At 37.7% G+C, this 72,089-nt stretch overlaps 1 protein-coding gene and 1 pseudogene across 5 annotated transcripts; one reads left to right on the top strand and one right to left on the bottom strand.

The window, feature by feature from the left end:
• Positions 1 to 36,583: 36,583 nt before the first annotated feature.
• Positions 36,584 to 54,766, top strand: ZNF658 (zinc finger protein 658). Of its 5 annotated transcripts, XM_045467799.1 has the most exons (7): positions 36,644 to 36,831; positions 38,853 to 38,951; positions 39,123 to 39,181; positions 40,869 to 41,022; positions 44,480 to 44,606; positions 44,903 to 44,998; positions 50,960 to 54,766. In XM_045467799.1, exons 4-7 carry the CDS (start codon positions 41,011 to 41,013, stop codon positions 53,851 to 53,853), a joined length of 3,129 nt encoding a protein of 1,042 aa, XP_045323755.1. In that variant the 5' UTR covers positions 36,644 to 36,831; positions 38,853 to 38,951; positions 39,123 to 39,181; positions 40,869 to 41,010; the 3' UTR covers positions 53,854 to 54,766. The 5 variants fall into 5 exon arrangements, with proteins under 5 accessions (XP_045323752.1, XP_045323755.1, XP_045323756.1 ...); XM_045467800.1 differs by lacking the exon at positions 38,853 to 38,951; XM_045467797.1 differs by lacking the exon at positions 40,869 to 41,022 and having other exon boundaries at positions 36,646 to 36,779.
• Positions 54,767 to 59,880: 5,114 nt separating this feature from the next.
• Positions 59,881 to 60,639, bottom strand: LOC123592700 (annotated as a pseudogene).
• Positions 60,640 to 72,089: the final 11,450 nt, after the last annotated feature.

Below are 72,089 nucleotides of genomic sequence, written 5' to 3'. Positions count from 1 at the left end.
GTAGATTTCATCTGTGAAGCAAACTGCTCCTTAACTTTTGTTTGTTGGGAGTTTTTGATTACTGATTCAATCTTCTTGCTGGAAATTGGTCTATTAAAATTTTCTATTTCTTCCTGCTTCAATTTTGGAAGCTTATATGTTTCTAAAATTTATCCATTTCTTCTAGGTTGTCCAATATTTGGCATATAGATTTTCATAATATCATTTTACAATTATTTGTATTTATGTGGAGTTGGTTGTTATTTCTCCTCTTTCACTTGGGATTTTCTTCATTTGAGTTCTCTCTCTCTCTCTTTCTCAATGAGTCTGGTTAGAGGTTTATCAGTTTTGTTGATATTTTCAAAAACCAGCTCCTGGTTTCATTTATCTGTTCTATTGTGTTTTTTGTTTTGTTTTGTTTTTTAGTTTCTATACAATTTCTTTCTGCTCTAATCTTTATTATTTCCTTCCTTCTGGTGACTTTAGGTTTCATCTATTGTTCTTTTTTTTGTGGTTCCTTTAGGTGCAAAGTTTTGTTGTTTTATTTGAGTTTTTGTTTTGTTTTGTTTTTGCTTCTTGATATAGGTCTAAATTGCTATAGACTTTCCTCTTAGGACCACTTTTGCTGCATCCCAATGGTTTTGGACCACTGTGCTTCCATTTTCATTTATTTCTAAGTATTTTTTAAATTTCTTCTTTCATTTTCTGTTAACACATTCATTGTTTACTAACATGCTGTTTAACGTCTATGTATTTGTGGTCTTTCCAGATTTTTTCTTCTGCTTGACTCATTGCATTGTGGTCAGAAAAGGTGTATTTTATAACTTCAATCTTTTTGTAATTATTAAGGCCTGATTTATGATGTAATATATATTATATGATCTATTCTGGAGAATATTCAATGTGCACTTGAAAAGAATGTTTATTCTTTTCTTCTGCTTTAGGATGGAATTTTCTGAAGATATCTATTAAACCTATCTCGTCCAGTGTGCCATTCAAAGCCTTTATTTCCTTGTTTATTTTCTGTTTAGGTGATCTGTTGACTAGTGTAAGTGGAGTGTTAAATTCCCCTACTATTACTGTATTATTATCAATTAGTTCCTTTATGTTTGTTATTAACTGTTTATATATTTGGGTTCTCTCATGTTGGGTACCTAAATATTTACAACTGTTAGATCTTTTTGGATTGTTCCATTTAGATTATATATTGCTCTTCTTTGTCTGTTGTTATTGTCTTAGTTTTAAATCTCATTTATCATATGTAAGTATTGCTACACCAGCTTCCTTTGACATACATTTGTATAATAAATGTTTCTTCATCTCTTCACTTTCAATCTGCTGGTGTCTTTGGGTCTAAAATGAGTCTCTTATAGGCAACCTATAGATAAGTCTTGTTTCTTTATCCATTCTGACATGCTATGTCTCTTGATTGGAGTGTTTAGCCCATTTACATTCAAAGTAATTATTAATAGATATGTATCCATTGCCATTTTCTTACTTGTTTCATCGTTTCTGAAAGTTTTTTTCTCTGATCCCTTCTTGTCTTTGTCACTTTTGCTCACTCCTTTCCACTCAGAGTCCCCTTTTATATTTTTTGTAGAACTGGTTTAGTTTTCATAAACTCTTTTAGTTTTGTTTGTCTGGGAAACTCTATCTTTCCTTCTATTTTTAATGATAGCCTTTCTGGATAGAATATTGTTGGCTCCAGATTTTCTCACTTGGCCATTTGAATATAATATGCTACTCCCTTCTGGCTTGCCAAGGTTCTATTGAGAAACCTCCAGCTAACCTTATGAGTTGTCTCTTATAAGGAATTCTTTTTTCTTGTTGATTTAAAGTTTTTTTAAATTTTTCTCTGTATTTTGTAAATTTAACTACAATATGTATTGGTATGGATCTGCTTTTGTGGATTTTGATGGACGTTCCGTGCGCCTCCAGGGTCTGGATATCTGTTTCCTTCTTGAGATTAGGGAAGTTTTTAGCTATTACTTCTTAAACGACATCTGCCCCCCTTTCTCTTTCTTCTTCTTCTGGAACTCCTATAATACAAATGTGATTACATTTGATGGAGTCATAGACTTCCCTATTCTCATATTGCATAACTCTTCTTTCTCTCTTTTGTTCAGCTTTATTGCTTTCCATTACTTTGTCTTCTCGGTCACTAATTTTTCCTCTGCTTCTTGCAGCCTGCTGTTCATTGCAACAAAATGTTTAATCTCATTTATTGCACTCTTCATATAATCATTACTTTAAATTCTGTATCAGGCATATTATTTATTTTTCACTAGATCACCTGCTGTGATTTTGCTGTTCTTTCACTTATGACATATTTCTCTGGCTCCTCATTTTGTCTACCTCTCTGTGTATTTCTCTGTGTTAGGAAAGTCAGCTACATCTTCTGATTTTGAAGGCAGTGATTCTATGAAGATAGGTTCTATACTGCCCAGCAGTGCACTCCCTGTTCACCAGAACTTGACACATTAGGGACTCTCTTATGTGTGTTGCTTGTGTCCTGTGTTTGAGTCACTTTCCATTTCAGCCCAGATGTCTACAAAGACTGTTTGCATTTTGTGGGCTGTGTTTTCTCTCTGGGATGTTTGTGAGACCCAGGCTCTGATGGGGTGTGATCATAGAAAAGCTCAGGGGCAAGGCAGCAATGTTAGCAAAATTTTCACTCAGCTGCAAGGCCTGGGCTGGTTCCCTTCCAGCTGGCTGGTCATGGGTGTGCAGTGTGTGGTGGTGGTGCTGTGAACTGAGTGCATGTGTTGTCTCTGTGTATGGCAGCTGGGCAGGGCCTGTGCAGCATTATCAAAATTTGCACTGAGTCACTAGTCCTAGGCAGAATTCCAGGAAGCACAGTGGCAGTAGGAGCATGCTGCATGGCAGTGGTGGTGGCCAGGGGTATGAAATCTGTATTTGTGATGGCCTCGTGCACCATCTGTGCACCTGGAACCTGGCCATGGCACATGGCATATGTGTGCATGGCAACCAGCACAGAGCATGGTGGCTGGGGCATAGGATATCTGTGTATTCAGCAAATGAGCAGGGAATACACAACATTAACAAAATTTGTACTGAACCCAGGGCCAAGGCCAGCAGTCTTGGAGTGGACGAGTTCTCAGGAGAACTGGTGGGTAGGGCACACTGCCTGTGCAGTGTCACCTCCTGCAGATGGCTCAGTGTTTATGCTGGGGGGTAGGGATGGGAAATAGTACCTGCTAACTCCTTTATTCCCAGAGAAATCTACCAACACACACCAAAATCAAGATAAACATATCTCCATGCTGTTGCAAGCTGTCACCTCTATGTAGCCTCTCCTAGGGCTGTTGTCTCTTTATGATGGGGACAGGCTATCACTCATCCTGCCTGTTCATCCAGTGCTGAGTCAGCTGACATTTAAAACTCAAGGCTTCAGTTTCTAATGGTTATAGAAACTCACAGAATTCAGCCCCTCTGGTTTTCAAGGTCACACAATATGGTTATTCATTTTCCCTGTGTAGGCTCTCTGGTAGTTTGTGCTGTTCACAACCACAGCTCTTTCCCTCCTGTAGACAGCTCCTCTGTGTCCTTCTTAATCTTCTACCACTTCTGCCCTTCTTAATCTCTATGATATGGCTTTTTTTCCACCTTTAGTTGTGGAGTTTGTTTTTCCAGTCTTCAAATTGCTCCCTTGTCTATTCACTTGTGTGACAGTGATATCAAGTAAAAAATATGGGACAAGGTGAGCTTAGAATCCCCCTAATAAACCATCTTCTCAAGCCTCACATGTGTTACATTTCTCCATATTAATAATGAAACAGCAGAAAGATAAATTTAAAAAGTCATCCCATTTTCAATTGCACCTAAAATAATAAGATACCTAGGAATAAACCTAACAAAAGAGGTCAAAAATTTGTATTCTGAGAACAATAAAACACTGATAAAAGAAATTGAAGTCAACACAAAAGAAATGGAGACATTCCATGCTCATGGATTGGGAGAACAAATATTGTTAAAATCGTTATACTATCCAAAGCAATCTATGCACTTAATATAATCCCAATTGAGATACCAACAGCATTTTTTACAGAACTGCAACAAACAATCCTAAAATTTGTATGGATATATGCAAAAGAACCTGAATAGCCAAAGCAATCTTGAAAATGAAAAACATAACTGGAGGTAACACTTTTCCAGATGTCGAGTTGTACCACAAAGCTGTAATAATCAAAATAGTATGGTACTGGCACAAAACAGATACATAAATCAATGGAACATAATAGAAAGCCCAGAAATAATCCCACTCTTATAATTCAATTAATCTTTGACCACAGAGGAAAAAATATGCAATGAAAAAATACAGTCTTCTCTATAAAATGTGTTGGGGAAAACTGGTCAGTTATACTTGAAAGAATAAAACTAGATCACTTTCTTACACCATACACAATAATACATTCAAAATGGGTTAAAGACCTAAATGTGAGACCTGAAACCATAAAAATCCTAGAAAAGATTATAGGCAGGAATGCCTCTGACTTTGGCCATAGCAACATTTTTCTAGATGTGTCTCCTGAGGCAAGGGAAACAAGAGCAAAAATAAACTATTGGGACTACACCAAAATAAAAAGCTTTTGCAAAGGAAACAAAACTAAAAGGCAACACACCGAATAGGAGAAGATATTTGCAAATGACTTACCTGATAAAGGGTTAGTATCCAAAATATATTTAAAAAAAAAACATAAAACTCAACACCTCAAAACAATCTAATTAAAATGGGCAAAAGACATGAATAGACATTTCTCCAAAGACATCCAGATGGCCAACAGACACATGAAAAGATGATGATCACTCATCATCAGGGAAATGCAAATTTAACTACAATGAAATATCACCTGACACCTGTCACAATGGCTAAATTCAACAACACAAGAAACAACAGGTGTTGGCAAAGATGTGGAGAAAGAGGAAACCTCTTTCTTGCACTGTTGGTGGGAATGAAAACTGGTGTTGTAGCAGGATTCTCACACAGAGAGTCATGACACTGAAGCTTTTTAATCTCCAGGAAGCAATTTTATTCATGCCGGCACCGCTCAGTTGGGTTCGTACCCAAAGAACTGAGTACTAAATGTCACGTGACATACTTTTTCACACGTTTTCTATTTCTTTGTCTCCCATATATGGTAATACACATAAACATGCGTCTGATTAAATAGTCTCAGTTTACAAGGTCATGAGGGATGTTGCACATAGCCAGGTTACCTTGAAGTTTTCTCCCTTTTTTTTTTCTCTCTCCTTAAGGGACAGGACCCTACCACACTCCCCCCTTTGATGCTCGGACCCCTCTACTTTGGGTCAAAGAGAATCATCTTGGTTTAGAGGTTTATATTTCCATAACATCATTACTTGAATGGCTGTCTTTCTCTCAACGATAGCCTCTATGAGACTGGAGACAGACTGTACAATCAAGGGAGATAAGCAGGGTAAGATCAAGCACCCTCCCAAAATTAGGGGGATAATCCCCATGAGGGTTTTGAATTCCCTGAGAGTTGAAAACCATCCTCCAAATAACTCCCCAAGGTCCAACCTTTCCAGGTCTGGACTGGGACATGAGCAACCTTTCTCATTTGGTGATTTCCTCTATGACTTTTCTCTCATCATCTATCTGTAGGCAGCAGTTGCTCAGGTTAAATTTTCCACAAACACCTCCCTTAGAAGCAAGCAGGTAATCTAAGGCCAAGCGATTTTGATGGCATTGTGCATTTTGGTTTGCTGCTTGGCTAGTAAGAGTTCTGGCAGTTTCATTGGCTATAATTGCTACACCTGCTTGCAGTCTAATTATGCAGTTTAGCATGTTAATGGGAGTGTGGTAGCCCCAGGACCCATCCTCTGCCCAGGTGGCAGGGCCATAATATTGGATTATACATTCAGGAGGCCACTCATCATTTTTCCACTTGCCAATTTGGAAGGCACACTGCTTTCTTTGAGCCTCTCTATCTCCATATATCTGAACTACCAGATGTTCTCCCCTTGCAAGTGGGAGTAGGAAGAAAGATGGACAGATAGTCCCCCAGCACACATGACCCTGACCAGCCTGAAGGAAGTACTGTATAGGTTGTTCTCCACATATCCAGTGTAGTCCACCTGGGGCCTGCCATTCAATGGCTGCATCAATGCAGATGGTTGTCTCAGGCCTCTTGGAGATGAGACAAATAAAACAAGGGGTAAGAGTCTGGCTCAAGGTGACCCAGGGACTCCCACCATTGGGTTTCCCAGGTGGTTGAATTATAAAACCTTTGGCCTAGGCACATTAACTTCCAACATGGATGGTGAAGTTTTGTTTCCCCATTGGGCAAGACAGTTCATCCCAATGATTGAGGTTTTGATGAGCCAAACCCTGGTAGTAGAACTGGGGTATTTTGTTCCATTATAAGGCTTGTGGGGATCTAATTCCCTGGCCTCCCATGGCCATTGATCCCCCACATTGGTTCCCCCACATACATAGCAAGATCTTTAGGGTCTGGGCTATAGTCTCTGCCAGGGCTAGAAACAAGTTTCTTGCTGTGACTGAAATGGGAGGGGGACTACTTCTTATTTCTTCATAGAAGGAGTGGAAGAGTTGATAAGATGTGGTTGGATGGGTGGTAGTGTCCCTCTTGAAATATAGTGCAGTCCCTGGGTCTCTGCCTCGCCTATAGATTCGGATGCCAATTCGGGTGCCCCATTGCCATTTGTAGTCTTCTGGGTTAATGTTAGTGAAATTAACAGGGTTACTGGCTTTTGACTGACAACCTGTAGGGTTGCCCCCTTCTGAAGGAGTGCTGTTGTGCCTTTTTTTTTTTCCAAGTAGCCCATAAAACACAACTCCAACTGGGACATAAAAACTCAAGTGTATATGCACATAAACCATTTTCCTCACACATGTTTGCCATTGAGTCGGTATGGAGCAAAAGCTCCCAATCTAAACCTCCACATGGTCCTCAAGAGTCCTTGGGCCCTCCATAACAAGTGCCCACTTTTTTCTTATGACAGATGTCTCTGGGCCTATACCTATAACTGCCCCATACATCAAGCAGTATTGACACTGGACACTTGGGGTTAGTGATTTATGTCTGGCTGATCAAGCCTCCCCCCCACCCCCGCCAAGTAGGATTGGACTTCTAACCAACCTTCATTTGGGGACCAAGTGTATTGACCCCCCCCCCATTGGCAGATGGAGTATGCATGTCCCCAGGGTCTTTCTCTGGCATGAGAAATGGGTATGGTATAGTAAGGTCCAGGTGACTCCTTGCCCTGACCTGGTTATGTGAATACATGGGTCACATGATGAAAGATCTATGTTTACAAACGGGGTCCAGATTAAAAGCAATCAATACCAATGAAACATTCTACCCACAAGAGGAAAGTGAGTGGTAACAGAAACCTCTCACCACACTTCCAGCTTGCTGGGGCAACCTCCACTAATCCAATGGCAAGAAGTAGGACAAAAATTGCAATAACAGTGATAGACAAGGGGTGACAGTGCATCACAGTAAGAAGGCAGATATAGAAAATAAGGACAGTCTATTTATTTCACCGGACTGGCAATTCCTCAAGTTTCTGCCATGCGTAGTCAGCTTCCAGAGTGACTAAAGCAGGGCTGCAGTCTCCTGCCGGAGTCTCTGGCATTGCAGATTACTTCTTTCAAATGGTCAGCTGACAGAGAGTGGATGGATCCGGAATGCACTCCCAGTCCCAGGTTGCCAGCTTCACTCTGCTGTGGTGAATCCAGGGACCCACCTCAGCTACTTTTACTGCAGTAGGAGTGGACAGAATGACAGCGAATGGGCCCCTCCAAAGGGGTCTGAGTGGTTGGACATTCCACTCCTTTACCCACACAGCATCTCCTGGCTCAAAGGAGTGAGCATCTGTGGTCAGACTCACAGACAATTGCTCTTTAACCCATCAGTGTAGGGTGGTTAGAGTAGAGCCCAGAGCCTGCATCTGCTGCCTTAGGGTTGATTGCCTATCTCATTTAAATCCTCCCTTATCCCCTTAATAATTGGGGGAGGGTGCCCATAAAGGATTTCATAAGGAAAAGCCCTGTTTGCTTATTGGGGCTACACCTGATTCTTAACAAGACTATTGGCAACACCTGGTCCCAGTGCAGGTGTGTTTCTTGGCACAGTTTCCTTAATTGTAGCTTCAGTTCATTTGTTCCACCTTTCTTGGGCTCTGGGGTCAGTATGCAGTATACAACTTCCAGGTGATCTTTAGCCCTTTTGCCACCAACTGCACCACCACAGCCATGAATGCTGGCCCATTATCTGAACCCATAGGAATCCCAAATCATGGGATAATTTCCTTTAGAAGAAGTTGAGCCACTTCTTGTGCCTTTTCTGTTTGAGTAGGGAAAGCTTCCATCCACCCTGAGAAAGTACATACAAAGACCAACAGATATTTACAGCTTCTGGCCCGGGGGAGCTCAGTGAAGTCCACAATCACATTTTCAAATGGGGCTCCCCTGACACTCTGCACCCCAGGAGTGGCCTTGGGTCCCTGACGTGGGTTATTCCGGGCACACATTTCACGTTGCTCACATACCACCCAGGCTATGCTGGAGAGTTGAGGGATGTAGAAATATCAGCTTAACGTTGTCTCAAGGGCTGTCAGGCCAATTTGAGTTTCCTGATGGAACTGCTTAACAAAGGCTGGAGCCAGGGTCTGCGTCTCCGTCTGCCTTTGTTAAGCAGTGTGCATGCAGCTTTGGTGTCTCCCCTTTGATGTCCCCGACAATGCATGACTTCCACACATTTAGGAGACCACAGAGCATCTAAGAGTTCAAGGATTTCCTTACCGTATTTTATGTCCTTTCCTCCTGAGTTTATTAGACACTTCTCTTTGTATAAGGCCCCATGTACATGGAGGGTGGTGAAGGCATATTTAGAGGCTGTGTATATAATAACACGTATCCCTGCCTCCAGTTGGAGGGCTCAGGTTAGAGCTATTAACTCTGCCTTTTGTGCTGAAGTCCCCTTCGGCAGGGGCTCTGCTTCAATGACAGAGCTCAGGGTCACCACGGAATAACCTGCAAGATGCTCTCCCCTCTTTGCAAAACTGCTACCATCAGTGAAATATTCAGTGTAGGGGTCTTTGAGGGGCTCATCCCTCAAGTCTGGTCGGCTGGAGAACACCTCATCCATGACTTCAATACAGTCATGGTCTGGTTGGCCTGGCCCAACAGGCAATAGGGTTGCAGGGTTCAGGGTCCACACTACTTCTAGATGAATGCACTGGTTCTCACATAGCATTCCCTGATAATCTGACCATCCTGGCTTTGGTTAGTCAGTATTGTCCCTTGTATTCCATTAATGTCAATACTGAATGTGGCACTTGAAATGTCAATTTCTGTCCCATAGTTAACTTGTCAGCCTTAGACACTAAGAGAGCTGTGGCTGCCAGTGACCATAGGCAGGGAGGTCAGCCTTGGGCCACAGAGTCAAGTTGCTTGGAGAGATATGCCACCAAGCAATGCCATGATCCTAACATCTGAGTTAGGACTCCCACTGCAATACCAGTGCACTCATGGACATACAGAAAGAAAGGCTTGGTCAGGTCTGGGATCCCTAAACCAGAAATATTAGTAAGGGCTTACTTTATTTTCTCGAAGGCCTTTTGCTGTACTGGTTCCCACATCAGGGGTTCCCTCTCTCCCCTCTTAGCCTCATAGAGGGGTTTTGCCAGGGCTGAAAATTTAGGTATCCAGATCCTACAGAAACCTGCAGCCTCAAGAAACTCTCAAACCTGGTGTCAGGTTGTCAGGGCCAGGATCAAGCAAACAGCCTGCTTCCTCTCTAGACCTAGTTGGCACTGCCCTGAGACAGGTGGAAGCCAAGATATTTAACCTTTTCCTGACAGATTTGGGCCTTTTTCTTCAAGATCCTGTAACCAGTTTTCCATAGGACAGGGTAAGGAGCTGTTGAGTCCCTTCCATGCAACCCTCTTGGAAACTTCCAGCTAGCAGCAAGTCATTGACTTACTGAAGCAGGACACAGCCATATTGACCCACTGGGAAGGCTTTTAAGTCAGAGGCTAATGCAGTGCCAAAAATGGTTGGGGAGTTTTTGAACCCAGGATCCAAGTTAACCTGGTCCAAGTCAATTGGCCCTTGTCACCATTTTCAGTATCCTCCCATTGGAAGGCAAAGATCAATGGGCTCTGGGGGGCCAGATGGATGCAGAAAAAGGCATCATTAAGGTCCAAACAGATGAAGAAGGTGGCTTCAGCTAGAATGAGCCCCAAAAGTGTATAGAGGTTTGGGACCTGGGTGTATGGTGACAGTTACCTGGTTTACTGCTCACAGGTCCTGAACCAGCCGGTAGTCATCTGTGCCTGGTTTTTGGACAGACAAGAGAGGCATCTTCCAAGGCAACTGACATGGCTGGAGGATCCCATACTTTAAAAGTCTCTCCAGGTGTTTTTGGATCCCGACCTGTGCCTTGTGAGGGATGAAGTATTTTCTCTGGCGGGTGGGCTCTGCCCTGGGCTTTAATTCCACAACCACAGGGGGTATATTTCCAGCCAGGCCTGGTGTGTTGTCTTCAGTCCACACCCCTGGGACCTTAAAGGGAAGCTCAGGCACCCGTTGTTTTTTTCTTGAAACTAGAGATGCCACTCCTTCCCTTGGGGAATCATGAGTGTCATAATCTTTGTATCTGGTTTTCGTAGGGTCAGAGCAGCCTGTCCCCAAGAGTTGAAAGTCATCTGGGCCTGCAGCTTTACCAATAGGTCATGACCCAGTAGAGCCACGGGGCAGTCCAGGAGGTACAGAAATTCATGGATGACTTCATGGCTACCTAAATTGCATTGCCGAGGCAACAGAAAGGGATGGCGTGACTGACTGCCAGAGGTGGCTTGTCTCCGTGACAGGGAACCCACGGGTCGAGTCACTGCTGAGTGTTTTGCTCCAGTATCTACCATAAAGTCAATGGGTCAGCCCCCCACATTAATTTGGACCATAGGATCCTGGGGGCATAAGGAAATAGAGCCTGGTCTCTCCTAGTCCTCCTCATAGTCCTCCATGGCTTCTAGCTCCACATAATCGTTTTTGGGGACCCCAATAGACTATGGAGACAGTTGGTACCAGCCCTGGACCTCTTTTTTTTTTTTTTTTTTTTCTGCTTGGGGCCTTGCTGAGAACTGTCTGGTCTGTACCAGCTGTACCGGCTGGTACAACTGTACCGGCTGGGGCATTCACTTTTCCAGTGGTCCTCCTGATGGCAGAAAGCACACTGATTCCATTCTATTTTTGGTCTAGGGCAAGACCCTCCTCCCTGCCTCTCCACTTTCTGGCCTTGGCCCTTTCCCTGCAGGGCACTCTTCTGGGGATGTTTCAACTGCTCCACCAAGGTGGCAGCTAACAAGTCTGCCTGTTTTTGTATCTTTCAGCGTTCTTCCATCCGTGCCATCTGGTCACAGTGAACTAACACCTGGGTTGCTACTTCTAGCAACTGACTGGTATTCATGACAGTGAAACCTTCAAGTTTTTGCAGCTTGTGCTGAATGTCTCCCTGGGCCTGACCTAAGAAAGCTGCATTAATCATCCACTGGTTGGTGGGTGCTTCTGGATCAAAGGGAGTATAGAGACGAAATGCCTCACACAATCTCTCATAAAATTGGCTCAAGCTTGCCTTGGATCCCTGGAGCACTTCTGATGAGTAGAACATCAGAAGTGCTTCTCCCCACCCCCCTTCTTTATGCCATTCATAAGGGCTTTTTGATATTGTTTAGTCCTTGCAAACCCTCCACCTATACTTGAGTCATTTGGGTCCCATTTGGGATCCTTCCCAGGGAAGTGAGCCTGAGCATAGGCCTGGGGGTCTAGTGTCCCAGCCAAAGCATTTTCCTCTAACCATTTTAAGCCTGCCTGAGTAATTCAGCCATGCTCCTCTGTATTGAAGAGGGTCAGAAGAAGTTGGCAGCATTCCATCCAGGTAGGTTTGTGGGTTTGAATTATGGACTGCATTAGGTCAATCATAGCCTGGGGTTTCTCTGTATAGGAGGGGGTATGGTGCTTCCAATTTAGGAGATCCATAGTGGTAAATGGTTGGTACATAAAAATACGTTGGCCTCCTTGGATCTAGCCTTCCTGATCATAATAGATGGATCCCTTGGTTTCCCTCAGTGGCATTTGTATGGCTCTCCTGTGTGGCTGCAGGGAGGGGCTGCCTCTGCTGGCCTGATTCTCTAGTCTCTGTTCAGGAGGCATATGCAGCATTAAGACTGGTGGCCCAGGGGAGTCAGTCACATTCAGGGAAGTGCTAGGGATGGTGAGGCCTTGGGGCTGGGGGCAGACTCCGATGAAGTTTCTGCAGTTAGGACTGCTGGTGGCATGGCAGTGAGGGGTACAAATGGGACATATGGTGGTGGGGTTTCTTCAGGTTCTCCTGACTGTGGGCTTTTTCATTTATGGCCAGTATTTGGAGGAAGCCATGATGGGAGCCATCATAACTTTACAGCTCTCTTCAATGCAGAGTTTTAGCCAAAGAGGCTGGGATAGGACCAGCTCTTCCCAACAGTCAATATAAGGAAATTGGTCAGGTTAGCCTGGGTCCTCTGCAATGACCCTGAACACTTGGCCAACTAGTTCCTTATCAAGTGAATCCTCGGAGGGCCAGTCCACCCCAAATGATGACCAATCAATTTCACAGGATGTTCGGAACTTTTCAGGAGTTAATTTCACACCATAATTTCCTGAATATATATTTTTTGAGATTTCTCAACATACATTCTAGGGGAGTAGGTTTACTCTGCTTTCCACCCATTTCCTACCCCTAACAGACCACTTTTATGCACATGAAGAGGGAAAACAAAGGAAGGAGGGGGACTAGTTTGGAGAAAACACACACTCTCTTTGTCCATTTCCAGCCGCTCTCCTCTTGGAGATATTTCAGGTGCCTCTTAGCATTGGCGGGTTCAGTTTCAATCCCTGACCCAGATCAGACTCCCAAGGAAGTCTGATGCTACCTTAAGCCACATGACATCACCACAGAACCACAGATCAGAACTCAACACTCGCTTTGGCCCTTGGTCAGGTCAGAAACTTCCTGTTGTCCATCTCATTTACACACATTCACTCAACAACTCCCGCTCACCGCCCTACATTCAGCACCTTCGAGTTGCAGTTTCATTCCTCCTCCCTTGTGGAATTACTAGGACAATTCTAGGAGGTGATCAGACTCCCCTTCTGCCTCTTAGGGGCAGATCTACCAAAACGAACCCAGGTTCTTACCAGTCTGAGGGGTGGCGCTCCTTAAGCTGTTTCCTGGGCTTCATGGGTTCCATTAGCACACAGGGCCTTTGCCCCTGTGTGCCAGGGTAGGCTAATTTCCTATGGATCAAGCGGTCCTCTGGCACCAGGTGAGGTTGCTTCTCCTGGTGCTCCAAAGCTCATACCCCAGTGGCAAAGGAGGTGGAAACGCACTGTCTCCGAATCCCAGAAGTGAGCCCCCAAGCAGTGTAGCAGGATTCTCACACAGAGAGTTTTGACACTGAGGCTTTTTTAATTTCCAGGAAGCAACTTTATTCCTGCCAGCATTCCAAATGTCACGTGACATAGTTTTGTATATATTTTCTATTTCTTAGTCTCCCATATATGGTAATACACAAAACATGCAGTGTGATTAAGTAGTCTCAGTTTACACGGTCATGAGGGATGTTGTCACATAGGTGCATAGCCAGGTTACCTTCAAGTTTTCTCTCCCTTTTTTTTCTCTCTCCTTAGGGAGGGGATCCTACTACAGTGCAGCCACTGTAGAACACAGTACAGGGTTTCCTCAAAAAGTTAAAAATAGAACCCTAGAAGGCAGAAATTGCACCCAAATAATCCAAATATTAATTCAAAGGGGTACATGAACCCTGATGTTTATAGCAGCATTATCTATATTTGCCAAATTATGGAAACAGCCCAAGTGTCTATCAACTGATTAATGGATAAGAAGTAGAATATATATCTATATCTATATCATCTATCTATATCTATCACCTATATCTCATCTATATCTATATCTGTATCTATATAATAGAATATTATTCAGCCATAAAAAAGGATGAAATCTTATTTGACACAACATGGTTGGAACTAGAGAGCATTATGCTAAGTGAAATAAGTCAGTCAGAGAAAGGCAAATACCATTTGATTTCACTCATATGTGGAGTTTAAGAAACAAAACAAATGAGTAAAGGGACAAAAAAAGAGGAGAGGCAAACCTCTATACTTAAGAACACACTCTTAAGTATAGAGAACAAATTGAGGGTTACCAGAGGGCAGGTAGGTGGGGGCATGGGTTAAATGGGTGATGGGGATTAAGGACTGCCATTGTTGTGATAAGCACTGAGGAAGTGTTGAACATTATACTGTATACCTGAAAGTAATATTACACTGTATGTTACCTTATGTGAATTTAAATAAAAGCTAAAAACAAGCAAATAAAAAGTAAAACACATTGTAAAGTCAGGCAGCTGTTAGTCTAGAAAAATTGAAATTCATAAATACTGGGTTGGAAATAAGGTTGTAATTATAAACAAGGTATGGATAGTAGAACAATGTGTCAGCCATGGCCAGGGCTTTGGCATGGTCCTACGCCCATTTTAGAAGGTCCTACACTCATTTTACACTCTCTTCATTCAAATATAAGGCCCTGTTGATGAATAATGTAGACTTAACAACTGTAGAAGCTTTGGATTTTGAGTATAAAAGAATTGTGAACAAATATTCAAATAAATATATACCCCCCAGATTGAAAACTGATATTCAAATAAATATATACACGTTTACAACAGCACTATTCATAATAGATGATAGGTGGAAACAACACAAATTTCCACCAATGGATGAATGGTAAATTGTGGTATACCCAGAAAAGAGATATTATTCAATCACAAAAAAGAATAAAGATTTGATATATGCTGTAACATCTATAAACATCAAAAACTGTACAAAGTGAAAGACACAACAAGCCACATATTGCATGACTATGCCTATATAAAACATCCCGAGTAAGTAAATCCATGAAGATGGAAAGCAGACTACCAGGAACTAGAAGAAGACAGAATAATGGGAAGTAACTATTTAATGGATGTGGAATTTGCTTTTAGAGTGATGAAAATGACTTGGAACTAGATAGAAATGAGAGTTGCACAACATTGTAAAGGTATTAATGCCACTGAATTGTACACTTTAAAATGGTTAATGGTTATTTTGTGTTATGTAAACTTTGCTTCAACTAAACAAAAATTGAGATAGAAAGTATGAATTACTCTTGATTTACAGGAATTGAATATTCTTTTAACATATATTTCTTCTGGGTTGAGATTGAGTTTCAGATAATACATTTAACAAAATTTATACACTTTTGTTATATGCTGCATCTCAAATTGCCTGTATATGTAATTTTGCAAAAGAGATAAACTTTGAAATGAATAAATATGTAGCAAAATAGTAAAATTATTTGAGAAATTAAAGCCCTCTGAATTAAAATTTGGAATCTTTGTTTAAAAATATTGCACTATTATTTAACTTAAAATTATATTAATTAAATATCATTTACTTATTTTTAAAAAATTTTTAATGTTTATTTTTGAGAGAGAGAGAGAGAGACAGAGACAGAGTGTGAGTGGGGGAGGGAAAGAGAGAGAGGGGAACACAAAATCCAAAGCAGGATCCAGGCTCCAAGCTGTCAGCAGAGAGCCCGACGTGGGGCTCGAACCCATGAGCTACCGCAAGATCATGACCTGAGCTGAAGTCGGACACTTAACCAACTGAGCCACCCAGGCCCCCCTAAATATCACTTATTTAAAAAAGATTGTTAAACTCTGAAATACACTTCAAAGGAGAAAGTGCTAATAAAATTATTGTTTTTCTCTTCCCTATTATTTCCTTAAGACAACTATCTGTTCCAAGATTATTTACACAAAAGACTAAGAAAATGAGACCACACACACACACAAGTTTAGTAGTCTGAGCTAGTATTGGTTCCCTATTACACTTGCTAAAACAGTAGTCTGTTTTAAATTTATTATATATCTAATAATAAATACTTATTAAGCCTTATAAGTTGAATGTCCTATGTGTAAATAACAACCATATTTTCCTCTGAGTGTGTGAAATTAAAAAAAAAAAAGTATGGGGATGATATTCTCAGCATTACCTAAAGAGATATGAAACAGTCTAATTGGAATCAGGAACTTGTTTTTCTCTCTTTCTCTGAGCCAGAAATCTTTCAAATTAATTTATTGTCTGCCAAAATCCTGACTTTATTAATGACTTGAGTACTCCCTTCATTGAAATACTACCATTGAAATTCATTGAAAAGTTGTAGGGCAATATATTCCCACTGTGGGTGAAATATTCAAATAGTAAGAAGTCCAATAAATTAAACACTAAATTGGCAGTTGAACTAGAATTTAACATAATTTAGACCAATCCATTGTAAATAGAAAACAGATTGAAATACACTAAATTGGAATCATTAATTCTTTTTAAAAATGTATTTATTTAAATTCAAATTAGTTAACATACAGTGTAGTATTGGCTTCAGGAGTAGAACCCAGTGACTCATCACTTACATATAACACCCAGTGCTCATCCCAACAAATGCTCTCCTTAATTAGATAGAAAGGGTGGGGCACACTTTACTATGGAATTCTAGTGCTACACTTTGTTCATGATGTATGCTTTCCACTAAAACATGTTTCACTAGCATAGCAAGATTTTTCTTTTTTTTTGATGGCAAAACAAAATATTTTTATTTTATTAATTTTTTGAGGGTATATTTTAATTTTATTTTATATTTGTTAAAATTTACATCCAAATTAATTAACATATAGTGAAAAAATGATTTCAGGAGTAGATTCCTTAGTGCCCCTTACCCATTTAGCCCATCCTCCCTCCCACAACTCCTCCAGCAATCTTCAGTTTGTTCCCCATATTTATGAGTCTCTTCTGTTTTGTCCCCCTCCCTGTTTTTATATTATTTTTGTTTCCTTTCCCTTATGTTCATATGCTTGGACTTTTAAAGCCCTCATATTAGTGAAGTCATGTGATTTTTGTTTTTCTCTGACTAATTTCACTTAGCATAATACCGTCCAGTTCCATCCACGTAGTTGCAAATGGCAAGATTTCATTCTTTTTGATTGCCGAGTAATACTCCATTGTATATATATACCACATCTTCTTTATCCATTCATCAATCAATGGACGTTTGGGCTCTTCCCATACTTTGGCTATTGGTTATAGTGCTGCTATAAACATGGGGGTGCATGTGTACCTTTGAAACAGCACACCTGTATCCCATGGATAAATGCCTAGTAGTGCAATTGCTGGGTTATAGGCTAGTTCTATTTTTAGTTTTTTGAGGAACCTCCATACCGTTTTCCAGAGTGGCTGCACCAGCTTGCTTTCCTACCTCAGTACAAAAGAGATCCTCTTTCTCCTCATCCTCACCAACATCTGTTATTGCCTGAGTTGTTAATGTTAGCCATTTTGACAGGTGTTAGGTAGTATCTCATTGTGGTTTTGATTTGTATTTCCCTGTTATGAGTGATGTGGAGCATTTTTTCATGTGTCGGTTGTCCATCTGGATGTCTTCTTTGGAGTAGTGTCTATTCATGTCTTTTGCCCAATTCTTCACTGAATTATTTGGTTTTTGGGTGTTGAGCTTGATAAGTTCTTTATAGATTTTGGATACTAACCCTTTATCTGATATGTCATTTAAAATTTCTTCTTCCATTCTGTAGGTTGCCTTTTAGTTTTGCTGATTGTTTCCTTCGCTGTGCAGAAGCTTTTTATTTTGATGAGGTCCCAGTAGTTCATTTTTGCTTTTGTTTCCCTTGCCTCTGGAGACATGTTGAGTAAGTTGCTGTGGCCAAGATCAAAGAGGTTTCTGCCTGCTTTTTCCTCAAGGATTTTGCCGGCCTCCTGTCTTACATTTAGGTCTTTCATCCATTTTGAGTTTATTTTTGTGTATGGTGTAAGAAAGTGGTCCAGGTTCATTCTTCTGCATGTCGTGGTCCAGTTTTCCCAGCACCACTTGCTGAAGAGACTGTCTTTATTCCATTGGATATTCTTTCCTGCTTTGTCCAAGATTAGTTGGCCGTACGTTTGTGGGTAAATTTCTGGGTTCCCTATTCTGTTCCATTGATCTGAGTGTCTGTTCTTGTGCCAGTACCATACTGTCTTGATGATTACAGCTTTGTACTATAGCCTGAAGTCTGGGATTGTGATGTCTCCTGCTTTGGTTTTCTTTTTCAAGATCACTTTGCCTATTCGGGGTCTTTTCTGTTCCATACAAAATTTAGGATTATTTGTTCTAGCTCAGTAAAGAATGCTGGTGTTATTTTGATAAGGATTGCATTGAATATGTAGGTTGCTTTGGGTAGCATCGACATTTTCACAATATTTGTTCCTCCTATCCAGAAGCATGGAATCTTTTTCCATTTTTTTTGTGTCTTCTTCAATTTCTTTCATAAGCTTTCTATATTTTTCAGCATACAGATTTTTCACCTCTTTGGTTAGATTTATTACTAGGTATTTTATGGTTTTTGGTGCAAATGTAAATGGGATTGATTCCTTGATTTCTCTGTCACTTCATTATTGGTGTATAGGAATGCAACTGATTTCTGTGCATTGATTTTATATCCTGCAACTTTGCTGAATTCTTGAATCAGTTCTAGCAGTTTTTTGGTGGGATCTTTTGGGTTTTCCATATAGAGTATCATGTCACCTGCGAAGAGGGAAAGTTTGACCTCCTCCTGGCTGATTTGGATGCCTTTTATTTCTTTGTGTTGTCTGATTGCAGAGGCTAAGACTTCCAATACTGTGTGGAATAACAGTGGCAAGAGTGGACATCCCTGTCTTGTTCCTGACCTTAGGGGGAAATCTCTCAGTTTTTCCCCATTGAGGATGATATTAGCATTGGGTTGTTCATATATGGCTTTTATGATCTCGAGGTATGCTCCTTCTATCCCTACTTTCTTGAGGGTTTTATCAAGAAAAGATGCTGTATTTTGTCAAATGCTTTCTCTGCATATATTGAGAGATCATATGGTTCTTGTCCTTTCTTTTATTGATGTGATGAATCACGTTGTTTTGTGGATATTGAACCAGCCCTGCATCCCTGGTATAAATTCCACTTGGTCGTAGTGAATAATTTTTTTAATGTATTGTTGGATCCAGTTGGCTAATATCTTGTTGAGGATTTTTGCATCCATGTTCATCAGGGAAATTGATCTATAGTTCTCCATTTTAGTGGGGTCTCTGTCTAGTTTTGTAATCAAGGGGATGCTGGCTTCATAGAAAGTTTGAAACTTTTCCTTCCATTTCTATTTTTTGGAACAGCTTCAAGAGAATAGGTGTTAACTCTTCCTTAAATGTTTGGTAGAATTCTCCTGGAAAGCCATCTGGCCCTGGACTCTTGTTTTTTGGCAGATTTTTTATTACTAGTTCAGTTTCCTTACTGGTTATGGGTCTGTTCAAATTTTCTATTTCTTCCTGTTTCAGTTTTGGTAGTGTATATGTACTAGGAATTTGTCCATTTCTTCCAGATTACTCATTTTATTGGCATATAATTGCTCATAATATTTTCTTATTATTGTTTTTATTTCTGCTGTGTTGGTTGTTATCTCTCCTCTTTCATTCTTGATTTTATTTATTTGGGTCCTTTCCTTTTTCTTTTTGTTCAAACTGGCTAGTGGTCTATCAATTTTGTTAATTCTTTCAAAGAACCAACTTCTGGTTTCATTGATCAGTTCTACTGTTTTTTTGGTTTCGATAGCATTAATTTCTTCTCTCATCTTTATTATTTCCTGTCTTCTGCTGGTTTGGGGTTTTATTTGCCATTCTTTTTCCAGCTCCTTAATGTATAAAGTTAGGTTGTGTATCTGAGGTCTTTCTTTCTTCTTTAGTAAGGCCTGTATTGCTATATATTTTCCTCTTATGACCACCTTTGCTGTGTCTCAGAAGTTTTCGTTTGTGGTGTTATCATTTTCATTGACTTCCATAAACTTTTTAATTTCCTCTTTAACTTCTTGGTTAGCTCATTCATTCTTTAGTAAGATGGTATTTAGTCTCCAAGTATTTGTTACATTTCCAAATTTTTTCTTGTGGTTGATTTCAAGTTTCATAGCATTGTGGTCTGAAAATATGCATGGTATATGATCTCAATCTTTTTGTACTTACTTAGGGATGATTTGTGTCCCAGTATATGGTCTATCCTGGAGAACGTTCCATGTGCACTGGAGAAGAATGTATATTCTGCTGCTTTAGGATGAAATGTTCTTCTGAATATATCTGTTAAATCCATCTTGTCCAGTGTGTCATTCAAAGTCATTGTTTCCTTGTTGATTTTTTGATTAGATGATCTGTCCATTGCTGTGAGTGGGGTGTTGAAGTCTCCTACTATTATGGCATTACTATTGATGAGTTTCTTTATATTTGTGATTAATTGATTTATATATTTGGGTCCTCCCACATTTGGCGCATAAATGTTTACAATTGTTAGGTCTTCTTGGTGGATAGACCCCTTGATTATGATATAATGCCCTTCTGCATCTCTTGATACAGTCTTTATTTTAAAGTCTAGATTGTCTGATATAAGTATGGCTACTCCTGTTTTCTTTTGTTGACCATTAGCATGACAGATGGTTCTCCATCCCCTTATTTTCAATCTGAAGGTATCTTTAGGTCTAAAGTGGGTCTCCTGTAGACAGTATATAGATGGATCTTTTTTTAATGCATTCTATTTATCCTATGTCTTTTGATTGGAGCATTAAGTCCATTGACGTTTAGAGTGAGTACTGAAAGATATGAATTTATTGCCATTATGATGCTTGTAGAGTTGGAGTTTCTGGTGGTGTTCTCTTGACCTTTCTAATCTTTGTTGCTATATATATATATATATATATATTTTCTTCATCTTTTCTCCCCTCAGAGAGTCTCCCTTAAAATTTCTTGCAGGGCTGGTTTAGTGCTCACAAACTCTTTTAATTTTTGTTTTTCTGGGAAACTTTTTATCTCTCCTTCTATTTTGAATGACAGCCTTGCTGGATAAAGAATTCTTGGCTGCATATTTTTTCTGATTCAGCACACTGAATATATCCTGCCACTCCTTTCTGGCCTGCCAAGTTTCTGTGGATAGGTCTGCTGCAAACCTGATCTGTCTTCCCTTGTAGGTTAGGGACTTTTTTTTCCCTTGCTGCTTTCATGATTCTCTCCTTGCCTGAGTATTTTGTGAATTTGACCACGATATGCCTTGTTGATGGTCAGTTTTTATTGAAACTAATGGGGGCCCTCTGTGCTTCTTGGATTTTGATGTCTGTGTCTTTCCCCAGGTTAGGAAAATTTTCTGCTATGATTTGCTCATGTAACCCTTCTACTCATATTTCTCTCTCTTCCTCTTCTGGGACCCCTATGATTCTGATGTTGTTCCTTTATAATGAGTCACTGATTTCTCTAATTCTTAAATCATGCTCTTTTGCCTTAATTTCCCTCTTTTTTTGCATCATTATTCTCTATAAGTTTTTCCTCTATATCGCTGACTCTCTGTTCTGCCTTATCCATCCTTACCACTGCTGCATCAATCGGTGATTGCAGCTCAGTTATAGCATTTTTAATTTCATTCTGGCTATTTTTTACTTCTTTTATCTCTGCAGAAAAGCATTCTAATATATTTTCGACTCCAGCTAGTATTCTTATTATCATGATTCTAAATTCTGGTTCAGACATCTGGTTCAACATCTGTGTTGGTTAAATCCCTGGCTGTTGTTTCTTCGTGCTCTTTCTATTGGGGTGAATTTCTTTCTGTTGTTATTTTGAAGGGAGAAAAGGAATTAATGAGGTAGAAAAATTAAAATTAAAAAATTAAAATTAAAAAAATATTAAAACTAAAAAATTAAAAACACACACACAGACAAAAATAGAATAAATGATGCTAGATCCTAGGTGTGTTTTGATCTGGTTGTTGAAAGTGGTTTGACAGATTAGAGAAAAAAAAGCGATGTGGAAAAGAAAAAGAGGAAATCATTTGAGAATTTGAAAAAATGAATACACTGAAGTAGACTAAAATGAGATGATGGGGTAAAATAGAATTTGAAAAAATATATACAAAAGTAAATAATACAGTAGAAAAAATTCAAGAAAAATATTTTTAATAAAAATTAAAAATAAAAATGAATTTTTTCTTTTTATGTATTCAAGAAAAATAAATGAAAAAGAGAAAAAAGATTTTAAAAAGAAAAAAAAGGAAATCATTTGAAAATTTAAAAAAGTGGATACACTGTAGCAGACTAAAATAAAATGATATAAGTAAAATAGAGTTTAAAAAAATTACATAAAAGCAAAAATATGGTAAAAAAAATTTAAAGAAAAATATTTTTATAGAAATTGAAAGTAAAAATGAAAATTTTCTCTTCCTGCATTCAAGAAAAAGTAAAGAAACGAAAAAGAAAAAATGAAAAAGGAAATCGTTTGAAAATTTGAAAAGGTGCATACACTGAAGTATGCACACTAAAATAAAATGGTGGAAGTAAAATAGAATTTGAAAAAAATTACACAAAAGTAAAAAATATAATAAAAATTAAAGAAAAAAATTTTAAATAAAAATGAAAATAAAAATGAATTTTTTTCTCTTTCTTTGTTCAAGAAAAAGAAAGGGAGTGTAAAAGAGAAAAAGAAATAAAGAAAATTGAATAGATGGGCCTGCTAACAGATTGAAGTAGGACTGAAATTACTTCGTTTTCCCTTAGAAGTCAGGCTATGTAATGCTTTATAGTCCATAAACTTAGCAGGAAGTGAGACTTGTATTCTTGAAGAGGGAAGTTGGCCCAGTTGTGCGGGGCTCAGTGTAACAGTTGTGCTCTCCACTAGATGGCGCTGCTAGCCTACTGGGGTGGAGTGTTGTGGCGCTTGTAAGTGCAGGAGCTGTGAAAATGGCTCCACTCAGCTACACAGTCTCTAGATTTGGAACTCTGTTCTCCTGGGTCAGCAATCATGCACTTGTCCTCTTTCTTCAGCTTTCATCCACTCTCTGCTTTTTTCACTCTCCGTGACCAGGCCCCAGGCAGTACCTCTCTCCTGAGTTTTGTCTCAAGTGCAGCTGTTTTCCCTGGCCCCTTACTTCTGAAGGACTGTGGCTTTGACCCATTCCACCCCTCTGTGGGAGGGTCTCACCGAGCAATGGCTGAATGAGCAATGGCCAAATGTCAGCTGCACCCAGGAACGCTTGCTGGACCCTGCTGCTGCTGGTGCCTTGAGACTGCGGCCAGGTGCCAGCCCACCCCAGAAAAGTTCACGAGATAGTGTAGCAGCAGCTTTTCAGGGATTATGGAAAATCACAGCACACATCTGGCACCAGCCTTCACCCTTAATGACCTTGTTCCAGCACCAGTGAATGTGGCCATTTTCTCAGGACCAGGTGGCTTCAACAATCTCTACCAAATGTCCTTCCAGCAGTTGGAACTACTTTTCCCCATGTGGCCTGAGAACCTCCCAGACCCCACTCTGTTCCTGGGGATTCGCCCTTCCCACCAGAGCACTGCCAGATATTGAGCTGCAGAGTTGCAGACTTTGCACTCCCCTTGTTTACAGTTTTAATGGAATTTAAACCCTCTCCTTTCTTCTTTATTCTTTCTCCCTTCTCCCTTTTTAGTTTAGTCCCTGTGGCTGTTTCCAATTTTCCACTTTCTCTCCAGCTGCTTTTGGGGAGGGGTGCTTTTCCCGTGTTCTCCCTCCCCCCAGTCTCCATCCTCTCTCCCCTCACAAAAGCACCTCCCTTCCTGCTCTTTCTCTCTCCCTAAGTTCACCTCTCCGCACCATGTACCTGCTGAATTCTGTGGTTCAGGTGTGTAGATTGTTGTGCTAATCCTCCAATCAGTTTTCTAGGTGTGTAGGATGGTTTAATGTTGGTCTGGCTGTATTTGATGGATGCGAGACATATAAAAAAACTTCTATACTGTTCCACCATCTTGGCTCCTCCCCAAAATAGCAAGCTTTTTCTAATGTTTATAGGTTATATCACTGCATCTATACTACAATATGATATGATGTTTAATATAAGAATAGATACATGCATTTTTTTAAATTAAGAGATTTTATAACACTCTTCCAAATTTTAAATGATTAAACCACAGAACAGTTTTAGGGTATATGTCATTTTACCACCATATATATTATCATATATTGCTATACATATATATATATATTTCCTTGACAGCAATTATATTGACTAATTGCAGCAAAAGGGAATAATTTTCTTTTCATCATTTAACTCTGAGCATTTCACCATGTACTTCCTTGTATGATACTAAGTAGTATATATATTTTTTAAAAAGAATAGGAAGAATCAACTCATTATCTTAAGGACAGACACAGTCTGTGGGGAGATCAAAGAAGATGGGTTAGGAAGCCTTGCACTGTATGCTCTGAGTTTGTCCTTATCTGGCTACCTAAGACACAACATCACATTATTTGGTCAATTTTTCCCATTTACCACTGGATGGTAATTCTTTTCTCACTGCTTTGGAGAAAGTTATTTCATTACATTTTGTGAAATTAATAGTGTATTTGTTTTTGAGGCTACGAAAGTTACATGATGATGCCCTGATTGATGTAGGCAAGATCACAGAGTTCCTTATGTTGTGGACAAATCAACACAATTATATATCTTACTCTGTTCCTTTTTTTACTTGTTCAGTTTTTTAAAAAGATATGTTTTTAGAGGAGTTTTAGGTTTACAGAAAAAATGAGAGGATGGTACATAGATTTCTCATATAACCTCTGCCTCCACACATCCCCCATTACTGATAACCTCCACCACAGTGGAGGACGATTATGTTACAATTGGGAAATTTACAGTGACATGTGATTATCATCCAAAGTCCATACTTTACATATAATGTAAATAGTGTAAATAATATTTAACCATTATTATAATATAATACAGTGTATTTTTATTGCCCTGAAAATCCTCTGTGCTCTATCTACTCATTCTAACACCCTGACCCCTGGCCACAACTGATCTTTCTACTGTCTTCAGAACTCTTCTTTTTCCACAATGTCATATTGGTGCAGTCATGCAACATGTTGCTTTTTCATATTGGCCTTCTTCACTTGGTGATATGCATGTAAGTTTCCTCCATGTTTTTTTCCCCATGGATTAATAGCTCATTTCTTTTTAGGGCTTATTAACATTCCAATGCCAGGATGTACCACAGTTTATTCATTCACCCACTGAAGGATATCTTTGCTGCCTCCAAATTCTGACAATTATGAGTAAAGGTCTTAAAATTTTTTTTAAATGTTTATTTTTGAGAGAGACAGAGACAGAATGTGAGTGGGTTAGGGGCAGAGAGAGAGGGAGACACAGAATCCAAAGCAGCCTCCAGGCTCCAAGCTGTCAGCACAGAGACCAATGCGGGACTCACACTCACGAGCTGTGAGATCATGACCAGAGCCGAAGTCAGATGCTCAACTGACTGACCCACCCAGGTACCCCTATGAGTAAATCTCCTTTAAAGATGGTTTTGCAAGATTTTCTATGGATAAAAGTTTTCAACTTCTTTAGATAAACACCATGGTGTGGTTTCCTGATTTGTGTAGTAAGAGTATGTTTAGTTTTGTAAGAAATTGTAAAATAATCTTCAAAAATGTCTATACCATTCTGGATTCCACCAACAATGAATGACAGTTCCTGTTGCTTCACAACCTCACCAGCATTCAGTGTTGTAAGTGTTCTGGATTTTGGCCCTTCTAATGTGTAGTGTTTTTTTAAAGATCCAGCTATGGCACATAAAAAAGGGGGATCTGGGGAAGATGGTGCCATAGGAGGATGCTGGGCTCACCTCATCATGCTGATCACTTATATTCCACCCACATTTGCTTAAATAACCCAGAAAACTGCCAGAAACACACTCTCCAGAGCCAAGCATAGACAAGAGACCCACGGAAGAGGGTAGGAAGGACGGAGAGGTGGTGCATGCTACACAGACTGGCAGGAGGGAACTGGGGCAGTGGAGGGCAGAACCCCTGATTCTAGCTTGCAAAAGCAGAGGCGCCTGACTGCATGAGTTCTGACAGCTAGCGGGACTTAACATCTGGAATGTTAAAAGTCAACAGTTCTGCTCTCAGAGAGCGGGGAGGGTGAGAGGACACCAGGAGGGAGAGTTGTTGAGCCCCAGAGACAGAGCTCAGCTTGGCAGGGAAAAAGGCACTGGCAAGCGCCAACTCCCTCTCCCAATCGCCAACCAAACTCCCAAAGGGAAACATTTCCTGTCACCAAACTTGCTTGCACATGAAACACTCAACACTGTGCTTCTGTGGATCCATCCCTCCAAAGGCCTGTCTCCCTCCCAATGCTGCAGGGCACCTCCCACAGGGGACCACCGACAGCAAAGCAAGCTTAGCCTGCCCTTCCCGCCCCTATGCATCTTGCGGATCCACACCAGCTAATATGCCAGATCACATCAAAGCAACACCACAAGGCTGGCAATGTGCAAGTAGCCCAGACAGGGGCCACACCACTTCTCAGTGAGTCCTGCCCTTGGGAGAGGGGAAGATAAGGTACAAATCAGTCTGACTGTGGCCCCAGTGGTGCGCTGGGGACAGACATCAGGTCTGACTGCAGCCCCGCCCACCAACACAAGTTACTCCCGACAGCACAGGGGAAGTGCCCTGCAGTCTGGAGCCACTGCAGGGACTACCCAAAATGATGAAACGGAAGAATTCTCCTCAAAAGAAACTCCAGGAAGTACCGACAGCTAATGAATTGATCAAAAACGATTTAAGCAATATATCCGAACAAGAATTTAGAATAATAAAATTAATCTCTGGGCTTGAAAAAAGCATAGAGGAGAGCAGAGAATCTATTGCTATTGCTACAGAGATCAAGGGACTAAGAAATAGTAATGAAGAGCTAAAAAATGCTATAAATGAGGTGCAAAATAAAATGGAGGTGGCCATAGCATGGATTGAAGAGGCAGAGGAGAGAATAGGTGAATTAGAAGATAAAATTATGGAAAAAGAGGACATTTAGAAAAAGAGATAAAAAAAATCCAGGAGTATGAGGGGAGAATTAGAGAACCAAGTGATGCAATCAAATGGAACAATATCCGTATCATAGGAATTCCAGAAGAAGAAGAGTGAGAGAAAGGGCCTGAAGGTGGACTTGAACAAATCATAGCTGAGAACTTCCCTGATCTGAGGAAGGGAAAAGACACTGAAATCCAAGAAGCACAGATAACTCCCTTCAGACGTAACTTGAATTGATCTTCTGCACGACATATCATAGTGAAACTGGCAAGATACAAGGATAAAGAGAAAATTCTGAAAGCATCTAGGGATAAACAGGCTCTAACTTACAAACGTAGACACAGAAGAGTAGTGGCAGACCTATCTACTGAAACGTGGCAGGCCAGAAAGGAATGGCAGGAAATCTTCAGTGTGATGAACAGGAAAAATATGCAGCCAAGAATCCTTTATCCAGCAAGTCTGTCATTCAGAATAGAAGGAAAGATAATGGTCTTCCCAAACAAACAAAAACTGAAGGAATTCCTCACCACTAAACCAGCCCTACAAGAGATCCTAAGGGATTCTGTGAGTGAAATGTTGCAAGGACCACAAAGTACCAGAGACACCACTACAAGCATGAAACCTATAGACATCACAATGACTCTAAACCCATATCTTTCAATAATAACACTGAATGTAAATGGACTAAAGGCTCCAACCAAAAGACATAGGATAACAGAATGGATAAAAAAACAAGACCCATCTATTTGCTGTCTACAAGAGACTCATTGTAGACCTGAGGACACCTTCAGATTGAAAGTGAGGGGATGGAGAACTATCTATCATGCTACTGGAAGTCAAAAGAAAGCTGGAGTAGCCATACTTACATCAGACAAACTAGAATTTCAATTAAAGGCTGTAACAAGAGATGAAGAAGGGCATTATATAATAATTACAGGGTCTATCCATCCGGAAGAGCTGACAATTATAAATGTCTATGCACCGAATACAAAAGCCCCCAAACATATAAAACAATTAATCACAAACATAAGGAACCTTATTGATAAGAATGTGGTAATTGCAGGGGACTTTAATACTCCACTTACAACAATGGATAGAGCATCTAGACACAGGATCAATAAAGAAACAAGGGTCCTGAATGATACTCTGGATCAGATGGACTTGACAGATATATTTAGAACTCTGCATCCCAAAGCAACAGAATATACTTTCTTCTCGAGCGCACATGGAACCTTCTCCAACATAGATCACATACTAGGTCACAAAACAGCCCTTCATAAGTATACAAGAATTGAGATCATACCATGCACACTTTCAGACCACAATGCTATGAAACTTGAAATCAACCACAGTAAAAAGTCTGGAAAACCTCCAAAACCATGGAGGTTAAAGAACACCCTACTAAAGAATAAATGGGTCAACCAGGCAATTAGAGAAGAAATTTAAAAATATATGGAAACAAATGAAAATGAAAATACAACAATCCAAACGCTTTGGGATGCAGCGAAGGCAGTCCTGAGAGGAAAATACATTGCAATCCAGGCCTATCTCAAGAAACAAGAATACAAAATCTAACAGCACACCTAAAGGAAATAGAAGCAGAACAGCAAAGACACCCCAAACCCAGCAGAAGAAGAGAAACAATAGAGAGCAGAGCAGAAATAAACAACATAGAATATTAAAAAAACAAAACAAAACAAAACAGTAGAGCAGATCAATGAAACCAAGAGTTGGTTTTGTGAAAAAATCAACAAAATTGCTAAACCTCTAGCCAGGCTTCTCAAAAAAGAAAAAGAAGAGGACCCAAATAGATAAAATCATGAACGAAAATGGAATTATTACAACCAATCCCTCAGAAATATAAGCAATTATCAGGGAATACTATGAAAACTTATATGCCAACCAACTGGACAACCTGGAAGAAATGGACAAATTCCTAAACACCCACACACTTCCAAAACTCAAACAGGAAGAAATAGAAAATTTAAACAGACCCATAACCAACGAAGAAGTTGAACCAGTTATCAAAAATCTCCCAACAAATAAGAGTCCAGGACCAAGTGGCTTCCCTGGGGAATTCTACCAGACATTTAAAGCAGAGATAATACCTATCCTTCTCAAGCTGTTCCAAAAAATAGAAAGGGAAGGAAAACGTCCAGACTCGTTTTATGAAGCCAGCATTACTTTGATTCCCAAACCAGACAGAGACCCAGCAAAAAAAGAGAACTACAAGCCAATATCCCTGATGAATATGGATGCAAAAATTCTCAAAAAGATACTAGCAAATCAAATTCAACTGCATATAAAAAGAATTATTCACCATGATGAAGTGGGATTCATTACTGGGTTGCAGGGCTCTTTCAACATTCACAAATCAATCAATGTGATACATCACATTAGGAAAAGAAAAGAAAAGAAAAGAAAAGAAAAGAAAAGAAAAGAACCATATGATCCTGTCAATCGATGCAGAAAAAGCATTTGACAAAATTCAGCATCCTTTCTTAATAAAAACCCTCAAGAAAGTTGGGATGGAAGGAACATACTTAAACATCATAAAAGCCATTTATGAAAAGCCCACAGCTAATACCATCCTCAATGGGGAAAAACTGAGAGCTTTCTCCCTGAGATCAGGAACATGACAGGGATGTCCACTCTCACCGCTGTTGTTTAACATAGTGTTGGAAGTTCTAGCATCAGCAATCAGACAACAAAAGGAAATCAAAGGCATCAAAATAGGCAAAGGTGAAGTCAAGCTTTCAGTTTGCAGATGACATGATATTATACATGGAAAACCCAGTAGACTCCACCAAAAGTCTGCTAGAACTGAAACATGAATTCAGCAAAGTCGCAGGATACAAAATTAATGTACAGAAATCAGTTGTATTCTTATACACTAATAATGAAGCAACAGAAAGATAAATAAAGAAACTGATCCCATTCACAATTGCACCAAGAAGCATAAAATCCCTAGGAATAAACCTACCCAAAGATGTAAAAGATCTGTATGCTGAAAACTATAGAAAGCTTATGAAGGAAATTGAAGAAGGTATAAAGAAATGGAAAAACATTCCACGCTCATGGATTGGAAGAACAAATATTGTTAAAATGTCAATACTACCCAAAGCTACCTACACATTCGATGCAATCCCAATCAAAATTGCACCAGCATTCTTCTCGAAGCTAGAACAAGCAATCCTAAAATTTGTATGTAACCACAAAAGACCCCGAATAGTCAAAGTAATTTTGAAGAAGAAGACCAAAGCGGGAGGCATCACAATCCCAGACTTTAGCCTCTACTACAAAGCTGTCATCATCAAGACAGCATGGTATTGGCACAAAAACAGACACATAGACCAATGGAATAGAATAGAGACCCCAGAATTAGACCCACAAAAGTATGGCCAACTCATCTTTGACATAGCAGGAAAGAACATCCAATGGAAAAAAGACAGTCTCTTTAACAAATGGTGCTGGGAGAACTGGACAGTAACATGCAGAAGAATGCGACTAGAGCACTTTCTTACACCATTCACAAAAATAAACTCAAAATGGATGAAGGACCTGAATGTGAGACAGGAAACCATCAAAACCCTAGAGGAGAAAGCAGGAAAAAAATCTCTCTGTCCTCAGCCACAGCAATTTCTCACTTGACACATCCCCAAAGGCAAGGGAATTAAAAGCAAAAATGAACTATTGGGACCTCATGAAGATAAAAAGCTTCTGCACTGCAAAGGAAACAACCAACAAAACTAAAAGGCAACCAACAGAATGGGAAAGATATTTGGAAATGACATATGGAAGAAAGGGCTAGTATCCAAAATCTATAAAGAACTCACCAAACTCCACACCCGAAAAACAAATAATCCAGTGAAGAAATGGGCAGAAAACATGAATAGACACTTCTCTAAAGAAGACACCCAGATAGCCAACAGGCACATGAAAAGATGCTCAACGTCGCTCCTCATCAGGGAAATACAAATCAAAACCACACTCAGATATCACTTCACACCAGTCAGAGTGGCTAAAATGAACAAATCAGGAGACCATAGATGCTGGCGAGGATGTGGAGAACGGGAACCCTCTTGCACTGTTGTTGGGATTGCAAACTGGTGCAGCTGCCCTGGAAAACGGTGTGGAGGTTTTTAAAAAAAATTAAAAATAGATCTACCTTATGACCTAGCAATAGCACTGCTAGGAATTTACCCAAGGGATACAGGAGTGCTGATGCATAGGGGCACTTGCACCCCAATGTTTATAGCAGCACTTGCAACAATAGCAACAATAGCCAAATTATGGAAAGAGCCTACATGTCCATCAACTGATGAATGGGTAAAGAAATTGTGGTTTATATACACAAAGGAATACTACGTGGCAATGAGAAAGAATGAAATATGGCCTTTTGTAGCAACTTGGATGGAACTGGAGAGTGTTATTCTAAGTGAAATAAGTCATACAGAGAAAGACAGATACCATATGTTTTCATTCTTATGTGGATCCTGAGAAACTTAACAGAAGGCCATGGGGGAGGGGAAGGAAAAAAAAAGAGAGGCAGGGAGCCAAACCATAAGACACTCTTAAAAACTGAGAATAAACTAAGGGTTGATGGGGGGGTGGGAGGGACAGGAGGGTGGGTGATGGGCATTGAGGAGGACACCTGTTGGGATGAGCACTGGGTGTTGTATGGAAACCAATTTGACAATAAATTTCATATTAAAAAACACATTCATTAAAACACACCCAAAATAAATATACAATCTTAATAGGCCAATATATATATTAAATATTTTGATCAGTAGTTAATAACCTTTCTAAAAATTACTTCAGGTAATATTGTTTCACTGGTGAATTCTACCCAAAAATTAAGGCTAAAATGTTATCAATTCTATACAATCCCTTTCATAAAATAGAGTGGAGAAAACGATTCCTAACTCATTCTCTGAGGCCAGCATTAGCCAGCTAAAACCAGACAAAGACATTACAATTCAGAAAAAAGTACAGAATACATGAATGTAAATGTATAACCCCTCAACAAAATTTAGCAAAAACTTAATCCAAAAATGTATAAAAGCAATTATGTACCATAACCAAGTGGGATTTATTCCTGGTATGCAAGGCTGTTTTAACATTGAAAATCAGTTAATGCAATCAATGATATCAACAGAATGAAGAAGAAAAACATACAATCATATCAATAGAAACATAAAATGCATTTGACAAAATTCAGCACCCATTCATGTACACACAAATCTCTCTGGAAACAAGGTGCAGAGGGGACTTCCTCAACTTAATAAAGAACACCTGCAGAAACGGGCAGCTAATTTCATAATTAAATGCTGACAAATTAAATGATTTTTTCCAAGATAGAGAACAGAAGAAAGATGTACCCTTTCACTGCTCCTACTCAACATGGTACTGGAAATGCTAGCTAATGCAGCAGAACAAAATAAATAGATAGATGATAGATAGATACATAGATAAAAGGCATACGGATTGGGAAGAAAATAATAAAATATCTTTGTTCAGAGATGACATTATTTTCTATGTCAAATAATTTACCAGAAAGAAACATATGTAACTAAAAAGTGAATATAGGAAGATTGCAGGATACAATGTCATTATATAAAACTCAATTGCCTTCCTATAAACCAGCAATGGACAACTGATATTTGAAATGAAAAACACAATACCATTTACCTTAGCACCAAAACATTAAAATGCTTAGAAATAAATTTAACAAAATATGTACATAATCTATATGAGTAAAACTACAACATTCAGATGAAATAAATCAAAGAAGAACTAGATGGAGGTATTCCATGTTAATGAATAGAATTCTCAATATTTTAACATGTCTTTTCCAACTAACTTGATCAATAGATTCACTCAATCTCAATCAAAATCACAGGAAGTTATTCATACATACCATCAACTGATTCTAAAATTTATATGGAAATGCAAATTGTCCAGGAAAGTTAAACCGGTATTGAAGAAGTCAGTCAGAAGACTGACACTACTTAATGCCCAAAACTACTATAATGCTACAATGATCAAATCAGTGTGGTGTTGGAGACAGAATTAACCAAAAATTTAAATGGAACAGCATACAGAGCCCAGAAATAGACTCATACAAATATTGTCAACTGATGTTTGATGATGGAGCAAAGACAAATCAACAAAAAAAGACAGTCCTTTAAAACAATGGTGATAGAACATTTGGACATCCATATGCAAAAAGATAACACAGACCTTACACATTAACTCAAACATTAACTCAAAATGGATCAGAATTCTAAAAATAAAATGCAAAACTATAAAACTTCTAGATTATAACATAAAAGAAAATCTAGGTGACCTTGAGTTTGGCGACCAATATTTAGGTAACACCAAGGCACAATCCATTAATGAACAAATTGGTCAGTTTAACCTCATTAAAATTGAAATTTCTGCTGTGTGAAAGAATGTCAAGAGAATGAAAAGAGAAGCTACAGACTGAGAGAAAATATTTGCAAGAAAATATCTGGTGAAGGAATTTTATCTAAAATATATAAGAACTCTTAAAATTCAACAATAAGACAATGAACAACCCAATAAAAAGTGGATGAAGGAGTTGAACAGATAACTCACAAAATAAGATATACTTATAGCAATAGTCACATGAAAAGCCCAGTGTCACCTGGTATTACAGAATTGCAAATTATGAGATACTACTACACACCTATGAGAATGGCCAAAATCCAGTGCAGTGACAACACCTAAAGCTGGTGAAGATATGGAGCAAGGGAAACTCTCATTCACTGCTAGTGAGAATGCGAAATGACACATCCACTTTTGGCAAACAGTTTACCAGTTTCCTGTAAATTTAAACACAGTCTCCGCTACACAATCCAGCATTATTTTACTTGCTATTTCCTCATTGCTTTGAAAAGTTATGTCCATGCAAAAGCCTACACACACACACACACACACACACACACACACACACACACAAGCCCTTTTATTTTGTGATTGCAAACACTTGAAAGCAACCAAGATGCTTTTCAGTAAGAGAGTGTATAAACAAACTATGCACATCCATATAATGGAATTTTATTCAGCATTAAAAAATAAATGAGTTATTAAGCCACAAAAAGGGAGAAAGCCTAAATGCATATTCTAACTGAAAAAAAAAGCCAGTCTAAAATATTTTAACTATATGACATTCTGGAAAAGGCAAAACTATTGAGATAATGAAAAGAAAAATGGCTGCCAGGAGTTCAAGAGGGAAAAGCCAAAGGGGAGAGGTTGAATAGACACAGAGCAGGTTTTCCAGGCCAGTGAAACTGTTCTTTATGTTTTAGGGCAGTGAGACTGTTGTTCTCTATGATAATGTAATAATGGGTATTACAGTAGATGAGATTTTTCATGTAGCAAAACCCATAGAACCATACAACACAAAGATTGACTGCCAATGTCAACTATGGATTTTAGGTAGTAATAATATATCATTCATTAATTGTAGAAAATGTACCACACTAATGTAAGATGTTAATAATAGAGGATACTATGTGTGGGGTATATGGGAACTCTACTTTCTTCTCAATTATTTTGTAAACCTAAAAATACTCTTTAAAAGTCTACAAATAATTTGTTTTTGTGTCCTTAGGTCTCTAATTTGTTAGAGTCTGATGTGTGCATGCATTAATTTTGAAAGAAAGTTTACTCGTGGAAATGCAAAATTGATAAAATTAATTTTCTTACTGTGGGTTATATATATTTTCATGTATTGTGTAATTTTAAACAGCTAGCTTACCCACCTCCACCCCCCAGATAAATCCTGCCAAAATATGACTCTTTCTTTTTTTGTTAATGCTTGCCCCGTTTTCTGGTATTTGTTCCATTGCACAGCAGTATTCATAAGAGATACTTGTGTATACCCTTGAAACTTTATTTTAAAAGATATACTTCTGGGGGCACCTGGGTGGCCGAGTCAGTTAAGCATCTGATTTCGGCTAGGTCACAATCTCATTTTTGGTAGGTTCAAGGCCCATGTAGGGCTCTATACTGACAGTGCAGAGCCTGTGTGGGATTCTCTCTCTCTCCATCCCTCTCTGCCCCTCCCTAACTTGAGCTTTCTCTCTCTTTCAAAATAAATAAATAGACTTAAAAAAAAAAAAAAAGATATACTTCTGGAGGGGAAGTAAGCTCTCTTTAACCCTCCTCCCACCACCAACTCATCGTCCCTGCTCCCATTTTTACTGTGTATTAAAAATAAATTCAAACATTCTAGATATAGTAAAATGAGCATCGTATGCACATATTACAGATTTAACAATTCTTAACTTTGCCATATTTTCTTTTCTGTTTTGCTGCATTTTAGAAAGTAAATTATAAATATATGATTTAATAATTGAATTTTTTTTTATGTTTCAAGTTTCTATTTAAATTCCAGTTAGTGAACATTTAGTGCAATACTTTCAGGAGTAGAATATAGTGATTCACCACCCACACACAACACCCAGTGCTCACCACAACAGATGCCTTCTGCAACACTCATCACCCATCCTGCCCATCCTCTGCCCACCTCTCCTCCCAGTACTCCCAGCACCCGCCAGTCCCCACAGTCAAGAGTGTCTCAGGGCCCCTGGGTGGCTCAGTCGATTAAGCATCTATTGATTACGTTCAGGTCATGATACCAGGGTCATGCTCTCTCCTGCTCTCAAAATAAATAAGTAAAACTTAAAAAAAAAAAAGTCTCCCATGGTGAACCCCATCGCCCTTCTTATCTTTTCTTCCCCTATGTACATCTGTTCTGCCCCTCAAACTCCACATTTCTTTAGGTATCTTTAAAAATAAGAACAATTTCCTACATTGTACAAATAATCACACTAACCAAAGTAATGGTAATTTTCCTTTATATTTCTAGTATCTAGGCTATATTCATGTTTCTCCAATTGTAGTCTCTTGTAGCTGTTGTTTTTTTCCAACTAGAATCCAACTGAGAACCATGCTTTGCAATATGTTGTCATGTCATAAAGTTAAAGTCTAATCCACGTATCTGGAGACTTAGGAAAAGTCTTCAAGGGTCAAGTCCAGTTGTCATGTCCCAAGGCGCTAATTGCGGGGGGGGGGGGGGGGGGGGGGGAAGGCTTCTAACATTACTTCCTGCAGTTTCCAAATTTTGTGGGAAATGTAGTCTTTTTTTAATGTTTATTTATTTTTGAGAGAAAGGGAGAGTGTGTGAGCCTGGGAGAGGCAGAGAGAGGGGGAGGGAGACAGAGGATTTGAAGCTGGCTCTGTGCTGACCGCGGGGCGGGGGTGACATCACGACCTGAGCCAAAGTGGGATACTTAACCTACTGCGCCACCCAGGCCCCCTGGGAAATGTAGTTTTTTTTTTTTCCAACTTTTTTTTATTTATTTTTGGGACAGAGAGAGACAGAGCATGAACGGGGGAGAGGCAGAGAGAGAGGGAGACACAGAATCGGAAGCAGGCTCCAGGCTCTGAGCCATCAGCCCAGAGCCTGACGCGGGGCTCGAACTCACGGACCGCGAGATCGTGACCTGGCTGAAGTCAGACGCTTAACCGACTGCGCCACCCAGGCGCCCCTGGGAAATGTAGTTTTAAACGTCACGGGCCTACCGCGCAGCACTCTGGGAATCCAGCTTGGGGGCTCATTCTGCGCAAGTGCACATCCAGCCCTATCTCTTTCCGCGGGCCTTCTCTGCCTGAAGATGACACGATCTCGGCTTCCTTAGGTCTGTGGGGGAATAGAGGCTGCGCGCCGGGGGTGAGAGCACTGGGGACACGGCTTCGCGAAGTGTGGGGCTCTGCCAGGTCGGGTAGGTTTGTGTGCGGCTAAAGCCAGGGGGAAGTTCGAGGAAGCTCCCGGCAGATTCTCCCCTCCTCCAGCCTCTGTGCTGTGCGGAAGGGGGGGTGGGGGGTGGGGAGGGGTGGTTCCCACCAGTTCTGCGGAGCAGGTGGGGCTGAGTCCCCTGTCTGGAGAAGGTACTTCCTGTGGGCTCTGGGTGCTGGGACTGTGGGCAGTGGAAAGGGAATCCGCCTTTATGATGTTTTCGATGAACATGAGGCTACCAACAGTAGCTTGTGCATTAGTCTGAGAATTAAGTGTGTAAGTTGCTGTCACAAGATGCTTTGTTCCCTTTGGTATTTTATTTAAGCCTCACAATTGCCTTTAACATTCCATGTTAAAAAGTGAAAGGAACTTACTGGGGACGGAATGATATACCTGAGGGCACGGCTGGTAGGTGAGAGAGGCTGGAATAAATACAAGTAGATTTTACTCCCTACTTCTTACTCTTTCCAATATCCATTCTGCCCCAAACCCAGAGGTGAAACCTCTGGAGCTCTTAGCAGAGTCCCCAAATTTTCAGAGGAGATATGATTGTGAAGTGAATATGGACAGAACCTCACAATGTGGTAAATATTTCCTGGGATTTGTGGATTCTTTTTAGAGCCCCTCCTTCAGACAGAGACTCTTGAACCTTCCTGCACTAACCTATTTCCATCCTCAGAGGCACATTCTGATAATCTAACGCAGTGCTGGCCAGTAGAAAGATAACACAAACCAAACATAATTTAAAATTTTTCAGTAGCAACAGTGAAAAGATTAAAGAGGTGAAATTTGTTTTACTGATGTATTTAACTCAGTATATCCAAATTACTATTTTGATTTGTGACTAGGCACACTTCAGGTGCAGTAGTTGCATGCAACTAATGACTACATTACTGGATTTGTAGTGAATTCCAAAGTCACATTTAGAGTGTTAAATGGAGATTTCAAATGCAGTAAATTTGTTTCTCAGACCTGGATCCCAGCCCCTCTGGAGGAAAGTAGTCTTAAGATAGGAAAATGAGAGCCCTAGAAACCATTGTCAGCTCTTCTGACAGATCCTTCATTGGAGTTTCAGAACAGAGGCAGAAGGTTCAGGAAAGGCACAGGTCCTGATTTTCTATACCAGAAGCAGTTCTTGATCCCTGTACATCATGAGTGATGTATATTCAGGAGTATTTTCATGAATTGTGTAATTTTAAACAGCTAGCTTACCCGACCTCCACCGCCCCCCCCCCCAATAAATCCTGCCAAAATATGACTCTTGGTAATGTCATCACACCCCTGAAGCCATCACAGACTGTACAGTGGCCCTGGACCTCCTTGCAGAAGGTGGTAACTTGAGGTTGAGAGGGGTGGGTTACTGTCATGCTGCACAGGAACAGGCACGTCACTGGATGGCTGGTGAGGACATGATGCCCAGGGACGATATAACCAGTCAGAACTGGTGAAATCTTAAACAGCACCCAGTTTCCTTCATTCTCTCCTCTTTCCAGATTCTGAGCTGCCCTCACTCTATGTCCATTAGCACATATGGCATCTAGTTATGCGATGCTCCCTCTTTCCTGAATGTAGGTAATAATAAAAGGAGAGTAGAAGAAAGGCTTTCTATATTGGACACTTTGGAAGCCCAAAATATTGGGCCTGAAAGAATGATTTTTGTAAAGACACCCAAGGCAGAATCAAGAACTAAGCACAGTACTGTTTACTTAAATAGATAAGTACTATAGGCATCTTATTAAAAAATATGTCTTATAAGTTGCAACTAAGTTAGAACAAAAAGTTAGAAAATATATTTCTTGCATAAAGCATCCCATCTTTATTTTGGCGTTTTCTGGGGAAGTTCTAACTCAAGGTATAAAGACAACACAAACTTGATTAACAATCACATCTAAGTAATTTTTTTAACAGTTTAAATGAAGGTAGAAGGTTTTACCTTTGTATGCCTGAATTTGTTTAACCAATCTCCTTTTGTTTTATTTTGTGTTTTTTGTTGTTGTTCTTAATTAGAAGGGGACATAAATTGTTAATTCATCGACTTTTGAGTTACACAGCAGTGAAAAGACAAGTTTAAGCCGACATAATCATATTGGAGATGCACTTGTTCAGGTACTGCCTCTGTGTGGTCCCTCCTGTTCCTTCTCAAGAATGTCAAAGGGACATTCTTCTATAGGGAAACATTTTTTTCTAGCTGGTGTTATGGAAATTTTTAGGCAAATGAAAATAGTTATAAGGCAGACCAGGTGTCTCATAACTCTATTTTTCTTTCCTCTTCCCCAGGAGAACCTTTTCATTTCTTTACATTCTTCAAGGAGCAGCAGAAAATGAACATAGCTCAGGTGAGTTCTGTTTTAATAATCTGTTTTACAGTAGATTTTATAAGGGCTTAGGTGTCTATTCACATGGAAAAGTAAAAATAGAAATGGATCAGATGCCTTCATAGGTGGAGATACAGATGAAGAGCAGAGCAAAGGTAGCATGTGGATATATGTAGATGCTCTTGTATTACAATTTTATCAAATTGGAGCTCTAAATTTATTTTTGAATTTTTGGTAGCCATGTCAGAGTGTTAGACAAACAATGCTTTTAAAGGTCAACACTGATGAGATGATTACGCAAACTGATACCTCATAGAATGTTAAGACATTTGAAGTTCAAAAAAAATCTGTTTTTCTTTTTTTTTTTAATTTTTTTTTAACATTTATTTATTTTTGAGACAGAGAGAGAGCATGAACAGGGGAGGGTCAGAGAAAGAGGGAGACAGAATCTGAAACAGGCTCCAGGCTCTGAGCTGTCAGCACAGAGCCCAACGCGGGGCTCGAACCCACGGACCGCGAGATCATGACCTGAGCCGAAGTCGGACGCTTAACCGACTGAGCTACCCAGGCACCTCCCAAAAAATCTGTTTCTCGAGTAGGTGATTTAGTTAACAATTTGTCAGTAATAACTCTAAAATAATATAGAACATTGTCTCTACTTGTTCTTCAGTAAAAGTAGAAGACATAATGCTAAATGTGAACTTGGTCAATTCTGTTTTCCAGAAATTCAAACGTAAGAGTTGAATAAGACATTTTTTCTGATGAATCAACTGAATATCCTTAAAATTACTGTCCATAAATATTTTGAGTACCCTTGGTATTTGGATTGCTCAGCAGACAATTTAAAATTGTGTTCTGTTTCAAATGTTTAAATACTTTCTATTCACACTTGGTTTCTCTCCCACTTGCCTAACATATCCAGTGACCAGAGACTTGACTGTAATCACATCCTTGAGTCTTGTCAAGTCCTTTCTTTACCTGACTTTTCTGAGCACTTGTCTCTGCTTCTCACTCTGCCCTTCTGGAAAATTTCTTTGTTAGTGTCTGTGACACCCTCCGCTGGCTTTTTCCTTCCCCTGCTGCTATCTTTGTGGAGTCATCTACTTTCCCTTGTACTTTCATGTGGCTCATCCCCCATTTTTGTCCTTGGCCTTTAATCTGCTCTATTATCTTGGTATGGTTTTATTCTCTTTATTTTTTTCTAAACTTTATTGAGATTCAGTTCATATACCATGCCATTCACCCATTTTAAGTGTAGAATTCAATGATGTTTTAGTGTAAATGTGCAGATATCACCACACTCAATTTGAAAATACTTTCATCACCTTAAAAAGCACCTCTACATTTTATCCCTTCTCATCTGCTCATTTGCCTCTAAGCCCCAAGCAACCACTAATCTATTTTCTGTCTGTATAGATTTGCTGACTCTATTATTTCTTGTAGGAGGGTTCTGCCTATGACAAATTTTGTTTTTGTTTATCTAGGAGGGTTTTAATTTTTCTATTTTTACTAGTTATATAATTCTTGGTTGACAACTTTTTTTCTTTCAGCATTTGTCATACATCATTTCATTAACTTCTGTCCTCCATGGTTTCTGATTAGTAATCTGTTTTTAATACTGTTGTACATGATGAGTCACTTCTTTCTTGCTACTTTCAGTATTGTCTCTTTGTCTTTGTATTTGACAGTTTGATTTCCATGTGTTTAGGTGTGGTTCTCGCACTCTAAATTTATCCTACTTGAAGTTTGTTGAGCTTCTTTGATTTGTAGATTAATGTTTATCATGAAATTTGGAGACTTCTTGGCCATTGTTTCTTCAAATATTCTTTCAGACTTTCTGTTTGGGACTCATGCATATGTTGGTAAGCTTAATGCTATCCCATATTTCATTTTCTGTCATTATTTTTTCTTTTTTTCTCACACTACATAATTTCAGTGGGCATATTGTCCACTTTGTTCATTCTTTCTTTCACCTGCTCAAATCTGCTGTTGAACCCTTCCGGTGAAATTTTGATTTAGTTCTTATATTTTTCAACTCTTGAGTTTCTATATAATTTGTATTTGTTATATTTCTATCTCTTTATTGATATTCTTTATTTAGTGAAATTTTTTTATATTTTCCTTTAGTCCTTGGACATTGTTTTCTCTAGGTATTTGACCATATTTAAAATAGCTGATGTAAAGTTATTGCATAGTAAGTCTAATGTCTGCTTCCTTAGGAGTAGTTTCTATTAATTATACCTTTTCTGCATATATGTCTTTCTTTCTTTTCTTGTTTACTAATATTTTTGTTGCAAATTGGACATTTTAAATAAAATAATGTGACAACTCTAGAATTTCTCCTCTCCATAGGGGTCATTGTCAAAATTTATTTTGTTCAGTGACTTTTTAAAAAATTCTGTAGAGCCTGTGTTTCTTGTCATCTGAGGCAGCTAAAGTTGTCTACAGAAATTTCTTTAAATGCCTAGAACCAGTAAATTTTCCAGTCTTTGCTAGGGAGATCTGTGCATGTTTGGGAATTCCTTCTACAGTCAGACAGGCAGTTAATAACTCTGCATTAGCCTACACTTCCTTCTAATGCCAAACTCAGAGTCACCTAGAATTGACAGCTTAGACCCTTCTCACATCTTTCCTGAGCATACTCACAGCCTTGGGTGTATGCACAGCTCTGTGCAAGTATATGACCTCCTAGATTTCAGGAATATATCAGAGCTTTTCAAAACATTTATGGACATCTCATTATCCAGCTTTTCCTTTCAAGCTTCTTAGTTAAGCCATTAATTGCCCCAGCTGTTATCTACCACCTCAGATAGCCATTAAGTTAAACAAATGCCTTGTTTATTTGTTGTTGTTGTTGTATTTAATGTTTATTTATCTTGAGAGAGAGAAAGCATGTGCATGTGGGAGGAGCAGGGAGAGAGGTAAAGAGAGAATTCCAAGCAGGCACCATGCTGTTCGCACAGAGCCATTACAGAGCTCAATCCCACAAACTGTGAGATCATGACCTGAGCCGATACCAAGAGTCGGACACTTAACCGACTGAGCCACCCAGGTGCCCTGCCTTTAGTTGTTTTTGACAAATGCCTGTGAGAATAAGGCTTTTCACGCTCTGAGCTAGCTCAAATAAAGGCATCCTGATAAGCAGGGTCTTTTAGGAAACCACCAAACAGGTCAGATAATGTGTCGTTTTCTGTGAATGAGGCTTTGATGGATCTCCAACCCAGTTCTGCTGTTGTTGTGGTTGCCAGGCTTCTGGTTGCAGACCATTGGTTCTCAAACTACTGCAGAGTTGGGAGAGAGAGGGCTGGGAACAGGGTAAGTTAAAAGGATATGGATCAGCATCCATATGATCCATATGATCATATGATTCCGCTGGGTTTTTTTAATGTTTTGAAGATAGCCTTTGTTAATTTCTATAATTTTGCCAGTTTTTTCATTGTTATTTATGGGCAAGAGAAATTTTTTAGATCCTTACTTCAACATTTATATTTACGTCACTTGTTAGCTTATTTTTTTTTTAATCCAAGTGATTTCATTAAGTCAGATAGTAAAGAGATTGGCAAAATGAAAGCAATGCCACTTTTCTCACTAATTTTTTTAGTTTTGGAGGATATAATTAAAAATTTTTTTAGATTAAATTTTATGAGGGGTATTCCTGTTCTTTTGTTTGTTTTAGTTACCAGCTACTGAGTTTCACACACAGGAGGTACTCAGTAATACCGAAGACATGAATGAACAAATAATTGGATACATAACACTGGGGGGAAAAAACTTGCTTCTATCCTATTATTTCTTCGTCTTTTTCTTTTTCTTTCCTATTTATAATTGTGATAAGAACACTTACATGAGATCTACTCTCTTAGCACATTTTTTATGTGTATAGTACAATACTGTTAACTATAGGTGAGCTACACAGCAGATCTCTAGAACTTAATGATTTTGCATAACTGAAACTTTTTACCAATTGAACAGCAACTCCCCAATTTCCCCTCCTCCCAGCCCCTTTGAAGTGCTTTGTTGTGGAAATTTTCCCTTTTCTCATTTTCTGAGATCCTACCCTTTCCTGACTCTTACTACTTTTCAGAAAACTTTTTATTTAGCTTTGTGGCCTATACTTTATTTGCCACCCTCCTTAATATTCAGGCTTCCTCAAATACTGTTTGGTATTTTTCTTTCCTCAGTCCCATATGGGATGCATAGCAAGCATATAGCTCAAATTGTTGTCTGTTTGCCTCTTAAAATTTTAGGTACAACCCAAATTGCTAATAAGTCCTAAATTCTTGCTGTCATTTTAGACCTCGCTTCTGTGTTCTAAAACCATGTGTATACTAGTTTAAGAGATAGGTCCAGTATTATGTTCACAGACCCTTCAAGAACAACATGAACAGATCTGTTCACTAAAACTTCTAACATTTATTTTCCTTTTGTTTTCTAAATGTCAGTGTTTAGCATCAACATTCCAGAAGCTGCTCGTACAGTTAGGCTAGGTGGTTGCACAAGAAGGTAGTTATCAAATTGGTTGTTGCTGCTGCCCTGTGATTATATCCCTATCATTATATTCATTGTTGTTACTTCAGTTAAAATAATGTTCTCTTATATTGCTCTCTATGATTCCAACTCCCTGGTAAGTTGTTCTTTGCTCTTCATGAACTCTAGATTTATGTTATCTTTATGTATTTATTTATACCTAAGTTTGATTGTGTAAAATATTTTCACAGCTTACATGTTATCTCTTCTTTGTCTCTCATTATTTACAATGATAATGCCTGAAGAGGAAATGAACATCTTAGAATTCTCTAAATACCCACGGTAATCACTTGGGATGTAGAGGAAGAATTGTAGGAAGCCTCTATACATTGAATTTTTTTGTCTTAAAAAAATCTATGGGTTATAAACAGATATAAATGAATTATAGTAAGTTAAAAATCTTGATAACTGAATAACTCCACAAAGACAAAATTAGGTCAGAAATAGATGCCTTTTAAACCATTTGTTTTAGGGGCGCCTGGGTGGCGCAGTCGGTTAAGCGTCCGACTTCAGCCAGGTCACGATCTCACGGTCCGTGAGTTCGAGCCCCGCGTCGGGCTCTGGGCTGATGGCTCAGAGCCTGGAGCCTGTTTCCGATTCTGTGTCTCCCTCTCTCTCTGCCCCTCCCCCATTCATGCTCCGTCTCTCTCTCTGTCCCAAAAATAAATAAACGTTGGAAAAAAAAAAAAAAATTTGTTTTAAAGCTTAAAAATAATCAAGAAAAATAGTAATTCTCAAAGATACTTTCTTTTCACTTAATTCTGAATCCATGAATAAAATGTATTGTCACAGGGGTCTGTGTCATTTGAAGACGTGGTTGTCGAATTTACCCAGGACGAATGGCAGTACATGAGCCCTGCTCAGAGGACACTGTACAGAGATGTGATGCTGGAGAACTATAGCCACCTCATCTCAGTGGGTAAGCATACCTTAGTATGTGACTTCCTCTAGGTTACATTTACTTTTTTTTTTAAAGTTAACAAAACACATGGACTCTTTGTAGAGATTAATGTTGTATAGGCTTTTGAGTAGGAGGTCCAAGAAAACTGAAGCCTTTAAGGAAACAGAAACAATGTTTATGTTACTACTTTCCATGGAAAACTTCAATTGAGCACATTATTTTGCTTCTCTTGCTGCTGTTAACTTTCTACACCTTTGGAAACCAAAAAGCCAATGGATCTGGTCTATATATACCCTCAATTGTCATGTTTACAGGGTATTGCTTGACCAAACCCAAGATGATCTTCAGGTTGGAGCAAGAAGAAGAGCCCTGGTCCTTAGAGGAAGAATTCCTAAACCAGAGGTACCCAGGTGGGTGAGCACTGACAAAAGGAAACACTTGGGGTAGTTCAACTTTTAGGGGAATCCCTTTGAAAGTTTGTTTTATCCTTTTAAACAGCTCTATTGAGATAGTTTACATATTGGACAATCCACCCATTTAAAGAGTACAATTTGGTGGCTGTTCATATATTCACAGATACGTGTAAACATAACCACACTCCCATTTTCATCACCTCAAAAAGAAACCTTATACCCTTTAGCTATTGTCTCCCTTCCTCCTGTCCCCTACAGCCTTAGCAATCACTAATCTACTTTCTGTCTCTATAGATATGCCTATTACTATTCATGTAAATGGAATCACACATTATGTGGTCTTTTATGATTGGTTTCTTTCACATACGATTACAAGATTCATGTGTATCAATATTTCATCCTTTGATTGACAAAATAAGGTCTCATTGTTTGTTCATTCTTCAGTCATTAGATGTTTGGGATTCTACCTTTTGGCTATTATTGAATAATGCTAATAGAAACATTCATTTATAAGTTTTTGCATGGATTTATGCTTTTTTTTTGACATGTGTTTTTATTTATTGAGTTATACTTAAGAATGGAATCACTGGGTTTTATGGTAACTATTTCAGGAACCTCCAGACTATTTTTCACAGTGCCTGCACCATTTTTCATTCCTAATGGCAGCATATGAGGGTTCTGATTTTTCCACATCTTCACCAATAATTGTTATTATCTGACTTGTAGCCATCCTAGTAAAAGAGAAGTGATGTATTAGTGAAGTTTTTATTTGCATTTCTGTATTAGTCATCTGGCCTGGCATAATAAAATACCATAGTCTGGGTGGTTTAAACAACAGAAATTTTTCATAGTTCTGGAGGCTGGAAGTCCAACATCAAGGTGCCAGCATAGTTAATTTCAGTGAGGCATCTTCCTGGCTTGCAGATGACTGCCTTTTGACTATGCCTTCATATGGCCTTTCCCGTGTACTTGCATGGAGAGAAGAGAGCTTTGATGTCTCTTCCTATTCTTATAAGGACACCAACCCTATAAGAGTTGGAGCTCTACCATTATGACTTCATTTAGCCTTAATTATTTCTCCAAAGGCCTTATCACCAAATTACATTGAGGATGAGGGCTTCAACATATGAATTGCAATTCATTCTATGACAATTTACCTGTTCACTAGTGATGTCAAGCATTTTTTCATGTGCTTGTTAGTATTTGTGCAAACTAATAAACAATTTCAAGGATTTCAAAAATTATAGTTTCAATATAACTCTTAGAGCAAAAAGGTAAAATCATCCTGAGCATGTTTACTAAAAGTTTTTGTTGTGAAACTATTAAAACAGATTGTGTAACATAAAAATTGACATAATTTTTGGACCATGCATGTTTCCCAGTCACTAAATATAAATGATTTGATCATATTAGTTAGCTAAAAGAGATATTCCTAAGTAAGTATCTTTGAAAGATTGTAATAAAAGGTTAGTAAAGTTATTAAGTCAAAAATAAAATAGTTTAGGGTTTCATGTTCTCATTCAGGTTTGAATTTAGGCAATAAATGCATAACTTAAAAAAAAAAACGCCCTCTAGTCAAGAGCACAAGTTATGCATTTGAATGACTACACCAAACAATATCATACCATTTATCATAAAACACAAAATAATGGAGTACTAAGAATTTAAAATTCACCAGGATTAGGAGGTAATAATGTACTTTATCTAATTATATTAGACATGCTATGAACAGTAAATAAGTATGCCTATATAAACGTAGATGATATTTATATTAAAGGGAACCATATATTTGTACATGTATCCTAAAATCAAAGAACAAGCCTTTCAAGTTCCCATGGATTTATTATAAGATAGTGAAATGCAATATTAGTCTAAAAAAGAAAACCTCAATAAATCCAAATTAGAACCCCATAAATAGTAATCTGAACATATTTTGATAAATCTAGAAATTAATGATAACATGAGTAAAAAAAATCTATTGATATGGATATTTCAAAGATTACCTCTTTGGGGCGCCTGGGTGGCTTAGTCGGTTGAGCGGCCGACTTCGGCTAAGGTCACGATCTCGCAGTCCGTGAGTTCGAGCCCCGCATCGGGCTCTGTGCTGACAGCTCGGAGCCTGGAGCCTGTTTCAGATTCTGTGTCTCCCTCTCTCTGACCCTCCCCCGTTCATGCTGTGTCTCTCTCTGTCCCAAAAATAAATAAACGTTGAAAAAAAAAATTAAAAAAAAAAAAAGTATTAACTGGGGGAAAGAGGGAGTAATGTATTTTGTTTTACTCTGCCCACTAAGTACAGCAAAATGTATACGTGTTTGTGTATGTGTGTGTGTGTGTGTGTGTGTACAGACATAAATATAGACCTATATATGTGTATATGTATATGCATATTATATATAAAAGTATATATATATATATATATATTTATATATTTGTGTGTTTAGAGAGAGAGGGGGAGAAAGACAGAGACAGAGAGAGAGGGAGAGAGGGGAAATGTAACATTCTGATAGATAACAAAACAATGAAGGTGAACTAGGGGCCTTGGCACTTGATAAAATACAGGGTGGTTAGTGTTAGGAAAATGCTGGTAGGGACCCTGATCTCTTACCCTTCTCCATTGTTAATAGAGCAGCGCACTCCTCCAACTCCCAAAGGTGTCTGTGGAAGTTTAGTCCACACTTGGCAGTAGTGAAGCTGCACTCTACTTCTTTTGTTGGCATGATTTCAGAAGAGGTTGGCTAATACTGAACATTAATTTTGATAAGTCCTATTTATTAATTTTTTCTTAAGGATCATGCATTTGTTGTGCTGTCTAGAAGTATCAAAACTCAAAGTAACACAGATTTATTCATATGTTTTCTTCTAGAAATTTTTAAATTTCACATTTTATATTTTATGATCCACTTGGTGTTAGTTTTCATAGACAGGATGAGTTATGTGTTAAGTTTAAATTTTTGAAAAGGGGAGTCTAGTTATTCTAGCACCATTTTATTGAAAAAATTATCATTTCCTATTGAATAGCATTTCCATTGTTCTTAGAAAATGGATGAACATATATTTTGTATATGGTACATAAGTATAAATATATGTGTATATTTGTACTTTTATTCTGTACATTTAAGACTATTTCTGTGGTATCTCTATTCTTTTTTATTTATCTACATATTTATCCTTCCCCAGTACCACATTAATTTTATTACTCTAGATTCTTAATTAGACCTTGAAGTCAGGTAATGTGAGTCCACCAATTTTCTTCTGTATAAAATTTAAAATGATCTTCTTGATATTTACAAAAAGCATGCCAGCTATTAAACTGGGATTGTATTGAATTTATAGATCAAAAGAGGATTGATATCTTAACAATATAGATTCTTCCAATCAATAAAGAACATATACATATCCTTTTATTTATGGTTTCTTTGATTCTTTTTATCAGTAGTTTTCAGCAGATACCAAGTATTTTGTTCTTTGTTTTTTCAGCACTATGGTAAATCATATTCCTTGTCAGATTTAAAATTCCAGTGATAATTGCTTGTATATAATTGGCTTTTGTATATTGGCTTTGCATTTTGCCTTGCTGAAAACAGTTATTAGTTAAGGAGCTCTTTTGAAGATCTTCTTGGGGCTCTCTGGGTAGACTTACTGTGTATCGTTTATTTCTATTCTTGCTTTATTTCATTGGTTGGAACTTCCACAGTCTGGAATAGAAGTGCTGAGGGTAGACAGCCTTGTCTTTTTCCAATCTTAGTATTCAGTCTCTTATTCTTAAGTAAGTCTCTTATTCTTAAGTATGTTATTAGCTACAGGCTTTCTGTATATTCCCTTTATAATAGGTTAATGGATGGAATTTGAATTTTGTAAAATATTTTTTCCCTTAAATGATGTGATTTGTCTTCATTCTTTAGATGATTAAGATGATGCATTACATTGATTGACTTTTAAATATTGCAATAGTTTGTATTCTTGGGATGAACCCCCACTTGATCCTGATAAATCATTTCTTTTCATATATAGTTCTTTTTGATGCTTTTTTTTGAGGATTTTTACATTTATGTCATGAGGGATATTGGTCTGTAGGTTTCTTTTCTTGTGTTTTCTAGAAGAAATTATGTAAAATTGGTATTTTATTATTATTATTATTATTATTTTTAATGTTTGGCAGAGTTCACTAGTTACTACCATCTGATCCTGGAGCAGTTTCTTGGAACTACATCTTTGTCGATCACATATTCAGTTTCTCAGATGCTGACCTATTGTGTTACCTCTTCCTTCATGAGTTAATTTGGTAGTTTTTTCAAATGAAATTTATGCATTTCACTTAAATTGTCAAACTTATGGGCATAGTGTTTCCCCTAATATTCTTTTACTGTCTTTTTAGTATCGTATCAGTATTTATGTCCCCTCTTGCATTTTTTTCTGTTATTAATACTGTGTGTCTTCTCTTTTTTCTTCTTGGTTTTAGCACTTAAAAAAAATCTTCAATGAACTAAGCTTTGGTTTCATTTTTTTCTCTGCTTTCCATTTTCATTTTCATTGTCATCTTTGGTCTTTATTATTTTCTTTTTTTCTTTCTTTAGATTTAATTTGTTCTCTTTGTCAAGTTTGTTAAAGTAGAAGCTTAGGTGACTGATTAGAGGTCTTTCTTTTCTAATATAAAAGATTGCAAGCTATGAATTTATCTCTGAGAACTACTTTAGCTGCATCCCACGAATTTGTATATGTTCTAAACAGTTTTTGTTTTCATTCAATTCTAAATATCTTAATTTCTTGGGAGATTTTCTCTTTGACTAATGGATTAATTGGAAGTATATTAACTTACAAATATTTTGTGTCTCTCCAGGTAACTTTGTGTTAATCATTTCTAGTATAATTTCTCTGTGGCTTGAGATTATACTTTATACAATTTCTGTTCTTTTATATTTGTAAAGATTTTTCTTGTAGTCCATGATGTGGTCTGCCTTGATGAATATTTTATGTATATTTAAGAATAATATGAATTAAGCTATTTTTAAAATGTTCTTGGGTTTTGAGAATATAGTTATTCCAAATGCTGCTGCATCCCTTCTAGCTATAATATTGTATTCCTGCCTCTTTTCCCTTTTTTCCTTCCCCTACCTGCTGTGTTGCCACAAGTACCCTAAAACAGATTTATTTCTTTTGCAGATTCCATAGAGTAGATAGGAATGTGGTTTTAGGAATAGTTGCGGTAGTGATTGTTGTTACCATCCCTGAATGTCCTATGAATAGAACTTGCTTAGGATTCTTCATGATCTTTCCACTAAGCTCTTGGTTTGGCTCATGGAAAGAAATTTTGCAAGTGTCCAGTCCTTTATACCTGTGGCAATGGAACTTTCATTTCCTGTTAAACCTATCTAGAACCACATGGAAATATTCCATTTTTGTTAGGCTTGAGTAGGGCGCATATTGTCAAAAAGATTTTCTGTTCTGTTAGACTATCTTTATTTCAGACCTTTGGCCAGAAGGAATAGGGTTTTCTTGTAGCTCTTTTTGTCTGTGTGTTGTTGACTTTGGATTACAGGCTTCTCCAACACTCCAGTACCCCATATAAGAATTATGGGAAACAGAAAAGCCTTGAAATCCTCTGCCATGTCATTTCTTGAGTCCCAAAGTTCCACATTCCATTTTGTAGCATCTTACTTACTTTTTTATTTATTACTGATTGATTTATTGATTTTCCAGGGATATTTTAATTGTAAGAGGGAGGACTTAGGAAGATAGCTACTCTATCTTGGTGAGCTCTGGAAATAATACCTGTTTTCTTTAAGTAACATGGATGAAGAGAGAGAGAGTATATTTCTTTTTCTCTGTGTGTATGAATTACTAATCTCTGGGAATGTGACCTGTAACAGTAGATTACAATACATAACAAACATATGGCTATAAATTCCTTTCCATAAGAAATGTAAGATACAGAGATGTTTTCGATTTTTCTCATTTTAGGATATTTCAGCATTGATATTCACATTGAGGGGAACCAGGAAAAACAAGAGAAACCTCTGTGGCAAGTAATATTCACTAATAACAAAACATTGAGTAAAGAAGAGCAGAAAGTCTTAGAAAAACCGTTTAATCTGGATATAACTCCAAATTCTTCAGGAAATATGCCTTGTAAATATGACTCATGTAGAATGAATTTGCCAGTTGTTTCTGAATTAATTATTTGTGATAGAAACTATTCAAGAAAGAAGGCTGATTACATGGATGTATGCAAAAAATTGAAGCTTGATACTAAGCATGAGAAAACTTACACTGGAGAGAAGTCTTACAGATATAATAAAAATGTAAAACCTCTCAGTTATTGGAAAAATCATCAGAAACTTCAAACCCTGGAACAATCTTTTGAATGTAATGAATTTGGGAAAATTTTACATGATAAGACTGTTTGTGTTATAGGAGAGGAATCCTATAAGGGTGATGAATTTAGGAAAAACTGTGATAACTACCTGAGAACTGGCACAAAAGAGAAATGCTTTCATCTTAATGAATGTAGGAAATCCAAAACCACTATTGAGAATTACAATAAAGTTCACATGGCTGTGGCACACTATGAATGTAATGAAAGTGGGAATAACTTCAGCAGTATCTCATCTCTCACTCAATCTCAGAGAACTGCTACAGAACAGACTAGTTTTGCAAGCAATAAGTGTGACGAAAACTTGAGCCAGAGCTCAGCCCATATAGTACAAAAAAAGACACAAACTAGAGATGAATTTTGTGTGTATAATGGATGTATAAATACCTTCTACCAGAAATTAGACCTTATAGTATGTCAGAGAACTCACACAGAAGAGGAATTGTACCAGCGTGGTAAATACAGGAGGTCCTTCCATCAGAACTTAGCCCTTAGTGTACATCAGCAAAGTGAAACTGGAGAGAAGTCATTTGAATGTAATGAATGCAAGAAATCCTTTTACCAGAAAGTACAACTCATTCATCATCAGAGGACCCATCCAGGGGAGAGACCTGAGGAATGTGGGGAATCTTTTTGTTCAAATTCATACCCTGTTCATTATCCTGGAACTGATATAGGGGTCAGTCTCTATGAATGTAGTAAATGTGAGAAAACTTTCTGTCAGAAGTTAAACCTCAGTGAAAATCGGACAGTTCACACAAAGGAGAAACCTTATGATAATAGTGGATGTGGGAAATCTTACAAGAAGTCTGCTCTCGTAGTATGCCAAAGAACACACACAGGGATGAAACTCTGTCAAAGTAATGTATATGGAAAAACATTCTCCAAGATGTCACATATCAGAGAACATCAGAGAATTCACACAAGGGAGAAATCCTACAAATGTATTGAATGTGGGAAAGCTTTCTCTAAGACATCACATCTCAGAGCACATCAGAGAATTCACACAGGTGAAAAACCCTACAAATGTGTTGAATGTGGGAAAACTTTCTCTAATAAGACACACCTTAGTGCACATCAGAGAATTCATACCGGGGAGAAACCCTATGAATGTAATGGATGTGGGAAAACTTTTGCTGATAATTCAACCCTCAGAGCACATCAAAGAATTCACACAGGGGAGAAACCCTATGAGTGTAATGAATGTGGGAGGCCTTTTACCCATATATCTGTTCTCAGAGCACATCAGAGAATTCATACCGGTGAGAAACCCTATGAATGTAATGACTGTGGGAGATCTTTTGCCCATAATTCAGCCCTTAGAGCACATCAGAGAATTCACACAGGAGAAAAACCCTATGAGTGTAGTGACTGTGAAAAAACTTTTGCCCATAATTCAGCTCTCAAAGTACATCAGAGAATTCACACAGGAGAGAAACCATATGAATGTAATGAATGTGCAAAAACTTTTGCCCATAATTCAGCCCTCAGAGCACATCAGAAAATGCACACAGGGGAGAAACTCTATGAATGTAATGAATGTGGGAAAACTTTTTCACAGAAGACACACCTCAGTACACATCAGAGAATTCACACAGGTGAGAAACCTTATGAATGTAGTGAATGTGGGAAAACCTTCTCTCAGAAATCATACCTCAGTGGACATGAAAGAATTCACAAAGGGGAAAAACCTTATAAATGTAATGAATGTGGGAAAACATTTGTTTATAAGGCAGCTCTCATTGTCCATCAAAGAATTCACACAGGAGAGAAACCCTATGAATGTAATGAATGTGGGAAAACTTTCTCCCAAAGGACACACCTCTGTGCACATCAGAGAATCCACACAGGGGAGAAACCTTATGAATGCAATGAATGTGGGAAAACTTTTGCTGATAATTCAGCCCTCAGGACACATCAGAGAATTCACACAGGGGAGAAACCCTATGAGTGTAGTGAATGTGGGAAAACTTTCTCCAAGACATCACACCTCAGAGCACATTTGAGGACTCAAACGGGGGAGAAACCCTATGAATGTAATGAATGTGGGAAAACTTTTTCCCAGAAGTCATATGTTATTGCACATCAGAGAATTCATACAGGTGAGAAACCCTTTGAATGTAATATATGTGGGAAACCTTTTGCCCATAATTCAACTCTCAGAGTACATCAGAGAATTCACACAGGTGTAAAATCCTATGAATGTAATGAATGTGGGAAGACTTTCTCCCAGAAGTCACACCTAAGTGCACACCAGAGAATTCACACAGGGGAGAAACCCTATGAGTGTAATGAATGTGGGAAAGCTTTTGCACAAAATTCAACTCTCCGAGTACACCAGAGAATTCACACAGGAGAGAAACCCTATGAATGTAATGAATGCAGAAAAACTTTTGTCCGTAAGGCAGCTCTTAGAGTACATCACACCAGAATGCACACCAGAGAGGAAACCCTTACATGTAGTGAATTTGGGAAGTCCTAATGGGACTTAGATCTTATTGGATAACATATATTAAAGAAGCTTATGTCACATAGACTGGCAAATTGTTTTTTTTTCCACTAGGCACATACATAGCTTGTCTAATTTCACAATCTGTCCTTCATTCAAGTGATGCTGGTCATGGAATATGACACTATTACATTTAATCTAAGTCTAACCTTCAGAAGTCACCTTACATTATTTCTGTCCTATATTATACTGTATAGAGATATTTCCAGGGCAGACTTCAGTGCCATGTATTAAATATGGTAGAACATAAGGTGAAAGAAACCAAAATGAATAACTGGGTGAAACAACATCTCCACTAACGTCTTCACAAGTTGGCTTAAAAGAAAAACATCAAATTGTACTCTGTTGAGCTTTTACAGATTTTGTTCTATTGGTTAAACACACATAGCTTAGATAATTCTGTTATGGTGGGACAAAACCCTATGAATATAAATGTCAGGAAGACCTATAAAATTCAGCCTGTCACTATCAGAGATTTCATATGAGGAGAAAAGCTGTCAACATCTTGAGTGATCAGAAGCCTTCATTAAAAATTAGAGAAATCTCAGGGAAAAACACAAAAGCCTTTACTAGATGTTAAACATCAAATAATTAAGATTTGACCAAAATCTTATAATTTGATAATTTATATTTTAATGAATATTGAACAGTTGTTTCAGATTTTTTTCCTGAGGAAATGTATCAGTTTCAGAATTGAAGATAAAATCTTCACCTAGAACTGTTGTACCTAAATTTGTGATTTATATATAACTTCAAGTTTTATAGAAAACATATAATAAAATATTCACCTGTACAGAAACTCACTGTGGAATGTGAAGTTTTAAAGATGGAGGAATAACTTAAATTCTATGTACAACCCCAATAAATGTTTGTGGCTAGTCTCTGAGCTATGTGGTACATCTGTATTAGTTTGTGTAATAATTCATTATTGGTTATGAGTTCTAGTAGAAGACAGCAACCAAACCTCCTCTGGACCTAATCCATTTTCCTTTTTGATTTATAATTTATATTCTTCTGTTGGCTTCCTTCAGCTTGATGCTGTTGATGCTGTGAGATTTTGGCCTGCCTGCTAGTGTGGCCCTGTTTTTCTAGGATATTGGAGATCCATAAGATTTCCTAAGTATCCTCGTGTATCTGGATGGGTGAGTGGGCTGAATGTTGATTCTTACATGGTTTTTTGGCCTTCATTATATTGCACAAGTGGCTTATTTTGCACTGTAATTATAAAGGAAATCATCTCCTTATCCCTCTTGTATGCATGTAGCCTGGGCATCTCATGTAGGCTCGTTTTCCAACCTCATAATGTATGCTCACACTGCAGCGTTGCAAACCAGTGTTATTTCTATCCTGCTTGGACAGTAGGTTTTGGAATTGGAATGAAAAAGGCTACTTTCATGTCATAAGTACCACACTGATATTGAAAAACAGAGTGACTTGAGAACAGGTATTTTTTTGACAGTGGGTGGTTACCACCCAGCGGCATCACTACCAAAGAAAGCCATTGGATGAAGGCTGTATCATCATAGTACCAGGGCTACTACACCAGCCACTGAATCAGCACTCCTTGTGACAAGGAAGTTCCAGCAGCTAAGAAAATGTTTGCTCTTCCTCAGTCTCTGTGCTCTTCCTCAGTCTCTGACACCTTGATGCAACTTGAGCTTATTGCACAATGTTCAAAGGGAAATGAAAGAAAAAAACATCTCTTTCCACATGTCTGATTTTTTCAGAAAACTGTATGAAAAGGAAATTATCAAATCTTGAATACATTAAAAAAATTAACTTCAGTTTAGAATAGTGTTAGATTTAAATAATTACCAATACTAGGTCCTATATACTCACCCAGTTCCTCTTATTAACATCTTTTATTACTCTGGTATACTTGTCTTAACTAAATAATGACACTGATACATTATTAACTAAACATCATTTTTCAGATTGCACTGTTTTTTTCCTAATTTTTTTTTATATTTCAAGATGCCATTCAGGATACCACATTACATTTAATAGTCATGTCTCCTTATCTTCCACTAGTCTGTGACAATTTTTTAGACCTTCCATGTGTCAGTTACCTTGACAGTTTTGAGAAGGACTTGTCAAGTATTTTATAGAATACCTCTCGATTTGGATTTCTTATATCTTTTTTTTTTTTTAATGATTGCACTGGCACTACAGATTTGTTTTGTGTATTCATTTTATTTTGTAGGAAGATCACAGAGATAAAATGCTATTCTTACCATATTAATAGTATATGCTATCAACATGAATAATCACTGACAATGCTAAGCTTGATCACCTGGTTTAGGTTGTATCCCTCAAAATTGTGTAGGTGAGCACTATGCTACTTGGTAAAAAATTATTTTATCTTATTTAGTTTATATTGTACACAAACTAATATCAGAATCCTTTTTATATATTTCTGATTTTAATGTTGGAAACTATAAATACAGATAGGTAAAAATTATAACACCAAGAATTTAAAAACTTCACACTGATCCAGTATATAGTCCAAAATTTGTGTTTTTAGTGTTTATTGGAATATGAATGAATCATTGCCCTTTGACCCCAAGGATTTAATTTCAGAATTTTATTTTCATACATCATCATCAGAGTAGTGCCCAATTCTTCTAAACCATTTAATTGCTAAAGCTTGGACTTTGAGTAATGAAAAGACTGAAAGAAAGTTTGTGTTTCATGAGCTTATCAACCCAGATCATTGCATTAACCCAGATAACAATAGGAGATATGAACAATGACCAGCCATCATAACTAAGAAATCTGATAATAGGAGAAATAAGTAAAACTTAGAAAGGTGGAGTATGAAAAGCTTTTAGCTTGTATAGGGTCTTTCAAAAGCATTGATAAATTGGATGGTACTAGTCAGAAGATTTAAAAGGAATGGATGTGTTATCATTAGAAAGGTAAGTTTAGAAATATATGCTAAAGCCATAGGTAGATGACATAGATATATAAAGATGAAGGAGCAGGTTACACCCAGATAATAACTAAACAATGGAAGGATCATAGAGAAGCAAGAGCTACTAGTGAAGCAAGAACACATGGGCATATGTTACTGCACACATATAATGAATATTGTCCAACATAAGTGTGAATGAAAATCTAATAGGAATTCTTATAAAAGCAACACTTCTGGGAGAAAACTATGCTGATTGGAGTACATGTGGAAAACAGTTTTGTTGATAAACATGTTCTCAAAACAGGCATATACCTCTGATAGAAGATAGTAATGCAATAGCACAGGTAGAATGTAATTATGTCCCTATTGAGATAAACAAGAATAAGACACTACACTACTCTGGAATCCAGAAAAGATTGTTGATGGCCAGAGTGCAGTAAATCCAAGAGAAATAGATCAGAAACCAGCAAGAACAGTGAGAAAGTCGTTAGCATAGAAAATAAGGCAACAAAACACTAAATAAACAACATAAAAAAAAAAAAAGATTATACATGACTTGTGACCAGACAAGAGAAAGAAAAAAGTTACACATTGAAAAATGAACACAAAGTCTAAAATGACAATACTGCCACATTGCCAGAAAATGTGGTGCACTAACAATGACAGTTAAACAGGATTAAAGTGCTGAAGAAGACTCTAGGACCCAAAATGACAATGCTGACAAGTGTGCAATTTATTAAGGGAAAGGGACGCAATATAGCATGTCATTTGCATCACAGCCAAAGGCTGCTTCATACCACAAGGTTTGGATAATGGCCAGGCATCAGCTCCCATTTTCCTCCATTGTATGAACACGATTTCACTGCAGAAAAGAGCCATGTGCACAGAATCACTCAGAAGCTCAAAACCTGCTGAGGTTTCTTTCCCCTGCCAGATATGTAGGCATATTCTTGCTATGTAATAAGCCCCAAAAGCAGAGGACTCTGAAGGTCTCAGTGAAAACAGGTATAAATCATCAATCACACTGTTATTAATAAGCACTGTTGATAAGTTGTTAAAATCTGCCTCCAAACATTTTGGACTGCTGGTTACAAAGAAACATTGTTAATATATTTCATTCCTTAAACAACAGATAATGATGTGCAGATACCTTAGCTCAGGACTATTCTGGGTCTGCAGGACTTAACCCTCACAGCAAAGTCCACCATCCTGATTTTGGGTCAAAGCCTTTTATAACAAGAGTAAAAACAACAACAACAAAATTCATTCTTAGTTTGATAGCAATCATGTAGATGTGTCTTTCAATAGCATATAATCAAATAGATAATCAAAACACATATACATATTTCAAAGAGTTGTAATAATCAGGGAGGGTTTGTATCATTTAAACCATCCTATAATGCAGCACAAATTGTCTTATATTTTTATATTTTTCCCTTTTGTTTGCCTCCCTGATCTATAACTATCTGTACTTTTTGGTATACATCTATTGAATAATTAAGAACCCTAGTCAATCTATCACCACTTAAGTCTAAATCTGTAGGCCAATTCTGTTTCATAGAATAGTATTCTGTGAAATGAAAACCATAAGAGACAGACACATTAGTATTATTCCACACAGTCATTGTCTGAGCTCTGGTCTATTTGTTGATTAGGAGTACATAAAACCATCCTGGAAGTATGTTTATTAAATTAGCCATTGTACAGCTCCCTCGTTTTTTTTTTATTAAAAAAATTTTTTAATGTTTATTTATTTTTGAGAGACAGCATGAATGGGAGAGGGCAGAGAGAGAGAGGGAGACCTAGAATCCGAAGCAGGCTCCAGGCTCTGAGCTGTTAGCACAGAGCCCAACGCGCTCGAACCCACGAACCATGAGATCGTGACCTGAGCCAAAGTCAGAAGCTCAACTGACTGAGCCACCCAGGTGCCCCAGCTCCCTCGTGTTTTTTTAGAAGAAGAATTTTGGTAGTCTTTGTCCCAAGGGACATCTAAATCTAAGCTAAAAGAGCATATCATTCACTTGTTCTGAACTTTTCAAAAGGCACCAGAGTGATCTTAGATTTTCCTCCCTTGTAACACCCAAAGGTTGGCTACTTTCCACTAAGCAACAATCTCACATTGTACTCACTTACCATTAATTGAAAAATAAACCTTTCTCCTTGAAGTCAGTGATGGTAATGGTAACAAGATGAGATGACCAGGCTTTATTCTTTGGGCCATTCCCAATCATATAGAGTTGGATTGGATAAATACAGAGAAATATATCTATTCAACCCACTAGGCAACAAAATATTTGCATAGTCAAGCCCAACTAGGTGAAATATAAAGAGAATTTTGTCCATCCCATCAATATCTTGGGAATTCTTGTTATTAGTCAAATTAATACACATAGTTTCTGGTTTTGGAATGTTTCTTGCACCTTAATTTTAGCCCTGTTAGGGCCTTCCAGATATGGCATTTAAAAAAGAAAATTGTAAAGTATAGATGAGTTGTATGTAAACTTATTTTTCATCCCCTATGATATGGACTGAATGTTTGTGTCCCTACCCACCCTCACCCCACCCCTGAATCCATACTTTGAAGGCTTAATTCCCCAGTGTGGTAGTATTTGAGATGTGGAGCATTTAGGAGGTAATTAGGTTTAGTTGAGTCATGAGGATGCAGCCCCCATGTTGGCTTAATGTCCTTATAAGGGGAAGAGACCAGAGCCCTCGCACTTTGCTCCATGTCAAGATATAGCATGCAAGGAAGCTATCTGTAAACCAGGAAGAGGACCTTTACCAAGAACCCCCACCATGCTACCAATCTGATCTCAGACTTCCAGCCTCCAAAACTGTGAGAAATAGATATTTGTTATTTAAGGCACCATATGTGTGGTGTTTTGTTATAGCAGTCTGAATTAAGACATCGTATTCTATCTTCCCAGTACTACCAATAAAACAGTGATTTAACTAATCAAGACTCAACTTTAAGTCCCTCATGTTAAATTGCAAAACAATGCTGAAGGTTTGTAGATTAGTGCTTCTATCTTTTGTTACCCCTGTGTATTGAAGCAGATATTTAAATTGCTAATTCTGATTGTTTATTAAATGGTCACTAAATTAACCACACTTAATCCAGTAGTCCAGTTAGTATATCCTTTTAGTTTGGTATATCTTTTAGTTTCATAGGAACTTTCAACCACCATCTTATACACTTCCTCCCAATTTTCACTGTTATTTTCTGTTCCCAGTTTTGGATTCAGTTCCTGGAGAGAAACGTCTGCCACATTCACTCCACTCCACACAGTCACACTTGGGACACCATGTTCTTCCCAAATCCATCCATGGCAACTGCTGGGTTGAATGCCAAGTTTTTTCAGCCATAAAATAGCTAAATCTAACAGAATCCAGATTACATCCACTTCCTCTAGGTGACATGTGGGAATATCTGCTGGGTTGGAAACCATAATTATGAATCAATAAGGGCTGTATGTGACTATCTGAGGAATAATGAATTTGAAGACATTAACATTCCTCTGCACCGGATTGAGATGGCTCTTTCTCTGCTGCTGGCGGACTCCTGTAGTTATCACCACAATCTTAGAACTGGCAGTCACAGGTAATCCTTATCTGTCATGTCACAACTTCAGGTGTCTGAAGAAATAATGTCCCATGTTGCAGATCCATCATTTCTCCTTTGAGTTTATCTTCCAAAGTGCCCACAGGGCAAGCTCATCATCCTGAGGCTTTCCCAAAATACTGATGGCACACACTGTACCAACATCCACTACAGTGATCTTATTGTTTGAGACAGTTGCCTCCTCTACAACTGGTGTAATCAGTTTTTCCTTAAGAGTTGCCATTGTATCTAGGAAAGAAATGTCTGTAAAAGTCATGTGAAGGAGACAATGTCAGATTTCTGGCACTCTTTTCGCAGACTCATAGCCTTAAGAACTATGAAGAATAAATGTTTTTTTTAAGCCATCTAATCTATAATTTATTATAGCAGCCTGAACTAAGGGCCCATCCATATAACCTCATTTTCCTTAATTACCTCTTTTAAGGCCATGTTTCTAAATACAGTGGCATTCTGAAATACTGAGAGCTAGGATTTCAACATATGAATTTAGAGGGGCTACACTTCCCTCCGTAGCATAGATGAATCTTAAAAACACACTTAGTGAGATAAGCCAGAGACAAAATAATAAAAATTGTATGATTTCACCTATATAAGGTACCTACAATAGTCAAATTTATAGAGACAGAAAGTAGAATATTGGTTACCAGAAGGTGGAGAAAGAGAGGAATGGAGAGTCATTTTTTAATGCGTACAGAATTTCAATTTGGGATGATGACAAAGTTCTGAAGATTGGATGTTGTGGCAGTTGCACACCAATGTGAATGTACATAATGCCATTGAATTTCATATTTTAAATGATTGAAATGGTAAATTTTATGCTGTGTATTTTACCACAATAAAAAATGGTAGAAATAAAACATACAGTAATGGAAATAAGGGATGCCTTTAATGTGCTCATTAGTGTACTCATTATAGCCAAGAAAAGAACAAAAAGAATCAGTGAACTTCAAGGTATGTCAATACTTCAAAGAAGGAAAGTGTGAAATTAAAATTAAAACTTTAATGTTTTTTACTTTTAATTGATCTAAAACATGTTTTTAAAAGCAATAACTATCACAATGTGTTGGGTGATTATAGGATATAGGTAAGTAAAATGAATGACAGGAATGTCACAGGGACATAGGGAGAACTAGGGAATACTCTTATAAGGTATCTATGATACATGTGAAGTCATATAGTGATATTTTTTTTTTAATTTTTTTTTTCAACGTTTATTTATTTTTGGGACAGAGAGAGACAGAGCATGAACGGGGGAGGGGCAAAGAGAGAGGGAGACACAGAATAGGAAACAGGCTCCAGGCTCTGAGCCATCAGCCCAGAGCCCGACGCGGGGCTCAAACTCACGGACCGCGAGATCGTGACCTGGCTGAAGTCAGACGTTTAACCGACTGCGCCACCCAGGCTTTCCATATAGTGATATTTAAAAGTAGACTTAGAATACATTTTAAGCTGTAGGGCAACCATTAAGAAACTATAAGATAAATATAATTTTTCTTCATATATTTTCCCTCTGCTGTAGTGGGTTGTAATTGACAAAATTGTATACATTTAAAGGGTACAATGTGATGATTTGATATATGTATACCTTGTGAAATGATTATCATAATCACATTAATAACTCATCTATCACTTCACATAGTTTTGTGTGTGTGTGTGTGCGTATGAGAACTCTTAAGATTTACTCTCTTAGCAAATTTTTTTTTTTTAATTTTTTTTTTTCAACGTTTATTTATTTCTGGGACAGAGAGAGACAGAGCATGAACGGGGGAGGGTCAGAGAGAGAGGGAGACACAGAATCGGAAACAGGCTCCAGGCTCTGAGCTATCAGCCCAGAGCCTGACGCCGGGCTCGAACTCACGGACCGCGAGATCGTGACCTGGCTGAAGTCGGATGCTTAACCGACTGCGCCACCCAGGCGCCCCTCTCTTAGCAAATTTTAAGTATACAATACAGTATCAACTATAGTCCACATGCTTTACATTAAACCCTCAGAACTTATTTATCCTATAACAATATTTGTATCCTTTTACTAACATTTCCCCATTTCCTCCATCATCCTGGCAACCACCATTTTATTAGTTAAAAAAAAAATTTTTTTTTTTTGGATTTCACATCTACATGATACTATACATTAATTGTCTTTGTCTGGCTTCATTACTTAGCATAATGCCCTCCAGTTTCATCCATGATGTTGCAAATGTCAGGATTTTCTTTTCTTAAGGTTGAATACTATTCCATTGTATATATACGTATACTACATTATCTTTACACATTCATCCATCAGTGTACACTTAGGTTGTTTCCATACCTTGGATATGAACATAAGAGTACAGATATCTCTTTGGGGTAATGATTTTGTCTCCTTCAAATATACACCCAGAACTGGAATTGCTGGATCATATGGTAGTTGTATTTATTTTTTATTTTTTTTAATGTTTATTTATTTTTGACAGAGAGAGAGATAGAGCATGAGCGGGGGCGGGGGGGTGGGCAGAGAGAGAGGGAGACACAGAATCTGAAGCAGGATCCAGGCTCAGAGCTTTCAGCACAGAGCCCCACGTGAGGCTAGAACTCACAGACTGCGAGATCATGACCTGAGTGGAAGTCGGATGCTCAACCAACTGAGCCACCCAGGCGCCCCTATGTTTTTTTTTTTAGGAACCTCCATACTGTTTTCTATTGTGGCTAGATAGTTCACATTGCCACCAAAAGTGTACACAAGTTTCCTTTTCTCTACATTTGCACTAGTGTTTATTATTTCTTATCTTTTTGATAGTAGACATCCTAACAACTGTGAAGTAATATCTCATTGTGATTTTGATTTAGATTTCCCTGATGATTAATAATTTTTAACATCAGTTCATGTCTTGTTAGCTTTGTATGTATTCTTTGGAAAATGCCAGTCAGGTCCTTTGCTCATTTTTTAGGCAGAATTTTATTTATTTGTTTATTTATTTAGCTATTGAGTCATAGGAGTTTTGTATGTATTTTAAATATTAACTCCTTATCAGATGTATGGTTTGCAAATATAATTTTCCAGTTCATAGGTTACATTTTTCTTTTGTTGATTTTTTTTCCTTTGCAATGTAGAAGCCTTTTAGTTTTATGTAGTCTTGCTTTTTTGTCATTGTTTTTGTTTTGTCATTGTTGGCTTGTTTCATTTTTGCTTTAGTTTCCTGTAATTTTGATGTCATACCCAAAAAATTATTGCCAACAACTATAGCAAGGAGATTTTTTCCTATGCTTTCTTCCAGGAGAGTTACAGTTTCAGATCTCTTATTTAAATCTTTAATTCATTTAGGGTTAATTTCTGTGAGTGGTATAAGATAGGGGTTCAGTTTCATTCTTTTGCATGTGAATATCCACTTTTTCCAGTAACATTTATTGAAGTGACTTTTCTTCTCCATTGTGTTTTGGTGCCCTTTTCAAATATTAGTTAATCATATATGTGTGGGTTTATTTCTGGGCTTTGTATTCTATTCCATTAGTCTATATGTCTGTTTTTATGTCAATACCGTGCTGTTTTGATTACTATAGATTTGTAATATAATTTGAGGTCATGAAGTATGATACCTCTACCCTTATTCTTCTTGCTCAAGATTGATTTGGATGTTTGGGACTTTGGGGTTCCATATAAATCTTAGGAATTTTTTTCTAGTTCTGTGAAAAATGCCAGTGGAATTTGGTGTGTATTATATTGAATATGTATATCACTTTGGATAGTATGGATATTTTAACAATATTAATTCTCCTAATTATGCACATGGAATATCTTTTCCTTTATTAATGTCTTTTTCAGTTTCTTTCATTAGTACCTTAAATTTTCCATGTACAAATCTCTCACCTCCTTGGTTAAGTTTTTTCCAAGGCATTTTGTTGTTTTTGATTCTATTGTAAATAGTATTGCATTCTTAATTTATCTTTCAGATAGTTTATTTCAGATAGCTATTGATGTGTAGAAACAACTGATTTTTGTATGTTGATTTTGTATCCTGCAAGTTTATGGAATTTATTTATTAGTGTTATAGTTTTCTGGTGGAGTCTTTAGGATTTTTTTTAAAATTTTTTTCAACGTTTATTTATTTTTGGGATAGAGACAGAGCATGAACGGGGGAGGGGCAGAGAGAGAGGGAGACACAGAATCGGAAACAGGCTCCAGGCTCTGAGCCATCAGCCCAGAGCCCGACTCGGGGCTCGAACTCACGGACCGCGAGATCGTGACCTGGCTGAAGTCGGACGCTTAACCGACTGCGCCACCCAGGCGCCCCGAGGATTTTTTTATATATAACACCATCATCTGCACATAGAGGCGATTTTACTTCTTCCTTTTTAATTTAAGTGTTTTTTTTCTTTTTTTCTTTTTCTTGCCTGGTTTTCTGGCTAGGACTTCCAATACCATGTTTAATAGAAGTGGCAAATGTGGTATCCTTGTTCCTGATTTTAGAGGAAAAGCTTTTAGTCTTTAATTGTTAAGTACGTTGTTTGCTATGGATTTATCATACATGGTCTTTATTATGTTGAGGTACATATCTTTTATACTTAATTTGTTGAGTTAAGTGGGGAATGGGCTAGATGGGTGATGGATATTAAAGAGGACCTTTGTTATGATGAACACCAGGTGTTCTATGTCATTGATGAAATCACTGAATTCTACTAAAACCAATATTGCACTGTATGTTAACTAAAATTTAAATAAAATTTTGGAAAAGGGTGTTGAATGCTGTCAAGTGTTTATTTCTCCATCTATTAAAGTTATTACATAATATCTATTCTTCCTTCTGTTAATGTGATATATCATATTTATTGAATTGTGTACGTTGAACCATCCATGCATTTCAGGGATAAATTCCACCTCATTATAGGTTATTCTTTTAATGTGCTGTCGATTTGGTTTGCTAGTATTTTCTTGAGGATTTTTTCATGTGTTTATTAGGGATATTGGCCTATACTTTTCTTTCCTTTCAGTCCTTGTCTGACCTTGGTATCGGGGTAATGATACTTTGTAAAATGAGATTGAAAGTGTTCCCTCCTTTTTAATTTTTTTGGGAGACATTGAAAGGACTTGGTGTTAATTCTTCTTTAAACGTTTGGTAGAATTCACTAGTGAAGACATCTGGAACAGGCTTTTTTGTTGGGGATTTTGTTACCACCTTAATATTCTTACTTGTTATTGGCCCATTCAGATTTTAAATTTCTTCATGGTTAATTTGGGGTATATTATATATTTCTAGGAATTTATCCATTTAACCTAGGTTATTCAATATTATTGACCTACAGTTGTTCATAGCAGACTCATTATCCTTTGTAGTTCTGTGATATCAGTTGCAATGTCTTATTTTTCATTTCTGATTTCATTTATTTGCATCCATTTTTCCCTTAATCTGCTAAATGTCAATTCTGATTATCTTTAAATTTTTTTTTTTTCAACGTTTATTTATTTTTGGGACAGAGAGAGACAGAGCATGAACGGGGGAGGGGCAGAGAGAGAGAGGGAGACACAGAATCGGAAACAGGCTCCAGGCTCTGAGCCATCAACCCAGAGCCTGACGCGGGGCTCGAACTCACGGACTGCGAGATCGTGACCTGGCTGAAGTCGGACGCTTAACCGACTGCGCCACCCAGGCACCCCATTTCTGATTATCTTTAAAAAAACAAACAAACAGATGTTATTCCAATAGGAAAGATCTTCTATTTTTTTTTCTAGTCTCTATTTCATTTATTTCCTCTCATCTTCATTATTTATTTATTTATTTTTTGCCTTCTGCTAACTTTGGGCTTTGTTTATTTTGTAGTTCCTTAAAGAACTTCATGAGCAAATTATTTTCCTATTATTTTTCTTTAAAGATAATTGAGTGCTTAAACATAACAATATCACATTATTATAATACATGTATAAGTAAAATATATAGCAAACAAAACCATATGGATTGAAAGGAGAGAAGTGGGGTGCACTATTGTAGTGTTCTGATGCTATATGTAAAGTGGTATATTAGTTGAAGTTAGATTGCAATGAGTTTAAGATGTATATTATTACATCTTGGGTAATGAGCTTATAAAATGAGATAAAAAGTAACAATAAAAATATCTAATCAAAAGGAAATCAGAAAAGAGGAAAATAAAATAGGTCAGCAACAAAAAGCAAAATGAGCCATATAAATATTGACATTAAAAATGTAAGTGGTTTCAACACCACAGTTAAAGTGGTCAGATTGTCAGATTAATAAAAAGAAAGAAATAGAGAAGGAAAGAGAGAAAGAGAAAGAGAAAGGAAAGAAGAAAAGAAATAAGAGAAAAAAGAAAAGGAAAAGAAAAGAAAGAATCAAACTCTACTGTTGGGTGCTTACAAGAAACACATTTTTTTAAGTAAAGAAATAAATATTCTTTGGATAAATACCCGCTAGTGCAATTGCTGCATCATAGAGTCGTTCTACTTTTTAAATTTTTGAGGAACCTCCATACTTTTTCCCACAGTGGCTGCACCAGTTTCCATTCCCACAAACAGTCCAAAAGGAGTCCCTTTCTCCACATCCCCACTAAAATCTATTATTTCCTGTGTGGTTGATGTTATCCATGCTGACAGCTGTGAAGTGATATCTCATTGTAGTTTTGATTTGTATTTTTCTGATGATCAGTGATGTTGAGCATCTTTTCATTTGTCTGTTGGCAATCTGGATATCTTATTGTGATAAGCACCAGGTGTTGTAAGAAAGCCTTGAATCACTATATTGTACATCTGAAACTAATATTACACTGTATCTCAACTAACTGGAATTTGAATAAAAACTTAGGGAATGTCACATGAGGCATGGGGTGAAATAAACTGGACACCTCCCCCAAAAAAGAAAGGAATAAGCTAAAAGTAAAGGGATGCAAAATACATATCATGTTAACAGAAATCAATAGAGAGCTGAAGTGTAAATATTAATATTAGACAAAGTAGGTTTCAGAGCAAAGACTATAACTAGGGGAAAAAATTATGTACTATGTGATGGGCCATAAAATAAACCACAACCAATGGGTTATTTAATTAAATCAATTAAACAAAAAGATTAAATAAGTTGAAAAATTAATTATGTATTTAATTCATTTCAAAATGTAATTAAGTAAGTAATTAAAATCACTTATGTCATATAAAGTATGTTTTCTGATTACAATTAAAATCAATAACAAAAAGTTAACAGGATTTTCTTTTTTTAACTTTCTTATTTTACTTATTTTTTTAAGTATAATTTATTGTTCAAATTGGCTAACCTACAGGGTATACAGTGTGCTCTTGGTTTTGGGAGTAGATACTTGTGATTCATCGCTTACATAAAATACCCAGTGCTCATCCCAACAAGTTCCCTCCTCAATACCCATCACCCATTTTCTGCTCTCCCCCACCTCATTCACCCTCAGTTTGTTCTCTGTATTTAAGAGCCTCTTATGGTTTGCCTCCCTCATTTCTGTTTGTAACTTTTCCCCCTTCCCTTCCCCCAGTCTTAACAGAAGGCTGTTAAGTTTCTCACGGTCCACATATGACTGAAAACATATGATATCTGTCTTTCTCTGACTGACTTATGTCACTTAGTATAATACCCTCCAGCGCCATCCACATTGCTGCAAATGACAGGATTTCACTCTTTCTCATTGCCTAGTAGTATCCCATTGTATGTATAAGCCACATCTTCGTTATCCATTCATCAGTTGATGAACATTTTGGCTCTTTCCATAATTTGGCTATTGTTGAAAGGGTTTCTATAAGCATTGGGGTGCATGTGCCCCTATGAATCAGCCCTCTTGTAACTTTGGATAAATTCCTAGTAGTGCTATTGCTGGTTCACAGGGTAGTTCTATTTTTAATTTTTTGAGGAACCTCCACACTGTTTTCCAGAGAAGCTGCACCAGTTTGCATTCCCACCAACAGTGCAAGAGAGTTCCCATTTCTCCACATCCTCACCAGCATCTATAGTCTCCTGATCTGTTCATTTTGGCTACTCTACTCTCAGTGTGGTTTTGATTTGTATTTCCCTGATGAGGAGTGACATTGAGCAGAATTCATGTATTGGGTTTAGCAGACTTTTGGTGGACTCTTTTGGGTTTTCCATAGAGTATCATGTTGTCTGCCAAAAGTGAAAGTTTGATTCTTCTTTGACAATTTTGATGCCTTTGACTTCCTTTTGTTATCTGATTGCTGATGCTAGGACTTCCAACACTATGTTAAACAACAGTGGTGAGAGTGGACATCCGTGTCATATTCCTGATCTCAGGGGGAAAGCTCTCAGTTTTTCCCCATTGAGGATGATATTAGCTGTGGGCTTTTCATAAATGGCTTTTATGATGTTTAAGTATGTTCTTTCTATCCCAACTTTCTCGAGGGTTTTTATTAAGGATGCTGTATTTTGTCCAATATTTTTTCAGCATCTATTGACAGGATCGTATGGTTCTTATCCTTTCTTTTATTAATGTGATGTATCACACTGATTGATTTGTGAATATTGAACCAGCCCTGCAGCCCAGGAATGAATCCCACCTTATCATGGTGAATAATTCTTTTTATAAGCTGTTGAATTTGATTTGCTAGTATCTCATTGAGAATTTTTGCATTCTGTTCATCAGGGATATTGGCCTATAATTCTCCTTTTTTGTGGGGTCTCTGTCTGGTTTGGGAATCAAGGTAATGCTGGCTTCATAGAATGAGTCCAGAAGTTTTCTGTCTGTTTCGTTTTTTGGAACAGCTTGAGAAGGATAGGTATTAACTCTGCTTCAAATGTTAATTCCCCTGGGAAGCCATCTGGCCCAGTACTCTTATTTATTGGGAGATTTTTGATAACTGATTCAATTTCTTCAGCAGTTATGGGTCTGTTCAAATTTTCTATTTCTTCCCATTTGAGTTTTGGTAGTGTGTGGGTGTCTAGGAATCTGTCCATTTCTTTCAGGTTTGTTGGTATTCAGTTTTTCATAGTATTCTGTGATAATTGCTTGTATTTCTGAGGGATTGGTTATGGTAAATCCATTCTCATTTGTGATTTTATCTATTTGGGTCCTCTCTAATTTATTTTTGAGAGTCTGGCTAGAGATTTATCAATTTTACTTTTTCAAAAAACCAGCTCTTAGTTTCATTGATCTGTTCTACTGTTGTTGTTATTTTTTATTTTTTGGATCCTATATAGTTTATTTCTTCTCTGATCTTTATTATATCTTTTCTTTTGCTGGCCTTGGGGTTTCTTTTCTGTTCTGCTTCTAGTCCCTTTAGGTGTGCTGTTAGATTTTATATTTTGGATTTTTCTTGTTTCTTGAGATAGGCCTGGATTGCAATGCATTTTCCTCTTAGGAATGCCTTTGCTGCAGCCCAAAGGGTTTGGATTGTTGTGTTTTCATTTTCATTTGTTTCCATATATTTTTAAATTTCTTCTTTAATTGCCTGGTTGACCCATTCATTCTTTAGTAGGATGTTCTTTAACCTCCATACATTTGAAGGTTTTCCAGACTTTTTCTGTGGTTGATTTCAAGTTTCCTAACATTGTGATCTGAAAATGTGTGTGGTATGATCTCAATTCTTTTATATTTATTGAGGGATGTTTTGTGACCCAGTATGTGATCTATCTTGGATAATGTTCCATATGCACTGAATATATCTGTCAAGTCTATCTGGTCCAGTGTTTCATTCAAGGCCACTGTTTCTTTATTGATTTTCTGCCTAGATGATCCGTCCATTGTTGTAAGTGCAGTATTGAAGTCACTGCAATTACTGCATTCTTATCAGTAAGGTTGCTTATGTTTGTAATTGTTTTATGTATTTGGATGCTCCAAATTGGGTGCATGAATATTTATAATTGTTATCTCTTCTTGATTGATAGACCCCTTACTTGTGATATAATGCACTTCTTCTTCTCTTGTTACAGACTTTAGGTTAAATCTAGTTTGTCTGATATAAGTATGGCTATTCCAATTTTCTTTTGACTTCTAGTAGCATGATAGATGGTTCTCCATCCCCTCACTTTCAAGGTGAGGGGTCCTGAAGGTGTCCTCAGGTCTTAAATGGGTCTCTTGTAGACAGCAAATAAATGGGTCTTGTTTTTTTATCCATTCTGGTACTCTATGTGTTTTGATTGGAGCATTTCATCCATTTACATTCAGCGTTACTATCGAAAGATTTGGATTTAGTGTCATTGTGTTATCTGTAGGTTTCATGCTTGTGCTGATGTCTCTGGTCCTTTGCAGTCTTTGCAGCATTCTACTCACAGAGTTCCCCTTAGGATCTCTTGTAGGGCTAGTTTAGTGGTGATGAACTCCTTCGGTTTTTGTTTGGGAAAACTTTGATCTCTCCTTCTATTCTGAATGACAGCCCTGCTGGACAAAGGATTCTTGGATGCATATTCCTCCTAGTCAGCACATTGAGTATTTCCTGCCACTCCCTCTGGCCTGCCAAGTTTCAGTAGATAGGTCTACTACTACCCTTATGTGTCTACCTTTGTAGGTTAAGGCCCATTTGTCCCTAGCTGCCTTCAGAATTCTCTCTTTATCTTTGTATTTTGTCAGTTTCACTATGATATGTCATGCAGAAGATCAATTCCTGTTACATCTGAAGGGAGTGCTTTGTACCTCCTGGATTTCAATGTCTGTTTCCTTGCCCAGACTGGAGAAGTTCTCAGCTATTATTTGTTCAAGTACACTTTCCTCCCCTTTCTCTCTCTCTTCTTCTTCTGAAACTTCTATGATACAGATACTATTATGTTTTATTGAATAACTTAGTTCTCTAATTCTCCCATCATGGTTTAGAATTTTTTATCTCTTTTTCTCAGCTTCATCTTTTCCCATAATTTTATCTTCTATTTCTCTTTCATCTCCCATCTGCCTCTTCAATCTTCACTGTCACTGCATCTAGTTTTTTTTTTGCACCTCATTTACAGCATTTCTTAATTTGTCATGACTATTTTTTAGTTACTTGATCTCTGCAGCAATAGATTCTCTGCTGTCTTCTATGATTTTTTCAAGCCCAGAGATTAATCTCATGACTATTATTCTAAATTCTTGATCAGATATACTGTTTATATCTGTTTTGATCAATTCTTTAGCTGTCATTTCTTCCTGGAATTTCTTTTGAGGAGAATTCTTCCATTTTGTCATTTTACCTAGTTTTCTGTCCCTAATGTGTTTTGAAAGCTTGTTATATGTCCTGTACCTGCGAGTGCTACTATATTAAAGAGAGGTCATACACACTCACTGTCCAGGGCCTGGCCCTTCAAGAGGTGTTTTTAGGAGTGTGTTACATGCTGTCTGTTGTTCTGACTCTGGTTGCTTTATCTCCCTACTTGTTGTGATGTTTTGGACCTTCCACCAGGTGTGCTTTGATTTGTTCATTTGATACAGCGCTGGAAAAAAAAATTTAAAGGCAGGGAGGCGGGATGATGGTGGTGGAAGAGGCCTTATCCCATACAAAGAGAGAAATGACAGGGTCAGGGAAAAATAAAATTTAAAAAAAAAAACGACCAGAAACTATACTACTTAGCCCAGAGAGACAAAGAGGAGAATAAAGGAGATATAGAACAGGTATAAAGAGAATAGATTAAATATGTCTGTTAATAAAACCAACAACCAGAATAACTAGACTAGAGGAGGAAAGAAATAAAAAGGAGAAAAGGAATAAAATATATATACATATATATACATATATGTGTGTATATATATATT

This window comes from Leopardus geoffroyi, chromosome D4, assembly GCF_018350155.1.
Source record: "Leopardus geoffroyi isolate Oge1 chromosome D4, O.geoffroyi_Oge1_pat1.0, whole genome shotgun sequence".
NCBI lineage: Eukaryota > Metazoa > Chordata > Mammalia > Carnivora > Felidae > Leopardus > Leopardus geoffroyi.
This window is presented reverse-complemented; position numbering and strand designations above follow the sequence as displayed.

What these genes read in the sequence shown, in the direction of transcription:
- ZNF658 (XM_045467796.1), top strand. An exon ending in TAGCCACCTCATCTCAGTGG is followed by an intron (nt 44,607 to 44,902) that starts GTAAGCATACCT and finishes TCATGTTTACAG; the next exon opens with GGTATTGCTTGACCAAACCC. An exon ending in CCTAAACCAGAGGTACCCAG is followed by an intron (nt 44,999 to 50,959) that starts GTGGGTGAGCAC and finishes TTCTCATTTTAG; the next exon opens with GATATTTCAGCATTGATATT.